At 38.1% G+C, this 72,089-nt stretch overlaps 1 pseudogene; it reads right to left on the reverse strand.

The window, feature by feature from the left end:
• Positions 1-1,545: 1,545 nt before the first annotated feature.
• On the reverse strand, positions 1,546-50,289 carry LOC113879607 (annotated as a pseudogene).
• Between the last annotated feature and the right edge of the window lie 21,800 nt (positions 50,290-72,089).

Genomic DNA, 72,089 nt, shown 5'->3' on the forward strand with positions numbered 1-72,089 from the left:
ATTTCTTTTTCTTGGGGATGATCTTGATTCCTGCCTCCTGTACAATGTCACAAACCTCCATCCATATTTCTTCAGGCACTCTGTCTATCTGATCTAATCCCTTGAATCTATTTCTCCCTTCCACTGTATAATCGTTAAGGGATTTGATTTAGGTCATACCTGAATGGTCTAGTGGTTTTTCTTACCTTCTTCAATATAAGCCTGAATATTGCAATAAAGAGGTCATGATCTGAGCCACAGTCAGCTCCTGGTTTTGTTTTTGCTGTATAGTTTCTCCATCTTTAGCTGCAAAGAATAATCAATCTGATTTTGGTATTGACCATCTAGTGATGTTACATTTTTTTATAAGAATGAAGGTTTGTTGCAACCCTTCATTCTCAGATGATGGTTAGCATTTTTAGCAATAAAGTATGTTTTAATTAAGGTATATACATTATTTTTTACGCATAATGCTATTGCATACTTAATAGACTCTTCTAAGTATAGTATAAACATAACTTTTATATGCTCTGGGAAACCAAAAAATTTGTGTGACACAATACTGTCAGTTAAGTTGCTCAGTCATGTCCGACTCTTTGCGACCCCATGGATTGTAGCATGCCAGGCTTCCCTGTCCATCACCAGCTCCCAGAGCTTGTTCAAACTCATGTCCATCCAGTCATCCATTGAGTTGGTGATTCCATTAAATCACCTCATCCTCTGTCGTCCCCTTCTCGTCCTGCCTTCAGTCTTTCCCAGCATCAAGGTCTTTTCCAAGGAGTCAGTTGTTCACATCACTATATGGTAATGTTCACTTTGTTGTTGTGGTCTGGAACTCAGCTGACAAAAACTCCAAGATATGCCTGTATTGTATACTTGAAAATTACTAACAGAGTACAAGTTCTCAACACAAGAAAAAAAAAAAATTAACTGTATATGGTGAGGGATGTCTACTAGATTTATTGTGGTAAATGTTTTACAATATATACACATATCAAATTGCTATGTTGTACACCTTGAAACTAATGTTTAATGTCAATTATATCTCAATTTTAAAAATCTAATTGATAATAGCCAAATGATAAAATACTTAGGAAAAAGTGATAAAGGTTCAAAACCTATCTGAAGTCAGGGATTGCTGTTTAGTCATCATAGTGACCTCTGGAGATGTTTTTATACATATATATATATATATCTTTATATACAAATATCTCACTTACATGTGAAATTAAAATAAATTCATATAAACAGAGTCAGACTTGTGGTTGCTGGGGGGAGGGTAATTGAGTAAAGATAGTTAATTGGTACAAACCTCCAGTTATAAGATAAATAACATATATTTATTTTCTAACATGTTGTCTAATCTACAACATGATGACTTAATATTGTATTGTGTATTTGAAAGCTGTAAGAGAGGAAATCTTAAAAGTTCTTATCACAAGGGAAAAAAGTGTAACTATGTGAGGTGATAAATGTTTGCTCAGCTTATTGTGGTAATCATTTTGTAGCATATGCATTTTTCAAAACTTCATGTTGTACACCTTAACATAGAGTGTAATACGTCAATTATATTTCAATAAAGCTGTAGGGAAAAATAGCTCTCTTTTCAAGAGAGCAGGCTTTCTCCAGGAAGTTCAGAATTGCACAATAGAACACAGAGAATTTACAGCCCAGACCCAATACAATAGGATGTTTTTGGTTGCATTTTCTTTTTCTGACTTGAAAAGCTTCTTTGTAGGCTTGCTGTGACTGATCCATAATCCTTTCTTGTTGTCACCAGCAGTAACCTGAACCAAGTAACAGTAGTAGTCTCCTTTCATTTTCAAGTAAATGACTTCGTCTGGGCTTGTGAAACACTAGGGATGAAGATTTTGTTGTTGTCGTTGTCATTATTCAAAAGAGACAGTAAATCACTTGCAGATATCTCAGAGCTCACTGTCGCCTTTCTCTTTGTTTTCTCAAGCCATTGGAACCTTCCCTCATTTTCTCAGCACTTGAGACAACCCTCCAAGATGATCTATGGGCTCCTGCAACATTTTCATAAGCAACTGAGAGATTAATTCAGCTTCTTGTTCAGACTTCATGAAGGCCGCCATGTCAACGTATCACTCAGCTTGCTTGCCCAGTTTGACTTTTGCACCAGTATATTTTCAACAGTGACTGGAAGTTTGAGCCAGAGGTAGGTCATAGTGGATGGAGAGGGATTCTGCTATCTCTGAGCATTGGCAGTGGCAAGGCTAAAATTGTCCCTGGATCCTGCTACTCACAGATTCTATCTTCAATTTGTAGCAAAGTAAATATGAAAGCAGTAATAATTGTATTACGTCCTCATCCTTCAGTTTGTTAGGTAGGTAGTTAGAATAGGGAAAAGGAGTCCAAAATAGTGATGGCTAAAAGACAAGAAAGAGAAAAGCCCGCAAAAATAGAACAGAGGAAGGTCAAAGGAAGGTCCAAGGACTGGAGTGAGGACTCCTGACTAAGCCCAATTTGCATAGGGCAGGTCCAGGGGGAAGGAAAAAACATATAAAAAGAGGAGCCAAAGGGCTCTCTCGCTCTCTCTCTCACTCTCACTCTCTTGCTCTCGCTCTCTCTCGCTCTCTGGCTCTCTTGCTCTCGCTCTCTCTCGCTCTCTTGCTCTCGCTCTCTCTCTCTCTCTCTCTGGCTCTCTTGCTCTCGCTCTCTCGCTCTCTCTCTCACTCTCTCTCGCTCTCTCTCTCGCTCGCTCGCTCGCTCTGGGGTGCTCTTCTCTTTGCGTCTTTGGATAGATGTGCCTTCACGCCTCGAAGACAGATTTTCCTGCTGCTGCTGCTGCTGCTGCTGCTGCTGCTGCTAAGTCGCTTCAGTCACGTCGGACTCTGTGCGACCCCATAGACGGCAGCCCACCAGGCTCCCCCGTCCCTGGGATTCTCCAGGCAAGAACACTGGAGTGGGCTGTCATTTCCTTCTCCAATGCATGAAAGTGAAAAGTGAAAGTGAAGTCGCTCAGTCTTGTCCGACTCTTAGCGACCCCATGGACTGCAGCCCACCAGGCTCCTCCGTCCATGGGATTTTCCAGGCAAGAGTACTGGAGTGAGGTGCCATTGCCTTCTTCAAATTTTCCTGCTATCTTCTAAATAAAATAGAGCTGTAACACTGAGCTGTAACACTGATTTGTCTAAGAGCTATAACACGGTGCGCTATAACACAGTCTGTCCAAGACCCGAGAGCTGTGACATGCCCAGGGGGCTTTAATGTCCATCACTCCAAATCTTTGTTGTGATGAGACAAAAACCAAGGAGCATACACTCCCCTGACAAATTCACCAGAGCAGCTTCTTTTTCCTTGTGGAAGAGAATTCCAAACTGAACCCATGAACTCTTGCAGAAATTGAACTCAGAAAATGATAAATATTTATCCCATCACCAACCTTTTCAGTAAAATTCTCTAGCCTTTTACAGAGTTTGGAAATAATTCTTAGTTATTCAGGTGACTGCCTTGGGTGTCTCTGCTTCCTTCTAAATCACTGTTACCATAAGTACAGTATTTGAATAAAAATCAGCTTTTTCTCTATCTATATTTTTCTTTTTAAAATCCTTGAAACTTCTGTAGTTACAACAGTTGCATATAATACAACAAAGGTATAATTATGTATTAGCATTGTCTCTAATTAACTACATAGCTTAATTCTTAAATTTACCTATGCCGGACAAAGAATGTTGCCTGTTACATCAATAAACAATAGATGTTACAACCATCAAGCCATTGGCCACTGCAACAGCCCCCACCATCCAAGGGGATTCAGATTGGAGAAAGGATACTAGCCCTAGATAGTTCAGGTGCAAATCAAAGGAATGATTTCAATGAGTTTAGACTCTTGCATCTCTCCTGCATCATAAACTACTAAATTCATGAACTTGAGATGCCTGGTGTTTCTTTAACAATAATCTTTCCATGTTCTGACTACCTGTTTTATTTGTTCTTTTGGCAAAACTCTTGTATATTCTGGCTCCTCCCTCACTTCTTCAGAATAGTCCCTCAGGGCTATCTGAGACGCCTTTCCTGAGCTTAAGTCCTCAGTAGCTCTGCTAAATAAAACATAATTCTTAAGTTTTAGGTTGTGCACCTTTTTTTTTTTTAGTCAACACCTAATTAATGCAAAATTTTCCAAAAAGTTGAATGTTTTTCTTAAAAGTAACTGGCACTGTGGTTTACTACCCTATGTTAGAAGAATAAGCAAAACTTAAATCTTTTCAAATATATAATTTCAACATGATAATTTAGCAAAATGTGGCATAGCAATTTGAAATTAACATGTAACTTGTAGTTTTATACATTAAAAATGCACAAAATATTTAATAACTTTTTTAACCTATTCTAGTAAAGCCAACTGTGTTAATGATTAAAGTTAGATATATTAAAAAGACCAAAAAAAGCCCATTTAGCTGTCCAGAAAAGAATCATTATCACAAAACCAAATCATCAAAAATCACAATGAGACTCAAATAGAATTTACTGTATTATGCTGCAGTATTTCTCCTTAAAACAAATAAAATTGCATGTATTTTCATATAAACAGACATCACAGACTCTTCCTGTAAGTTATTAAGTTTTTGCTTTGTATCATGATGATAAGTAAGGTAAGTGAAAGTCACTCAGTCGTGTCTGACTCTTTGTGACCCCATGAACTATACAGTCCATAGAATTCTCCAGGCAGAATACTGGAGTGGGTAGCCTTTCCCTTCTCCAGTGGATCTTCCCAACCCAGGAATCAAACCAGAGTCTCCTACATTGCAGGCAGATTCTTTACCAGCTGAGCTACTAGGGGAGCCCCCAGTTTAAGCCCTGTTTAGACTATAAACTCCTGATTTCCCTTAGAGCAAGTACTTTAGAAGGCTTTCCATCGTAAACTATTTATCTGTCCCTTTGAGATATAAATTTTCTCCTAGTCTTTTGCCCATTTTACAACTCAAGAATGTCTTTCTCAAGAACCTGGGAATCATCCCTTTGCAATTTAATCATCAAGAAGGACAGGGATCCTAACTCCCAGTCTCCGTGGGAAGATAGAAGTCTATCTTTGATAAGCACCATTAGCAAACACAGATGGCCTAACACACTGAACAACCTCCTCTGAAGTCCTCCAATACTTTTCCATCAGCTCAGCAAAGCGCTTAAAAATCCTCTGGCCTCTATTTCCCAGGTTTGGGTTAACTCTTTCTACCCTGTTGCAACAGCCTTGAATAACACCTTTCTTTCCTGTTTAACTCTGTCCAGCATAATTTTTCTTTGACATTGTCTATAGAATTTTTCACTTTATCCAAGAAATGTGTTCATTAACTGCCAACTATTTGCAAGGTCCTATCTTGGGCACTATCAAAATGAATGTTCCCCCTTAGAGGTTATATTTGAATGTAAATACAGAGGGTCTTAATCAAGACTACCATTTAGAATAAGTTTTGCTCCAGTGTTTTCAGATTCTTCTTTTTTTATTACCTTCTCTAGCTAAAATGGATGGAGGGGCCTGGTAGGCTGCAGTCCATGGGGTCGCTAGGAGTCAGATACAACTGAACGACTTCACTTTCACTTTTCACTTTCATGCATTGAAGAGGGAAATGGCAACCCACTCCAGTGTTCTTGCCTGGAGAATCCCAGGGACGGGGAGCCTGGTGGGCTGCCGTCTATAGGGCCACACAGAGTCGGATACAACTGAAGTGACTTAGCAGCAGCAGCAGCAGCTAAAATGAGTACATTTTCCCTCTTCCAGGTACTTCAGAAAAACACATGGAGTTGCAGAATGAAAAACAAAGTCCAAATCCTGTAGTATAACTGATTTGTTTTCTTAAAAGTGTTATGGTTTTAGATTTTATATTTAGGTCTATAATTCACTTTGTATTAATATTTTATATAATGCAAATTTAAGATTAGACTTGTTTTTGGCACAGAAGTATCCAATTATTCCAGGCTACTTCTTGAAAGCGATGATCCTGTCTCCAGTTCATTGCCTTTGTGTTTTTGTCATCTATCAACTTTTCATATTTATGAGACTATTTCTAGACTCCTTAAATTCCACTGATTTACTTAACTGTATGCCAATATCCCAGTCTTGATGTTGTAGCTTTACAATAAACCTTGAAATCAGGTTGTATTAGCCATTCACATCTTTTCTTTATTAACCATCTTTAAATTTGGGGGTGACATGTATTTCTTAAGGTCCCCAGAGAAAGAGGACAAAGCAAAGCTATCTAGACATGAGAAGACATTTTTGGTCTAAGCCATTTTGTGATCTAAAGGTGGTCACAACGTTTGTCCTTGAACAGGTCTCAGCAATTAATGACTCTAAGGGAACAAAAGAGTGCAGAAACATTGCCTGTTTTCAGACAAGAAAGTTGTTCTCCAGTCATTCAGCTGGGTCCCACTCTTTGCAACCCCGTGGACTACAGCGCACCGGGCTTTCCTGTCTTCACTATCTCCCCGAGTTTGCTCAAACTCATGTCCATTGACTAGGGGATACCATCCAACCAACTCATCCTCTGTTGCCCCCTTCTCCTCCTGCCCTCAATCTTTTCCAGCATCAGGGTCTTTTCCAATAGTTGACTTTTCCCATCAGGTGGCCAAAGTGTTGGAGCTTCAGTTTCAGCATCAGTCCTTCCAGTGATTATTCAGGATAGATTGCCTATAGGATTGACTGGCTTGATCTCCTTGCTCTCCCACACCACAGTTCGAAAGCATCATTTCTTTGGTACTCAGTCTTTTCTTTGGTACTCAGTCCTCTTTATCATCCAACTCTCACATCTGTATGTGACTACTGGAAAAACCATAGCTTTGACTAGATGTAACTTTGTCGGTAAAAAGTAATGTCTCTGCTTTTTAATATGCTGTCTACATGTGTCATAACTTTTCTTCAAAGGAGCAAGTGTCTTTTAATTTCATTTCTGCAGTCACCATCCGCAGTGATTTTGGAGCCCAAGAAAATAAAGTCTTCACTATTTCCATTGTTTCCCCATCTATTTGCCATGAAGTGCTGGGACTGGATGCCATGAACTTCATTGTTTTGAATGCTGAGTTTTAAGGCAGCTTTTTCACTGTCCTCTTTCATCTACATCAAGAGGCTATTGGTTCCTCTTCACTTACTGCCATTAGGATGGTATCTTCTGCATATCTGAGGTTATTGATATTTCTCCTGGCAATCTTGATTCCAGCTTGAGCTTCAGCCAGTCCAGCATTTTGCATGATGTACTCTGCATATAAGTTAAATAAGCAGGGTGATAATATATAGCCTTGGGCTTCCCTTGTGGATCAGCTGGTAAAGAATCCGCCTGCAATGTGGGATACCTGGGTTCAATCCCTGGGTTGGGAAGATCCCCTGGAGGAGGGAAATGCTACCCACTCCAGTATTCTGGCCTGTAGGATTCCATGGAATATATAGTTCATGGGGTCTCAAACAGTCAGACATGACTGAGTGACTTTCATTTTCACTTTCTTTCACTCTGCATATAAGTTAAATAAGTAGAATGATAATAATATACAGCCTTGACATACTCCTTTCCAATTTTGAACTAGTTCATTGTTCCATGTCCGGTTCTAACTGTTGCTTCTTTTCCTGCATACAGGTTTTTCAGGAGGCAGGTAAAGTGGTCTGGTATTCCCAGCTCTAAGCATTTTCCACAGTTTGTAGTGATCCACACAGTCAAAGGCTTTAGCATAGTCAATGAAGACATTTTTCTGGAGTTCCCTTGCTTTTTTCTATGATCCAACAGATGTTGGCAATTTGATCTCTGGCTCCTCTCCCTTTTCTAAATCCAGCTTGTACATCTGGAAGCTCTTTGTTCATGTACTGTTGGAGCCTGGCTAGCATGTGAAATGAGTGCAATTGTGTGATATTTTGAACATTCTTTGGCATTGCCCTTCTTTGGGGATGGAATGAAAACTGACCTTTTCTAGTCCTGTGGCCACTGCTGAGTTTTCAAATTTGCTGTCTATTGAGTGTAGCACCTTAACAGCATTATTTTTTAGGATGCAAAATAACACAGCTAGAATTCCATCACCTCCATCAGCTTTGCTCATAGTGATGCTTCCTAAAGCCCTCTTCACATCATCTTCCAGGATGTCTGGCTATAGGTGAGTGATCACACCACCATGGTTATCCTGGTCTTTAAGACCTTTTTTGTATAGTTTTTCTGTGTATTCTTGCCACCTCTTTTTAATGTCTTCTGTTTCTGATAGATACATACCATTTCTGTCTTTTTTTGTGCCCATCTTTCCATGAAATGTTCCCTTGGTATCTCCAATTTTCTTGAAGAGATCTCTAGTCATTCCCATTCTGTTGTTTTCCTCTATTTCTTTGCACTGTTCACTTAAGAAGGCTTGTCCTATCTCCCCTTGCTATTCTTTGGAACTCTGCATTCAGATGGGTATATCTTTCCTTTTTACCTTTGCCTTTCACTTCTCTTTTTTTCTCAGCTATTTGTTGAGTCCTCCTCGGACAAGCATTTTGCCTTTTTGCATTTCTTTTTCTTGGGGATGGTCTTAATCACCGCCTCCTGTACAATGTTATAAACCTCTGTCCTCAGTCTCCAGGCACTCTCTCAGATCTAATCCCTTGAATCTATTTGTTACTTCCACTGTATAATCAAAAGGAATTTGATTTAGGTCATACCAGAATGGCCTAGTGGCCTTCCCTACTGTCTTCAATTAAAGTCTGAATTTTGCAATAAAGAGTTCATGATTTGAGCCACACTCAGCTCCGTCTTGCTTTTGCTGACTGTATAGAGCTTCTCCAACTTTGGTTGCAAAGAATATAATCAATCTGATTTCAGTATTGACTGTCTGGTGATGTCCACATGTAGAGTCGTCTCTTGTGTTGTTGGAAGAGGGTGTTTGCTATGACCTATGTGTTCTCTTGGCAAAACTCTTTTAGCCTTTGCCCTGCTTCAATCTGTACTCCAAGGCCAACCTTGCCTGTTATTCCAGGTATCTCCTGCCTTCCTATTTTTGTATTCCAGTCCCCTATGATAAAAAGGACATCTTTTTTTCTTTTTTTTTTTTTGGTGTTAGTTCTAGAATGTCTTATAGGTCTTCACAGAACTGTTCAACTTCAGGTTCTTCAGCATTACTGGTTGGGGCACAGACTTGGATTACTGTGATACTGAATGGTTGGCCTTGGAAATGAACAGAGATCATTTTGTCATTTTTGAGATTGCACCCAAGTACTGCATTTCAGACTCTTGTTGACTATGAGGGCTACACCATTTCTTCTAAGGGATTCTTGTCCACAGTAATAGATATATAATGACCATCTGAATTAAATTCTCCTTTTAGTTCATTTTAGTTCACTGATTCCTAAATATCTGATTTAGGACACTGATTCCTAAAATGTCTATGTTCATTCTTGCCACTTTTTGTTTGACCACTTCCAATTTACCTTGATTCATGGACCTAACATTCTAGTTTCCTATGCAATATTGTTTTTTACAGTATTGGACTTTACTTTCACCACCAGACACACCCACAACTGGGTGTTTTTTCCACCTTATCTCAGCCTCTTCATTCCTTCCAGAGCTATTTCTCTGCTCTTCTCCAGTAGCATATTGGATACCTATCAACCTGGGGAGGGGTTGGGGTGGGGGTGGTTCATCTTTCAATTCATCTTTTTGCCTTTCGTATTGTTCATGGGGCTTTCAAGGCAAGAATGCTGAAGTGGTTTGCAATTCCCTTCTCCAGTGGACCACATTTTGTCAGAACTCAGACACAAAAATCATCATATTGAAAGTGTTACTCACTCAGTTGTGCCTCACTCTTTGTGACCCCTACAGACTATAGCCTGCCAGGCTCCTCTGATCATGGGATTCTTGAGGCAAGAATACTTGTAAGTAAGTATTAGTCAGTCAGTCGTGCCTGACTCTTTGTGACCCCATGGACTGCAGCCCACCAGGCTCCTCTGTCCATTCCAGGCAAGGATACTGGATTGAGTTACCATTTCCTTCTCCAGGGGATCTTCCCAAGCCAGGGATCAAACCTGCATTTCCTGCACTGCAGGCAGATTCTTCACCAACTGAACTACAAGGGAAGAGTGGGTTGCTATTTTGTTCTCCAAGGTATCTTCATGCCCCAGGGATCGAACCTGGATCTCCTGCATTGTAATTGGATTCTTTACCATCTGAGCCACCAGGGAAGCCCTTAATAATGGTAAAGATAATATTAATATATCAGTTGTAAAGACTCCCAGATCTGTTTCAGTGGTAAAGGTTAGCCTAAAGTGCTCGACCACCAAACAACTGAAACTGAAGGAAAGATGATGGGATCTCTTCTGACCCTTCTGAAATTTATGATTTCAATAAACTAAAGCTTAGACTCTGAATATGTTTTTCTTTTTTTTTATTTTGTAGGATAGTTTAATTTTTTTTAACTTTACAATATTGTATTGGTTTTCATGAATGTGTATGCTTGTGTGTGCTCAATCATGTCCAACTCTGTGATGCCATGGACTGTAGCCCACCAGGCTCCTCAGTCCATGGAATTTTCTAGGCAAGAATACCGAAGTGGGTTGCTGTGTCCTACTCCTGGGCATCTTCCCAACCCAGGTTTCACACCCATGTTTCCTGCATTGGCAGATGGATTCTTTACCACTGTGCTACCTGGGAAGCCAGAATGTATGTGTACTTTTAGCTTAAAACTTCACCAACTTTGTTGTTCAGGGAGACACACTTGAGAAAGATCCCTGGTGTTCTCCTTGTTTGTTGTAAATAACAATGCCTCCCTTCTCATAATCTTTCACCTGTCTCTTGACTCAATACCCATAAAGAGGCAAACCCCGTCTTGGAATAACAGTTCCTTAGCATTACAATATGAATTTTAAAATCAGATTGACAGTTTCTACCAAAACAAATCTGCTCAGATTTTAACTGTAAATTTGTTGACAATATTGATCTTTCTGGCCATGAAAATGATATCTCTTTCCATTTATTTAGGCTTTCTTTAAGTAACATTTTATTTAATTTAATTTTCTTTAATTTCTCTAAGTAACATTATATAGTTTTAATGTATATATCTTACACATTGTCAGATTTATCTCTAAGTATTGAATAACTTTGATGCTATAAGTGGCATAGTTTTTCTTATTCCAGTGTGTGAATATTTATTGCTAGGATATCAAAATATAATTATTCTTATGAATTGACCTTGTTCCTGAAAACATATTTACTAGCTTTAATATAAAGCTGGATAGAAATAGTGACAAACATCCTTGATTTCTGTCATAGGGGAAAGCATTCCATCCTAATCACTGGGGGAAAGATTTCCTTCTTTCATCAGGATGTATTATGTTAGCAGTAGGATTTTTGTAGATGTCTTTATCAAGTTGAAGTAAGTTTCCTTCAATTCCCAGTTAGCTGATAGCTTTATCAGCAGGCAATATTGGATTTTTATCAGTTGCATTAATTTGAATCCTTTCTTGATAAAGTCAGGAAATAAATTCACACCCACCCAACACACTTACACACACATAAGTGAACAAAATAAAAATAACTATTTTCACCGTGTAGTGGTCTTTTTTTTTTTTTTTCATTCCACTTAAGGCCCTAGACAGAGAAGGCAATGGCACCCCACTCCAGTACTCTTGCCTGGAAAATCCCATGGACAGAGGAGCCTGGTAGGCTGCAGTCCATGGGGTCGCTAGGAGTCCGACACGACTAAAGCGACTTAGCAGCAGCAGCAGAAGGCCCTAGTACTAACTCCTGTTCCTCCGGGGTCTCTGTATCATACTTGTCCTGTCCATTTCAATCTAATGCCACACTCTGTCACCTCACTTTTCATTTGCTCTCAGAACACGTATTAATAGGCATTCGTCACTCTGACTACTGCTGAAGCCAAGAACAAGTATCATTCCCCTTATGTCTGTCATTGCCCAGAACCACTGTTTTCTCAACCTGCCCTGTCCCTTTTGCCCCACAGCCTGACCTAAATAAGCCTAGCTAGACTGTAAAATGTTTGATAACATCAATAAAATATAATGATATTAGGAATTCTTTTACTTTTGAGAGAGAACACATAGAGTTTAGGGAAGCAGGAAGAAAGGATACTAGAAGACAACCTCAGGGGAAAAGTAATGTTTTTCAACTGAAGACAATATAATTTAGCATAACTTGTTATCTTTTGTAAGTGAAACCAAGTAGGACCCTGTGGGGCTCCTGGGCATGAAAGCCTTTCTGTGTACCCCCTTACGTCACCCCGCACCGTTCCTTGTTTGTAGGAGGCAGACTCCAGCCTCCATGACCCACCCTAAGTCCCAGTAGGTAGATGCAGACAGTTGTTAATCAGGGAAGGAAGGGCTGCAGAGACAAGGGAGGATCCCCCAAGGAAAATTAGTGCAGCCTTGGGGCGGGTCCTGGCTCCACCTCAGGGGATACATATCAAACAACATCTTTGACTTCCTTACAGAATTAAAACCCCCAACAAACGGAAGATGCTAGCATTCTTCACTTCAGACAAGACCACCTGAGGCCAGGTTAAAGGACCAGAGAAGCTCATCAAGTGACTTCCTGACACACAGTTAAAGGAGTGTAGGACCATGTTCTTGCTGTTCAGTGACCAGGCAACACTTAAGGGTGGCAAATTTTCCCATTTTGCAGAACACTTGTCTTTCTATTTCAAAATTCAAAAAACATTCAACATTCGAAAAACTAAGACTACTTTTTTTTTTAAGTAGTGATAAATAACTCTAACAATATTAGAACCTCTTTAAAGGTAAGGAACATATTTATTTTCATCTTTATCTTTAAACTCGGGAGGGTATCTGGCCTATTATTAGAGATTCAATACCTATCTTACTGAGTTCATAAATGAATTAGAGGATGAATAAACAAAATAGTAAATACATTTAATACAAATGAAGATATTCTATGGCATCACAGAAATCTAACAGTCAAATCTCTTTTATATAGGCACACTGTTTTTCACAGTTTATTTTCTGTTTAGAAATAATATAGATTATATGATATATTAATAATGAATTATCTCAGACATACTGTTAATCAGAACTCATGTCTTCCTTCCTAATTGATTTAATGACTCAATCCTAAATTATCCATGGTGAAAAGGTACTGGATCTAAGACAAAGGTGTCTGAAATTCTACAACTAAATTTTAGCTCTGAGACTATTCTTAGAAAACAGGTTGGACATAAAAAAATCAATCCATTTAACTTATCTCAATTTTCAAAATAAATAAATCTGTTTATCTTAATAGGAATGAGAAGATGCCATGAACATTTTTTAAATATATGGCTTAGTTTCCAGATGATGCTGATCCTGGTAAAGAGATGCTGTTAAAGTGCTGCACTCAATATGCCAGCAAATTTGGAAAACACAGCAGTGGCCACAGGACTGGAAAAGGTCAGTTTTCATTCCAATACCAAAGAATGTTCACACTACTGCACAATTGCACACATCTCACATGCTAGCAAAGTAATGCTAAAAATTCTCCAAGTGAGGCTTCAACAGTACATGAACCGAGAACTTCCAGAGGTTGAAGCTGGATTTAGAAAAGGCTAAGGAACCAGAGATCAAATTGCCAACATCTGCTGGATCATAGAAAAAGGAAAAGAGTTTCAGAAAAACATACACTTCTGCTTTATTGACTACACCAAAGATTTTGACTATGTGGATCACACAGAATGGAAAATTCTTAAAGAGATGGGATACCAAACCACCTTACCTGCATTCTGAGAAATTTGTATGTAGGTTAAGAAGCAACAGTTAGAACCGGACATGGAACAAATTGGGTTGGATGGCAACAAACAGTCTGGTTCCAAATTGGGAAAGGAGTATGTCAAGGCTGTATATTGTCACCCTGCTTATTTAATTATATGCAAAGTAAATCATGCAAAATGCTGGGCTGGATGAAGCACAAGCTGGAATCAAGATTGCCAGGAGAAAGATCAATAACCTCAGATATGCAGATGACACCACCCTTATGGCAGAAAGTGAAGCCTCTTGATTTAAATGAAAGAGGAGAGTGAAAAAGTTGGCTTAAAGCTCAACATTCAAAAAACTAAGACTATGGCATACAGTTCCGTCAATTCATGGCAAATAGATGGGAAAACAGTGGAAACAGTGACAGACTTTATTTTCTTGGGCTCCAAAATCACTTCAGATGGTAACTGCAGCCATAAAATTAAAAGACGCTTGCTCCTTGGAAGAAAAGCTATGACCAACCTAGACATCATATTAAAAAGTAGAGACATTACTTTGCCAACAAAAACAAGGATCCCTCTAGTCAAAGCTATGGTTTTTCCCGTATTCATGTATGGATGTGAGAGTTCGACTATAAAGAAAGCTGAGTGCCAGAGAACTGATGCTTTTGAATGCTGGTGTTGGAAAAGATTCTCGAGAGTCCCTTGGACTGCAAGGAGATCCAACCAGTCCATCCTAAAGGAAATCAGTCCTGAATATTCATTGGAAGGACTGATGCTGAAGCTGAAGCTCTTATACTTTTGCCACCTGATGCGAAGAACTGACTCATTGGAAATGACCCTGATGCTGGGAAAGATTGAAGGCAGGAGGAGAAGGGGACAACAGAGGATGAGATGGTTGGATGGCACCACCGACTGGATGGACACGAGTTTGAGCAAGCTCCGGGAGTTAATGATGGACAGGGAAGCCTGGCGTGCTGCAGTCCATGGGGTCTCAAAGAGTCGAACTTAACTGAGTGATTGAACTGAAGTTAGCTTCCAGGTAGCTTAGCAGTAAAGAACCCACCTGTCAATGAAGGAAACGTGGGTTCAATCCCAGGTCCAATCCCTGGGTCAAGAAGATGCCCTCAAGGAGAAATGGAAACCCACTCCAGTATTCTTGCCTGGAAAATTCCATGGACAGAGGAGACTCACAGGCTACAGTCCATAGGGTCACAAAGAGTCAGACATAGCGACTAAACAATTAACAACAGAGACAATGCTTATTTATTCACCCAATTATTTCATATTCTTTCAAGCACAGCTAAGCTTCACTTCCCAGCCTCCCTGAATCTAGAGATCATCATATGAACGATTCTTACCTAAAGAATGCGAGTACTTGGGGACACATTGCTTCTAGCCCGAGGACGTGAAGAACAAGTAACTAAGTTCAAGGTGGAAATGTTTGGGCCTCATAGTCCCTACCTGGAAAGGAGCTGCATGGGACAGCAACTCAAACTACAACTTGTTGCCTTAGCAGAAAGTACACCTTTGTTATTTAAAGACACTGAGGTTAAGAGTTTCTTTTTTTTTTCCTCCTCAGCATAGCTAGAGCTACCCTAATAAATTTAAAACTCTCTAAATATAAGTAGAAAGAGGCTGGAAAGCTTTTTAGAATGTAGGAAATTTTGTATAAACCACAAAAGTCAGTTTTGGTCCACGGCCCGCTCATTAGAAACCAGATGTCATTTGACTTTGTGCTTTCTTGTGCCACATTAGTGGTCTTTGGGTGACCAGGGATATACTTTCACAATTCCTTTTGATCAAATCATGTTGACAAGGTATGTCCTTTAGATACTCCTCATACCAACAAAGAGGGTCTATACTATATCTTCTTGCTATTTTGGCTCATTCATTTATTTGATATACTATACGCTGAAGCTCCTATACTTCCTATACCACCTGATGAGAAGAGATCATTCATTGGCAAAGACCCTGATGCTGGAAAAGACTGAAGGCAGGAGGAGAAGGGGATGACAGAGGATGAGATGTTTGGATAGTATCATTGACTTGATGGACATTAGTTTGAGCAAGTTTCAAGATTTGTTGATGGACAGGGAAGCCTGGCATGCTGCAGTCCATGGGGTCTCAAAGAGTCAGACATGACTGAGTGACTGAACTGAACTGAACTAAAAATTAAGTAAAATAATCCAAACTGTTGGAATAACTATGATTGCAATAAGTATAATTTGAGGAATGTGCTTACGTGCTTAGTCGTATCCAACTCTTTGCAACTCCATAGACTGTAGCCCGCCAGGCTCCTAGGCCCATGGGGATTCTCCAGGCAAGAATACTAGAATGGGTTGCTATTCCCTTCTCCAGGGGATCTTCCCAACCCAGGGATTGAATCCAGGTCTCTGGCATTGCAGACAAATTCTTTACTGACTGAGCCACAGGGAAGCTCAGTTTGAGGGATAAATCTCTTTATTTTTCAGTAACACTTGAGATTTAATAACTGACTCAATGTCATAGCTTAAAACCTCCTCAAATTATTTTAAAAAAACTATCATTATATTTCATTTCTTAACTAGAAAATAAAGGGAAAAAGCAAAATTGCAATGGAATAATAATTACTAAAATGCTTCTACAGGGAAAACATTTTCTAAGGGTGGAAAAAAAGCATCACTTTTGGTGATGCTATCCTCACCCTTCTTTCTACTGTCACCTCAGTATTATCCTAAACATTAATGACACTGAATAAGCTTCTTCCATTTTTCTATTCCTTTATGGAGGTTTGCCCTCTCCATAGTATCTGGGCATTTAATAAATGCCCAGGGAAGTACCTTGTCTAGCTGTGGTAACACCTGAACTGAGTCTCTATCTCAAGAATGTTTTCTCAATTTGCACACCAAAACAGGCTCTTATCATTTCATGTGATGAGCAGACATTCACCTACAAAATCTGGTTTTGGTAAACCTTTAGGTCAACTTTGATAAATCTCCACAGTTTAAATGTGCCATATGACACTTCAAAATATAAATTCAAAGCAAAAATCAAAAGCTAAGTAAGAAACATTAGAGTGATGCATGGTTTTACTTCTAACAGTTTTCTTACACGAATTGATCAAGTTTAACTTGATCTGCATAAAATGGCAATTATATTATCTTAATTTAAAAGTGTATTTTCTTCAGAGGAACTTAAAAGAATTTCTAGATACAATTTTATTAATGCTATAGTTAGATAACCTTGTCTTTTTATAACTGAAGGATAATTTTAACTTTCAGAAGTATATGACAAGAAATACAAACAAAGATTTCCATAGACTGAAGCTTTGAGTAACATTAATACATTTGGAGTTATATTAATATATAACCTTGCTAAAACAGGGAAATTGATTCAATGGGAAAATAAATAAGCTAGATCTATTAAAGATTCTGATCCCAAAGTAAGTTGGAAGACTCTATGAGTCTACTTGGTCAGTCTAAATGAGCATCTCTTTATAAAATGAGAAGGATAATAAATCAAGACAAACTCTCCCAGAAACAAAATCCAAATCTAGCAATAATTAAATTATTTTGTCTCTGGGTCTGAACTGGAAACAATAGAGAGGAAAACAAGACTAATCATCTCTTGTTACCTAAGGAAATCTGGAAACTATAAGCAATGGTAGCGATAATAATATTAACAATAAAAATACACACACACACACACACACCTGCACACACCAGACTTCACCATGCCTTCTCAATGCCTTGCAGGTGTCAAAATTCACTTCTGAAACTCCTCTATTTTTTATTTGTTTGAAATTTTACGTCTTTTTAAAATTAATTTATATACAATAAATTTGCTGTTTTTGGTATAGAAGTCTATGAGTTTTGATGAATGGATAAAATCTTAGATCACCACGATTAAAATATAGAACAACTCTATTAGTCAAAGAAAATTTTTCTACCTTGCCCCCTTGTGGTCAACACCTCACACACTCACAAGCCCTAGAACCTTCTGATTTCTGTGCTTTTAGCTTTACCTTTTCCAGAATGTTTATATTTTTGATGAAAAATTAATTAATAGTCAATCTAAGAAATAAACAGAGAATTTTATTTGAGCCAATCTGAGGGTTATAACCCAGCAGATAGTCTTTCAGAAAGCTCTGAGGACTGTTCCGCTGGATATAAGTCAAAGCACAGCTGTACATGTTTTTGAAACAAAGGGTCATACATCAAAGTAGCAGACTGACAGTTTACATGGTCCAGATCTGCTCATACAAGGCAAGTAGTGGGTCATCATGACTCCTGACAGGATTTAGAAAGGAATCTTGTCTCTTAAGGAGTTACCTTGCTGGCACCAGAAGAAAATTGCTCTTTTTGGTTGAGGAGGTATTCTTGCATCTTCTAAGGAGGTCTAGTCGATGTATAATAGAGATGCACACCGCACACTAAAAAGAGTTAGTGGCCCAAATGGGCAGAGAGAATTCTATATGCAAAATTCTCTTATCTAGCCTTAAAACTAACTTTATCTCACATCTATACAGGGGGAGAGAGACAAGAAAATAAATCATACAATAGTCTTTTGTGACTGACTTCTTTCCCTTAGCATAATTCATTTGAGATTTATCCATATTATTGGTTTGTATCAATAGTTTGTTTCATTTTATTGATGAGCATTACTTTATTGTATGAATATATCATAGTTGGTTTATCCATTCCCACGGTGAAGGATATTATCTCTGTATTGGGAAATTATAAATAATGTTGCTATCAACATTCACTCTTAGGTTTTGATGTACATACAAACTATGTGTCTCTTGTGAAAATAGTACTGCAATCACTACTCACTACTACTGGCACAGATACATTTAGCTATATAGTAAACTGTCCAACTGTTTTCCAAAGTAGTTGCACCATTTTGCATCAGCAATTAAGAAGCATTCCAGTCGTCTCACATCCTCATCAGTTCAGTTCAGTTGCTCAGTTGTGTCCGACTCTTTGTGATCCCATGAACTGCAGCACGGCAGGCCTCCTTGTCCTTCACCAACTCTCAGAATTCACTCAAACTCATGTCCACTGAGTCGGTAATGCCATTCAACCATCTCATCCGCTGTCATCCCCTTCTCTCACCTTCAATCTTGCCCAGCATCAGGGTCTTTTCCAATGAGTCAGTTCTTCACATTAGGTGGCCAAAATATTGGAGTTTCAGCTTCAGCATCAGTCCTTCCAATGAATATTTAGGACTGATTTCGTTTTGGATGGACTGATTGGATATCCTTGTTGTCCAAGGGACTCTCAAGAGGCTTCTCCAACACCACAGTTCAAAAGCATCAATTCTTTGGGATTCAGCTTTCCTTATGGCCCAACTCTCACATCCATACATGACTACTGGAAAAACAATGGCTTTGACTAGATGGACCTTTTTGGTAAAGTAATGTCTCTGTTTTTCAATATGCTGTCTAGGTTGGTCATAGCTTTGCTTCCAAGGAGCAAGTGTCTTTTAATTCCATGACTGCAGTTACCATCTGCAGTGATTTTGGAGCCCAAAAAAATAAAGTCTGCCACTGTTTCCACTGTTTCCCCATCTACTTGCCATGAAGTGATGGGACCAGATTCCATGATCTTGGTTTTCAGAATGTTGAGTTTTAAGGCAACATTTTCACTTTCCGTTTTGACTTTCATCAAGAGACTCGTTAGTTCTTCACTTTATGCCATAAGGATGGTGCCATCTGCATATCTGACGTTATTGATATTTCTCCTGGCAATCTTGATTCCAGCTTTTGTTTCATCCAGCCCAGCGTTTCTCATGATGTACTCTGCATATAAGTTAAATAAGCAGGGTGACGATATACAGCCTTGACGTACTCCTTTCCCAATTTGGAACCAGTGTTGTTCCATGTCCAGTTCTAACTGTTGCTTCCTGACCTGCATACAGATTTCTTAAGAGGCAGGTCAGGTGGTCTGGTATTCCCATCTCTTTTCCACAGTTTGCTGTGATCCACATAGTCAAATGCTTTAGTGTAGTCAATAAAGCGGAAGTAGATGTTTTCCTGGAACTCTCTTGCTTTTTTGATGATCCAGCAAAGGTTGGCAATTTGATCTCTGGTTCCTCTGCCTTTTCTAAATCCAGCTTGAACATCAGGAAGTTCACAGTTCACGTACTGTTGAAGCCTGGCTTGGAGAATTTTGAGCATTACTTTGCTAGCATGTGAGATGAGTGCAATTGTGCGGTAGTTTGAGCATTCTTTGGCATTGCCTTTCTTTGGGATTGGAATGAAAACTGACCTTTTCCAGTGCTGTGGCCACTGCTGAGTTTTCCAAATTTGCTGGCATATTGAGTGCAGCACTTTCACAGCATCATCTTTTAGGATTTGGAATAGCTCAACTGGAATTCCATCACCTCCACTAGCTTTGTTCATAGTGATCTTCCTAAGGCCCACTTGACTTCACATTCCAGGATGTCTGCCTCTAGGTGAGTGATCATACCATCGTGATTATCTGGGTCATGAAGATCTTTTTTGTATAGTTCTTCTGTATATTCTTGCCATCTCTTCTTAATATCTTCTGCTTCTGTTAGGTCCATACAATTTCTGTCCTTTATTTTGCTGATCTTTGCATGAAATGTTCCCTTGGTATCTCTGATTTTCTTGAAGAGATCTCTAGTCTTTCCCATTCTATTGTTTTCCTCTATTTCTTTGTATTGATCGCTGATGAAGGTTTTCTTATCTCTCCTTGCTATTCTTTGGAACTCTGCATTCAGATGGGTTTATCTTTTGTTTTGTCCTTTGACGTTTGCTTCTCTTCTTTTCACAGCTACTTGTAAGGCCTCCTCAGACAACCATTTTGCCTTTTTGCATTTCTTTTTCTTGGGGATGGTCTGGATCCCTGCCTCCTGTACAAGATCATGAACCTGGGTGCATAGTTCTTCCGGCACTCTATCAGACCGAATTCCTTGAATCTTCATCAGGAATTGCTAATGTCAGCTTTTTTTTTTTTAATTGTTTTAACTATTTTCACTGTGATTTTAATTTTTGTTTTCCTAGTGACAAATTGGAGAAGGTAATTGTAACCCACTCCAGTACTCTTGCCTGGAAAATCCCATGGATGGAGGAGTCTGATAGGCTGCAGTTCGTGGGGTAGCTAGGAGTCGGACACGACTGAGCGACTTCACTTTCACTTTTCACTTTCGTGCATTGGAGAAGGAAATGGCAACCCATTCCACTGTTCTTGCCTGGAGAATCCCAGGGACGAGGGAGCCTGGTGGGCTGCCGTCTATGGGTTTGCACAGAGTCTGACAGGACTGAAGTGACATAATAGCAGTGACAAATTACATTGAGCATGTTTTCGTATGCTTATTTGTTATCTTTATGTCTTTTTTACTAAAATCTCTGTTCAGATATTTTTTCTACTTTGAAATGAATGGTTTGTTTTCTTATTTTTGAATTTTGAGTGTTTTTTATACATCTGGTGCCTCCTTCTGAATTGTAATTACAACAGGCAATGAAATCTCCATCCAAGATCTTATCAAGAAACTCTTATACATAGTTTAGGTGACTTGCTCAGAATTTTGTAGTAATCTGTTGTAGCAGTAAATCAAATCCATGTTTTATCCAATCATGCTTTTATTCTACCTCTACTTCTTTGATGAGAATGTAACGCGGTGTACCTTTTTGGAATTTTATCAATGTCTACCTCAACCTGAAAATGTACAAACCCTTTGACCTAGTAATGCCATTTCTCAAATAATTAATCAGTTACTTAATGTATCAAAAGTGAACTTTTTGACTTAGGATAATGTTACTAATTGGTGTTCTGAAACTGTTATTGGATAATACATTTTAGCAAAATTTATGCATACTTTGATCCATTTTTTAAATAAAAATTATATGCAAATCTACTCAGTCAGTAAATATTCTCTAAATGTCTTCTGTTTGCCAGAACTAACTGTGCTGTATACAAGGAATACAGAAATAAGCAATCATGCTCTCAGAAGAAAAAAAAAATCACATAAAAATGCATTAGACCTTATGGATAGAAAATAAAATAACAGTTTGGGGGACAGAAAAAAGAAAATCATGATCATGTGAAATATATCTCTGAAACATCCCAAATAAATCAGTTTGCACTATTCCTCATGAGCATCTGATAGCAAGGTAAACAATGAACAAATTATACTATAGTGACTAACGTGTGGAGGCAGAAGCAGCTGGTTCTAGAAGACAAAAGTTCAAATCTTAGTTATGTCAGTTTCTACCTGGTTTAGACCTCATCTATGAAATGTGGATTCTACAATTATTGTGTGAATGAGTGAAATATTCCAAGGCAGCATAATGCCTGTCACAGAGGAAGCATAAAATAAATGTCAGCTACCACTATTGTTACCATTATTATTACTGTAACTGAGCAGGACCCTACTGGGACCTTCCGGTGACAGACCCCACCCCATGTTTGCTGCCTGCCTCTTGATTGTAGAAAAAACTTTAGTCTCCCAGGCCTCACCTGAGTCTCACAAACTGGCTCAAGAATTAATGACAAAAGAAATGTGAAATTTAGTAACAAAAAATATCAACTGGGCCAAGAGAACTGGTAACAATTTAAACAATAGAAGAGCCATATAGCAAAGTCATAGAATCTTTGGTCTTTCTACAGGACATAGATAACAGTGTCTGATGCCCATTCCTGAGTTGTTTTGCAGATACTGAATATCCCACGAAATGGTAGAAATAAACTGCATGACAACTGTGAACACACAGCCCCCAGATGGTCTGGAGCCTGACAATTGATGTTAATTAACCCTTGTGACAACACCTTGTTACCTCACCATCCATCAACCAGGGCATTGTGCACCAGCTGATCACACACCCTGTGACTCCCTCTTCCACCTTGCCTTTAAAACCCTTTTGTGTATTATAAACAGTGCTGCATGAACAATGGGGTACACGTGTCTCTTTCAATTCTGGTTTCCTCAGTGTGTATGCCCAGCAGTGGGATTGCTGGGTCATAAGGCAGTTCTATAGATGTCCATCAGCAGATAAATGGATAAGAAAGCTGTGGTACATATACACAATGGAGTATTACTCAGCCATTAAAAAGAATACATTTGAATCAGTTCTAATGAGGTGGATGAAATTGGAGCCTATTATACAGAGTCAAGTAAGCCAGAAAGAAAAACACCAATACAGTATACTAACGCATATATATGGAATTTAGAAAGATGGTTACAATAACCCTGTATACGAGACAGCAAAAGAGACACTGATGTATAGAACAGTCTTTTGGACTCTGTGGGAGAGGGAGAAGGTGGGATGATTTGAGAGAATGGCACTGAAACATGTATAATATCATATATGAAACGAGTCGCCAGTCCAGGTTCGATGCATGATACTGGATACTTGGGGCTGGTGCACTAGGACAACCCAGAGGGATGGTATGGGGAGGGAGGAAGGGGGAGGGTTCAGGATGGGGAACACGTGTATACCTGTGGCGGATTCATGTTGATATATGGCAAAACCAATACAATATTGTAAAGTGAAAAAATAAAATAAAATAAAAAATAAAAAAATTAAATTAAAAAAAAATAAAAACCCTTTTGTGAAATTTACCAGCGTGTTTGGGTCTTTTAAGAATGAGCCACCCATACGCGTCTTCCTTGGCCCTTGCAATAAACCTTTCTCTGCTCCATACCCCAACATTTTTTTGGCCTCACTATACATTGGGCACATGAATTTGAGTTCAACAACGTATCTGCTATCTGAATGAAGAAAAAATGGTAATTTTCAGTCAGGCATAGCAATGATTTTTTTTCTGTATCTAAAGCAGACTTTAATTTCTAGGCATTTAATTTTAGAAATGTATATTTCTTTACATTATTTATTATTAATTAAAGATGAATATTTTGTGAGGGTCGTGGGAGTGGGGAGATCATTTGAGATATTCCTCATTATCTTCCTTTATAAGTAGAAGGATACAAAATTTACCTATTAAAGAAATATGCTTGAACACTGAAACAGTAATATTGGTATCCCCAAAATAAAAGGCTTGGTTTGCAAATAATAGGAAGGTTGCAAAGGGCTTTGAAATTTCATGGCATCTAATAGCTATAATTAAGGGATCAGTAATGACCACAATTGCATAAGGATCATATAAAGAAATGAGTCACTCATCCTGATCCTTAATGATATTGGAAAGGAAAGGTTACATACTCCCAAATTTGTTAACATTTTCTTCACATTTCAAATCTGTTCCTGAAAGATAAGTGCAGCTGCTGCAGAGAGAATTAAAAGATAAAAGCAGTCTTGGGTTCTATAAAACTTAAAGATAAAGATGTTATCCCTGAGGTCTCCCTCAATGCCTATGCATGATGCTTCTGCAATTAGCATTGGCAGTTGATGTTATAGAAATAAACTGCTGAAAGGGCATGCTGTTGAGGAAGGAAATCCTCTAAACAGAATGAGACAGAAGTTTTCTTTCTTTTTTTATTTTTTCCATAAAGCAAGGGGGAATAATAATAGGAATTTATAAAGTATGCTTTGATTGCAAACTGGTCACCTAAGAGTGTTTTTGAACTGCTCATTATGTTGTCATGTTGCTAAACTCTCTTGACTTGGAAAAAATACATATGCACTAGACAAAGAAATTCTTCAAATATCTTCCTGAAATTATTGAATTACGTGATATAGAGAGACTATAAATCTGTTTTTATTATTTCCCCCTTTTCTACTGCTTTAGCTCTATTTTCACTTCAGAAGGAAAAGGAAAGAGGTTGTTAACGTGACATCAGAGACACAGTTTCAAAGATGTGTCCCCTGTGGTCTTCCAATCCCACTTGCTGTCTCTATAATTCAGGAAGAAACAAGATTACCTGTTTCATTCCAGCAACTTGACAGCTCTCCTAGTTGAGCTAATAGATTGTAAAGTCCCTCTTAAGTACTTTAGACAAAGAATGCAGTTGTATTCTTGCTTCTGAGATTCTTAATAATTAAACTTGAGTGTGTGCTGTCACAAAAGGCTTGTCTGCTTTTAAATCTGTTTGAGTTTATTTTCTACAAAAGCAGTTAAATTTTCAAGAATGTTTATACCCTTAATTGCAAACTCCTTAAAGACAGGGACTGTTTACTCTTTTTATATCCTCTGCACCTAATACAGTGCCACCCACAATTGTCAGTGCTCGACAAATATGTAAGGAAAGGAAGGAGAAGAGAAAGGGAAAGGAACAGGGAAATTTCCTACAGTGAAATAATAACCAGACAGCATCATTCCCTGAACTTTACCCTTGTTCTGCTCAAGAAATTTTAAATATTAAATTGAACACTTCATTTAGCCATAAATATGAATTTATTTAAAATTATTTAAAACTTATCCTACCTGAGCCGATATGTAGCATCAGAGAATATTTAGTATTATGCTGTAATCTCTTTTATGCCACTGTTCCTAAAAATATCATTTGTTAAAATCACTATCCCTCATTTAAAAAAAAAATATAAAATGTTTGGGGCTTCCCTGTGGTCTCATGTTTAAGAATCAGCCTGCCAATGCAGGGGGACATAGGTTCCATCCATGGTCCGAAAAGATTCCATGTGCCATGGGGCAACTGCACTCATGTGCCAGCAACTACTGAAGCCCACACACCCTAGAGACTGTGCTCTGCAACAACAGAAGCCACCGCAATGAGAAGCCCCATGCATTGCAACTGGAGAATAGCCCCTTTTCAAAGCAACTAGAGAAAGCCCATACACAGCAAGGAAGACCCAGTGCAGCCAAAAATACATATTAAATAAATTTTTTTTTAAGTTTGGACTGTTTTTTTAAAATACAAAAATTGTACATGCTAAACCCAGTCATCTCATCTTTGTATCCCTAGCACCAGATAGCTACATAGTTAGAGTCTGGTAAATGTTGAACTAAATCAAGTAATTTTTAACCCAGATTAAATGCACACATCTCCTCAAAACCCCCTAAGGGTACTGGGGACAAGCTTTCCTGGAGATGAACAAGTTGTACAACTTGAGGAAACCAGGGCCACCTGGGGAGTAAAACCAAGTGTTCTGAGTTTTTCCTTGTAATCCTGCTTCTGAGTCTGGTTTTGCCTTCTGAGGCCAAGGAGGCCCTGCTCTAAGGGCACCACAGACAGTCTCACTGACTCCCACCACCCAATGCCAGTACCCTGGGCATTGCAATTGGAATACTTCCCTTGATGAAGAGGAGAGGAAAGTGCCTTCTCAGAAATGCTCTTTCCAAAGTTAGCATGCTCCCATTATCCAAGAGGGCATAAACCATTGGTCCAAATGATTGCATGCCCCTTACAGTGGGCAATTTGATGCATTTCTCTTTAATAAATGAACTAGCTGAAAAAAATTATTCATGCTTAGCTTAGCACTTGGAAAATGTGTTTTTTTTAAAAAAACAAACCTATTTTAAATACATATTTTTAAAAAGTATAAAAAAGTATGGGGCTTCCCAGGTGGCTCAATGAGTAAAGAATCCGTCTGCTGTGCAGGAGACCCAAAAGATGTGGGTTCGATCCCTGGGTAGGGAAGATCCCCTAGAGTCAGACATGGCAACCCAGTCTAGTATTCTTGCCTGGAGAATCCCATGGACAGAGGAGCCTGGTGGGCTACAGTTCACGGGGGTCACAGAGTAGGACACGCCCTAGCAACTGAGCACACAGCATGTAAAAAAGTATAAGCTTACACATGAAGGTTGAGCAGAATTTGCCACCCTCACAATATACCTTTTTGGCATAAGGAATATAGTTGGTTATTTTTAAGAAACAGCAAACAAAGAGAAGCTCTGAAAATGTAATAGGAGTTACCCTTTTACAAGAGAAATTTACACTTATAAGGGAAATTGCCATTGTAACGGTATCTCCCTCTCTGTACCAGGAGGAGAATGAATAATCTCTAGAAACTCTTATCAACCGAGAAGGCACATAAATCTGCATAATAATCATACCATTTATCATTTTTGCTTTTCCTAGTAATTTCCCATGACCAGCCTCTCCCTGCCCCAACATCTTTATTTTACTTTTGCCTGAAAATAGTGTTTAAGGTGGTGACTTGGGCCACTTCAGGGAGTTACTCAGTCTTCCTGGGTATCTCCTCTATGTACAGGAGGTATGCGTGTGTGTGATAAGTGGCTCAGTCGTGCTCAACTCTTGTGATCCCATGGACTGCAGTCCACCAGGCTCTTCTGTCCATGGAATTTTCTAGGCAAAAATACTGGAGCAGATTGCCACTTCCTACTCCAGAGCATCTTCCTGACCCAGGGATCGAATCAGCATCTACTGCACTGGCAGGCAGATTCTTCACTGAATCACTTGCGAAGCCCATACAGGAAGTATAAATGTTATTAAACTTCTGTTTGTTTTTCTAATGTTAATCTGTCATTTAATTACAGGGACGCTCAGCCAAAACCATAGGATGAAGGAAAATTATTGTTCCTCATCTACATCCTGTAAACAAAAGAAAGTTGCCCACCATTTGGTTCCACAAAGATCAAGTCATTAGCCACTGCAATCACTGTACAAGTACACCCTGAAAGGAGTTCAGGATAAAGCAGGATATGTCTGCGTTGTATATATGACCCCTAGATAGAATGTATATCTAAGGAAGAATTTCATGGGGCCCAGATTCTTGCACCTTCCATATGTTGATAAGCATTAAAAATATTAACTGAGATACATGATTCTTGTGACTAGCAGTAACTTTTTACCAAGATGTGTATTTGATTTTCAGGCCAAAAAAAGGAAAAAAAAAAAAAATCATATGTATACTGACTCCTCCCCTGGGCAGGAGTTCCTCAGAAGCTATCTGAGAAGCTGTCTCCTGTCCCCAGTAAGCCCCCAAATAAAACTGAACTTCACAGCTCTCACATTCTGAGTTATTTTTTTCCCCCACTCAATAACCCATTCCCCACTTTCCAAGAATAATCACTATTTATATTTTGACATACTTTCTTCTTGAAAATTTTAATTTTCCTAGTGTTTTAATAACTGAGACTTTGTATATAATTTTATATCTTGACTTTTTGCATGGTACTATACCTAATTATCTATGACCCTCTGTAAAATATGGTAGCAATTTACATTCCCACCAGAAATAAATGAAAGAAATCTTATCACATACTGAAATTTAAAAATATACATTTTGAAAATTTCTATTTTTTTCATTTTTAAAAAAATTTTGTATCATTCTGCTTTAGCTTCAAAAGACTTAGTCGTTTTCTAAACCACTCTCTAAAGGCAAAACAACTCTCATAGATTCAAACATTTAAAAAAATTTAAGTCATCATGTTTCATTTCTTTCCAGCAGAAAGAAGATTGCTTGATTATTGATCCTGCAATACAGTAGAAAGTGGAGTGGAAACAATTCTAAGAGTCAAATTGCTAATGATCCATATGTATAGTATTTCCATTATCCCATCTCTTAGAGAAAGTTTCAGAACATTTTAGCTGAATAGGTAGGGTTACTTCTTATGGATACAAGTCTCGATACCAACTGGAATTGAATAAAAAGATGACCATAAAGAACTCAGAATTTAAGACAGGAGTGGGGGGCCACTTCCAAAAAACGGTATGAACTTTGCTTTTGACTGTATGCTGAACAAGTCGACGGTTTTTCATGTCCAAGAACAGTTACTTAACTTGGACAAGTTTATTTACGGGATCTGGTAGTATCTCATGTCTTCTTGGTAATTTTGAGAGTTGTCTTAGAGGCCAATAATTAAATTAAAGGAAAGAAATCTACTACTTTAATTCAAAATTTCTTTCTTCTAGTTCCCAATCACATGTTACAAAAAAATATGTATATAAATTTTGCTATTTGGTAAGAGGAATAGATTCATCAAAACTGAAAAGTACTGATTCTGTATTTCTCATAAGATCTAAGCAACCGCAAAAAGAAGGCACAAAACAGCATGAAAGACTCACTTGGAAATTTCTATTCAGCAAGATGAATAGGTTGAGTCACATGAATTGCCACAATTCAGCTATTTTTAACCTATAGAAACAACAATTTCACATTATTCAACCTAATATGCTAGTAAATGTTACTTTTAAAGAGAGAATTCTTGATTGCTGATACCAACTAAAGGGGCAGAAAACCATTCATTATATAATAGCAAGAGTATATGTTGCAACATTGTCATTAGCAATTATTAATAATTACTGTAATTAAGAACTTAAGAACCCTGTTCTTAGCCCACACACCCTACTTATGCTCTGACAGGTGCTATAATTTCTTGTGTATATGACTATTAACTGCACTTATCACATTGCTTCACAAATGCACATATAACTGTAAGCTCTCTGAGGTCAAGTCCCAGGTCGTCATATCTAGCACTTTCTCAAGCAGAAAGAGGCACTCAATTATATTTTGAGGGTTGATAAACTAACATAAACTGGAAAAATAATTCTGCTGTCCTAGATTATTTTTATTTTATTATTATGGAGAGAATTCATTCAGCTCAGGATAATACAGATTTAAGTTGAGAGAATGCAACCTGGGTTTCAGCTAACACCATTAAACTGTAATGTGCATCATTGTAACATCTTAGATTCAATGAAATATGGTAAATTAAAGGGGAAAATCTTAAATATGGTAAAATGAAACTCCCCACACCTTTCATTGTCAATGAGTCACAAACTCTGTTGATGTCATTTCGGAACATTTCTTACCTCTCTGTGAGCAGTGACTCAGGCTCTGGCATAGCTCATGAGCTAAAGTGATAATGCTTTAGTCCCGCCAGATTGTGGAGAACTCATATATTACAAAGAATAAAGCCAATTATCTTTTTACTGTCTGGTTTCTATAGAATATTCTTGTATTGTCAGGCCATAACATCAGCATTGTCACATCTATTAAATATCTTAAACCATCTGGTAATAAAAGTGAGCAAAAGAATTCAAACGGCAATTTCCTTCAAGATTGCTAACGCCCTTATGTGCCTTCCAGTGTACACAAATGGTCTGGATTGCTTTTCCTTTACTTAAGAGTTTGACAGAGTGCCGTCTTTCTCCAAATATAAAAAGGACTATCTAAATGAAAAATCCAAAAGAGCAAACCATTTCCTCCAAAAATACCATTACGGTAATATCATTTTTAGTTTTTGTTGGGTTCATGAAGAGTCCTGCTGTGTTTTGTACAGAGAGCCATCAATCCACTGTTGTCCTCAGCAGAACGAGGATATTGGATCATATATTCTTGAAATTGTTAGTTCAAAATTTTCTTGATTCTGAGTTTTTACATCTACCATGTGGTGAATATCAGAGAGTCAAAAATGTCTGCATTCTTAACTGAACGTTTTCATTTTTGAATGTTTGCTACCACGGAATTAGCTCAAATATATGATACAATAAAAATAACATGAAAGCTGGAGTCAACAGCCTTTGAATAGGTAAGATAAAGTCATGTCTTAGGACAACTAACCTTTTACTAAAGAGAAAGTGCGATCATTTCAGATTCAGCAGTCCTAAATTAGAGTCCCAGCTCTCATACTCATTAGCTGTGTAAACTCAAAACAAGTGAGAATGATTACTAAAGCCTGTTTTACAGTTGGAAAAACTGAGACTCACTGAGATTAAGAACTTAAGCACTTTCCTAATGCACAAATTAAAACAACTGTTACCTATAATTAGTTATCAGTAATATAAATATTATTTTTATTCCTACTTGTTAGTTACATTGTTAATGTAGATAATATTGTTACCTGCAAATGTTAGTCTAAATCTAAAGTATTATCATCATTTAGTTATTGCCTCTGCTAGGCTAAGATCAGAGCAACTGATCTTTGATTGGAGAATCAAATATAAGCAATATTCTTATTTTTGACTTTTAATAAATATTTTTATCGTTATTACATTATTGGAACTTTGTGCCCATATGTAGTGATGCACCCAAGACAACACACAAGGCACCAGGAGATGGTACTGAGAAGATCCTTGATCCCATCTTATCAAATAAGAATCATAAAATAATTAAAATTCAGTTCAGTTCATTTCACTCAGTCCTGTCTGACTCTTTGCAACCCCATGGACTACAGCACGCCAGGCTTCCATGTCCATCACCAACACCAGAGCTTACACAAACTCATGTTCATCGAGTCAGTGATGCAATTCAACCATCTCATCCTCTGTCCTCTCCTTCTCCTTGCCCCTTCAATCTGTCCCAGCACCAGACTCTTTTCAGATGAGTCAGTTCTTCGTATCAGGTGGCCAAAGTATTCGAGTTTCAGCTTCAACATCAGTCCCTCCAATGAATATTCAGGGCTGACTTCCTTTAGGATGGACTGATTGGATCTCCTTGCAGTCCAAGGGACTCTCAAGAGTCTTCTCCAACACCACAGTTTAAAAGCATCAATTCTTTGGTGCTCAGCTTTCTTTATAGTCCAACTCTCACATCCATATATGACTACTGGAAAAACCACAGCTTTGACTAGACAAACCTTTGTTGGCAAAGTAATGTCTCTGCTTTTTAATATGCTGTCTAGGTTGGTCATAGCTTTTCTTCTAAGGAGCAAGTGTCTTTTAATTTCATGGCTGCAGTCACCATCATCTGCAGTGATTTTGGAGCCCAAAAAAATAAAGTCTGTTGATGTTTCCACAGTTTCCCCATCTATTTGCCATGAAGTGAGAGGACCAGATGCCATGATCTTAGTTTTCTGAATGTTGAGTTTTAAAACTTTTTCACTCTCCTCTTTCATTTTCAACAAGAGGCTTTTTAGTTCTTCTTCGCTTTCTACCATAAGGGTGGTGTCATCTGCATATCTGAGGTTATTGATATTTCTCCCGGCAATCTTAATTCTAGCTTGTGCTTCATCCAGCCCAGCGTTTCTCATGACATACTCTGCATATAAGTTAAATAAGCAGGGTGACAATATACAGCCTTGACGTACTCTTTTTCCTATTTGGAACCAGTCTATTGTTCCATGTCCAGTTCTATCTGTTGCTTCCTGACCTGAATATAGGTTTCTCAAGAGGCAGGTCAGGTTTTCTGGTATTCCCATCTCTTGAAGCATTTTCCACCGTTTGCTGTGATCCACAGAGTCAAAGGCTTTAGCATAGTCAATAAAGCAAAAATAGATGTTTTTCTGGACCTCTCTTGCTTTTTTGATGATCCAATAGATGTTGGCAGTTTCATCTCTGGTTCCTCTGCCTTTTCTAAATCCATGTTGAACATCTCATACTGTTGAAGCCTGGCTTGGAGAATTTTGAGCATTACTTTACTAGCGTGTGAGATGAGTGCAATTGTGTGGTAGTTTCAGCATTCTTTGGCATTGCCTTTCTTTGGGATTGGAGTGAAAACTGACCTTTTCCAGTCCTGTGGCCACTGCTGAGTTTTCCAAATTTGCTGGCATATTGAGTGCAGCACTTTCACAGCATCATCTTTCAGGATTTGAAATAGCTCAACTGGAATTCCATCACCTCCACTAGTTTTGCTCGTAGTGGTGCTTCCTAAGGCCCACTCGACTTCGCATTCCAGGATGTCTGGATCTAGGTGAGGGATCAAACCATTGTGATTATCTGGGTCATGAAGATTTTTTTTGTATAGTTCTTCTGTGTATTTTTGGCCACCTCTTCTTAATATCTTCTGCTTTTGTTTGGTTCATACCCTTTCTGTCCTTTATTGTGCCCATCTTTCCATGAAAGATTTCCTTGGTATCTCTAATTTTTTTTTAAGAGATCTCTAGTCTTTCCCATTCTATTTTTTTCCTCTATTTTTTTCATTGATCACTGAGGAAGGCTTTCTTATCTGCCCTTGCTATTCTTTGGAACACTGCATTCAACTGGGTATATCTTTCCTTTTCTCCTTTGCCTTTTGCTTCTCTTCTCTTCACAGCTGTTTGTAAGGCCTCCTCAGACAACCATTTTGCCTTTTTGCACTTCTTTTTCATGGGGATGGTCTTGATCTCTGCCTCCTGTACAATGTCATGAACCTCTGTCCATAGTTCTTCAGGCACTGTATCTATCAGATCTAATCCCTTGAATCTAATTCTCACTTCCACTGTAAAATCATAAGGGATTTGATTAGGTCATACCTGAATGGTCTAGTGCTTTTCCCTAGTTTCTTCAATTCAAGTCTGAATTTGGCTATAAGGAGTTCATGATCTTAGCCACAGTCAGCTCCTGGTCTTGTTTTTGTTGACTCTATAGAGCTTCTCCATTTTTAGCTGCAAAGAATATAATCATTCTGATTTTGGTATTAACCAACTGGTGATGTCCATGTATAGAGTCTTCTCTTGTGTTGTTGGAAGAAGGTGTTTGCTATGACCAGTGTGTTCTTTTGGCAAAACTCCATTTGCCTTTGCCCTGCTTCATTCCGTACTCCAATGCCAAATTTGCCTGTTACTCCAGGTGTTTCTTAACTTCCTACTTTTGCATTCCAGTCCCCTATAATGAAAAGGACATCTTTTTTGTGTGCTAGTTCTAGAAGGTCTTGTTGGTCTTCATAAAACCATTCAACTTCAGCTTCTTCAGCATTACTGATTGGGACATAGATTTGGATTACTGTGATACTGAATGGTTTGCCTTGGAAACAAACTGAGATTATTCTGTTGTTTTTGAGATTGCATCCAAGTACTGCATTTCAGAGTCAAAACTGACTCCAAATAAATGCTCTATGTGTACTAAAAAACTATTCCTATTTCAGTGAGTTTTGAGAAAAACGTCTCAATAAAGTAATATTACATCAAAATATCTCAATAAAATTCACTAAGATGTGAAGACAATATTTCACTAGAAATAATTTTAAACATATTTTTTAGACACAAATATTTTCTTCTCCCTAGATTCCTGCACCTTTCTATATTCCCTAGTATATGAGCCACCCAAAAACCATCTCAGGAAAATCTAGTTTAAAAGTTTCACCTTCTAGAAATAAAAAGAAGAAATAAGCAGTTGTTCAAATCTCTGAAGTTAATTTCCAAAAACTCTTCTTTGGTATGACACTTAAATTTTATTATGATATTCCCTCTAACATTTTATTTCCTGCAGTGAATAATATACATAAGAAATTCCGAGAAAGGAGAAATGAAAAATATCTTTTTGAGATGGAAGATGTATATTTTGGTAGTAGCATCACATAGGATTTCTCCTCAGCAATGAACATCTGCTTCCTTTCGTTATGATTGTTGTTACAATTTCAAACGGCCATATGACAGCATTGCCATATACTGGAAATGCAAATGTTCAAGAAATATTCTCAAATGCTCCCTATGAAAGTATAATCAAGAAATAATTTTTAATGATATATGAAAAGCAAAGAATAAACAAATATAAGGAATCAAGATTTAAATGTATATTTTGTGTGGTGCTTAGTCACTCAGTCGTGTCTGACTCTGTGACCTCATGGACTGTAGCCTACCAGCTTCCTCTTCTAGCCTAGAATTTTCAGGCTAGATTGCCATTTCCTACTCCAGGGGATCTTCTTGACTGAGGAACCAGACCATGACTATTGTCTCTTACACCTCCTGCATTGGCAGACAGATTCTTTACCATGTATACTAAATGCAAGATGTCTTATAACCAAATTTATTGCCCAGTATTTTGATGCTCTAATAAGCAAGCAAAGAAGTAGTAAGATAATTTTACCTTTAAGAGGATGTAAAAATATCTCATTCCATTCACTAAAGGTAAAACTAATACAAAAGAGAATTTTAGAATGTATTTGCTAAAAGGATGATCAAAGTTACGTCTTCTACTTCTGAAGCAAATTTGGGCTTAACTTAAGGTGCTTACTTGATAACTCTGCCTTTTAAAAACTCAAACAATTTACCTAAAGCTGATGTATAATTTTTGCTGTCAACTTGAGGAGATTTGTTTAAATACTTTATTGTAAAGCATTTTGACAATCCTACAGATTAGATGATATAAATTACTCTTTTTTCTCCAGTTCTAGCAGAGCATGTTAAATCCCAATCTTCCCATGTCCTCCCCATCTGTACCTCACAGTAGAGCCCATCCAAAGGAGTCAGCAATCCCTTAACACCTGCCATGTGTTCCCATCTCTGGGCCTTTCTCATGTGAGTTCTCTCTGGCTGGATTGCCCCTTAACCGTTTCTCACCATTCTGCCCTCCCGTGGCATCTGAAGAATTCCTTTGACATTCATTCTTCCTACATTTCTTCTCCTGTCTGTTTGTATGTAACCTGATGTAATTACTGTCTTCCTGAAACTCTCACATCACTTTGAACCTTTCCTAAGGTACTTATATTCTCATGCTTCTATTATCTTACGATTAATTCTGCATTTTTCTTAGATCCACTTCCTGTTACATTCATTACAAATTCACTTGTATTCAACATGTACATCGAATGAGTATTCTCTGTGTACAGACTATGTACCATGATCTGACTCAATAAATATGAATATGATATTACCCTGGCCTCATAAAATTTACTTTGAAAGCATGACCCACTCATTTTTTCCTACCATTCATGCTTTGAATGCTATTGTGCAAATATTAGTCATAAATCAGGTATTTGTATAATTTAAGTCATTACAACTCGAGTGTTGATAATAAACAAAAAATAAGAGAGGTAGCTGACAGTTTTGTATGTTATGTAAAAACCGTTAATACCTGATGTGAAGTCAATGCTCCTCTCTAAAACTGATACAGTAAAAGTAATGACTAACCTTAACTTTGGGGATGCTATGTAATATGGAGAAAATTAGCCTGGAATGTTACACAAACTAATTTTTTTTTTAATTTTTTCAAGATTGTTCTACCCTACAGGCAAGATCAAACTTAATTAACATCATTAATGATTCCTTAAACATATTAAGTTTTATAAAGCACCCTCTGGGTCACATCATATGTTGTATAAAACAGAAGGGGGATAAGTTCTATTCAAGTCTAATCATAGAAACCCTAACAATTAAAACTATTTTCAAATAATTTCACAGACACATGTACTTTGTAAAGTTATTTTTCCAAGCATAAGCACTCAGCATTCAAGTGGAAATAAAGACAAAATATCTGGAAATCTAAGTTAGGGGATAATTTCCACTGTCATGAGTATTTCCTCCCTCCATAACTTGCATATGAGTGAGTGAAAGTCACTCAGTCGTGTCTGACTCTGTGACATCATGGACTATACAAGTCCATGAAATTCTCTAGGCCAGAATACTGGAGTGGGTAGCCTTTCCTTTTCCCTTCTCCAGGGAATCTTCCCAACCCAGGGGTTGAACCCAGGTCTCCTGCATTGCAGGCAAAGTCTTTTCCAGCTGAGCCACAAGGGAAGCTCAAGAATACTGGAGTGGGTAGCCTATCCCTTCTCCAGCATGTCCTGACACAGGAATCGAACCAGGGTCTCCTGCATTGCAGGCAGATTCTTTACCAACTGAGCTATCAGGGAAACCCAGGGAAACTTGCATATGATCATACACAAAAGCTTCCTAAAAATCACTTTCACTTAATTTTGGATTATCTAGCTTGGGCAGGCCTAAGAAATTATGAATACCAATAGGTGCTTCCAAAATATCACTTCACAAATGTGATAAGAGATAATTTTACATTTTACATGTATTAGATTAGATCAGATCAGATCAGTCGCTTAGTCGTGTCCGACTCTTTGCGACCCCATGAATCGCAGCACGCCAGGCCTCCCTGTCCATCACCAACTCCTGGAGTTCACTCAGACTCACGTCCATCGAGTCAGTGATGCCATCCAGCCATCTCATCCTCTGTCGTCCCCTTTTCCTCCTGCCCCCAATCCCTCCCAGCATCAGAGTCTTTTCCAATGAGTCAACTCTTTGCATGAGGTGGCCAAAGTACTGGAATTTCAGCTTTAGCATCATTCCTTCCAAAGAAATCCCAGGGCTGATCTCCTTCAGAATGGACTGGTTGGATCTCCTTGCAGTCCAAGGGACTCTCAAGAGTCCTCTCCAACACTACAGTTCAAAAGCATCAATTCTTCGGCGCTCAGCCTTCTTCACAGTCCAACTCTCACATCCATACATGACCACAGGAAAAACCATAGCCTTGACTAGATGGACCTTTGTTGGCAAAGTAATGTCTCTGCTTTTGAACATGCTATCTAGGTTGGTCATAACCTTTCTTCTAAGGAGTAAGCGTCTTTTAATTTCATGGCTGCAGTACAAGGTCATAATTCCCAGACTAAACAGAAAAAAAAAAATAGTATAAAATCACTTTACCTTTTGAGAAAGTATTTTTTACTTCATTAATCAAAAATAGGCAATGTGTCAAAAATTACACTCATATACGCACATATCCCATGATCAAACTATTGAGAAATTTTAAAACAAATTTCTTTACATACTCTGAACAGGGATAGAGAGACGTTTCCACCCAGTCAAATCTTGGAATCTTTTGCACAAACTGCCGTCTTTACATCAAATCATAATGAGAATCCACTTTCTCAGCAGGAATAAAGTATTTTCCTAAGCACCGCTACCACTGTGTGCATAGGTGAAGCCAGAGGCTGTTGTAAACTAACATACCCAAACTGACACACAAGTGCAAGACTCTGAAATGGCTGCACCTACTTATTGAAAAGTTAATTTTTGCTGGCAGAGTAATGATTTCTTTCTAAAATTTAAGTGAAAACGGAAGAGTATTTTTCAAACAAAATAAATTTTGTTAAATACTACCCCTTAAGAAGAAGCAAGAAATTGTTAAGAAGAGCTCTATTCTCCTTATTTTCTGTGATAATGATTGTGCCAAAAAATAAACAATAATTATCCAGGAGTTTCTGGTTGATATTAGAGAAAGAGAAAGAGGTGGGGTGGGCGGTGTGTGTACATTCACACCAGAGCTATGGCAGATGGTGACTTAAAGATCTTTTCTTGTTACTGAATATTTCCCTTGTGTGATTGTGCCCTAAAATGGTTCTGATAGTGTTATGGATCTTGGTGTTAATTTTTGAGTTAGGACTATCATACATTTTCTGTAAAGACACAGACAGTAAGCATTTTAGGATTGGAGGGCTACTTAGGTCTGTCATATTTTATTCTTTGTTTTCTTAAAAACCCTTTAAAGAAGTGAAAACCATTCTTAGTTTTTTGGCTATTCAGTAACAGGCTAAGGCTGAACTTGGGCCGTGGGGCCTAGTTTGCTGACCCTCCTTTGAATTCTCATTAGATGGCAAAGCATGTTGCAAGTTATGTAAGTTGTGTAGCAGTAAATATTAGCCAAATGCAGAACCTGTTCTGATAATTTTTTAAATGGAATAAAATCAACAGACCTGGTGTTGCCTTAGGAGGAGCTTCTGAATTCAGCATCTTCTAGCAGTTTCCATTGAGACAGTGACTCCATGGGGCTCTGCAGTCAGAGGAAATTTAACCAGTGAAGATTTCCAAAGCTCACTAGCTAAACTACATTTATTTTCCGTCTTCTTTCTGTTTCTTTCTTTCTCTTTCCCTCTCTCTATTACACGTGCACTCACTCACTCACACCCCCTCGTCTTTGCATTAAGTAGATGCAGAGCAGCTGTGTGCAATTGTCTTCTGAACCTGAGCAAAAGAGCCTTTTCAATTCAGCGGTATTTTTAAGTTGTGTCTTTCTAAATACATGCTGCTGCTGCTGCCGCCAAGTCACTTTAGTCGTGTCCAACCCTGTGCGACCCCATAGACGGCAGCCCACCAGGCTCCCCCATCCCTGGGATTCTCCAAGCAAGAACACTGGAGTGGGTTGCCATTTTCTTCTCCATCTAAATATATCACTTTAACCTTAAGACAATCCATCCCATTTGCTTTATTCTGTCCAGATTTTTTGGGTACATAAGGATTTTTCTATTTCACTGAACAAATCTTTATCAAATGCCTACTATGACCATACCAAGATTCCCAATTTTAATGTGGATATGAATCCCCTGGGATGTTGTTTAAAGGCAGGTTCTGATTTAGTAGGTCTGAGGTGGTGCCCACAATTCTGCATTTCTAAGGAGTTCTCAGGCAAAGCTGATGCTGAGCATTTCTGAGCCATAATTTGAGCAGCAATAACATGAGGAAAACAGGTGTGTATACAGGCGATTACAATACCACATGGTGAGCGCTATTTGAGAAAATGTGCTATGAAAGCATACAAACTTGAACAGAACACACATTTCAAAATTCAGGAAAAACTTCTTGGAGTGTGTAAGAACAAAACTGATTTTAGGAAGAGTAGGGGTGATGTGGATAAGGCAAGAGTACAAGTAAGAAGGCAGGGAAAGAGGTGGAGCTGAAATTCCTGGTAGAAGAAGCAGAAGACCATGCAAAGCAGATGTATAGTGGCTATCAGAAAAATACGAAAAAAAAAAAAAAAAGCAGTGGGTAACTTAGAAGATAAAGCAAGGAGTATTTAAAGGAGAGAGAGAGTGACAGTGGTTCCATTTAGAAAAAGTTGAAAAGTATCTATTAGATTTAATAATGACATTTGGTGATCTTGGTGAAAATAATTTCAGTAACTGAGTGGACACAGAAGCCAGATTACAGCAAGTTACAGAGTACTGGGCGGGTAAAGAAAGCAGATGTTTTGTGTTTGTTTTGTGATAGAAGAGACTTGAGTTTTTCAATTCTTCTGGGAAGAAGAAAGTAGGGAGAAATTGAAGACACAATAAAGAGGAAATGATCAGTACATTAAGATCCCTGAGGAGGGAGGAGATGAGCTCAAAAGCAAAACTTGGAAGAATATTAGGAGATTCCTAGGTATATTTCACTGTAACAGAAAGAAAGAAATTTTTTAAAGTCAGTGTAGACTGAGCCAAATCTGTGTTTGTTGGTTGAAAGTTGAAGGAGATCCCCTCTGTAACTTTTATGTTCATTAAAAATTAGGAATTATATTTTTATTCTGAAGGGAAAGGCAATAAGAGCAGGAGTTTCAAAAGCATGGAAAAGAAATTTATGGGAAATGGAAGAGATATTTAGTTAAAAAAAGGCTAAAAATGTCCACATGTATTTGATCTCCCAACTGTTTTGTGTTTTTATGCTGGAAGACACAATGGATGTGACAGCGGTCTGAGTCCTGGCCCACTTCCACACTAGCAGGAATCCTGTTTTCCTTTTGCCAAGGTGGAACTCCACCAGGTCCTGGTTTTCTGGCTGGATTTTCCTCTACCTTCCCTGTTCTGAATACAGGTCCCTTCATCCACATCCTATTCTTTGGGCCTGGACTCCTAGGTTACTAACACAAACCACAAGTTACTCAGAGTTTATTATACTACATGGAACTTGCTTCTCAAGTCCTCTCATTTCATGCTTACTCACTTGTGTATCCCTATGCATATGTGTGTACACATGTGCACACACACACACACAAACACATACTCATGTGTCCTCAAAACTCTCCACTTAGATCTCCTAGATATCTACCACTATTGCAGACATCCTGGAATGTGAAGTCAAGTGGGCCTTTGGAAGCATCAATACAAACAAAGCTAGTGGAGGTGATGGAATTTCAGTTGAGCTCTTTCAAATCCTAAAAGATGATGCTGTGAAAATAATGCACTCAATATGCCAACAAATTTGGAAAACTCAGCAGTGGCCACAGGACTGGAAAAGGTCAGATTTTATTCCAATCCCAAAGAAAGGCAATGCCAAAGAATGTTCAAACTACTGCACAATTGCACTCATCTCACACGCTAGCAAAGTAATGCTCAAAATTCTCCAAGCCAGGCTTCAACAGGACATGAACCATGAACAGATGTTTAAGCTGGATTTAGAAAAGGCAGAGGAACCAGAGATCAAATTGTCAACATCCACTGGATCATAGAAAAAGCAAGAGAGTTCCAGAAAAGCATCTACTTCTGCTCTATTGACTACGCCAAAGCCTTTGACTCTGTGGATCACAACTGTGGGAAATTCTTCAAGAGATGGAAATACCAGACCACCTGACCTACCTCTTGAGAAATCTGTATGCAGGTCAGGAAGCAACAGTTAGAACTGGACATGGAACAACAGATTGGTTCCAAATCGGGAAAGGAGTATGTCAAGGCTGTATATTGTCACCCTGCTTATTTAACTTATATGCAGAGTACATCATAAGCAAAGCTGGTATGGATGAATCACAAGCTGGAATCAAGATTGCTAGAAGAAATATCAATAACCTCAGATATGCAGATGACACCACCCTTAGGGCAGAAAGTGAAGAAGACTAAGGAGCCTCTTGTTCAAAGTGAAAGAGGAGAATGAAAAAGTTGGCTTAAAACTCAACATTCAGAAAACTAAGATCACAGCATCTGGTCCCATCACTTCATGGCAAATAGATGGGGAAGCAATGGAAACAGTGACAGACCTTATTTTGGGGGGCTTCAAAATCACTGCAGATGGTGACTGCAGCCATGAAATTAAAGAACACTTGCTCCTTGGAAGAAAAGTTATGACCAACCTAGACAGCATATTAAAAAGCAGAGACATTACTTTGCCAACAAAGGTCCATCTAGTCAAGGCTATGGTTTTTCCAGGAGTCATGTATGGATGTGAGTTGGACTATAAAGATGCTGAGCACTTGATGCTTTGAACAGTGGTGTTGGAGAAGACTCTTGAGAGTCCCTTGGACAGCAAGGAGATCCAACCAGTCCATTCTGAAGGAAATCAATCCTGAATATTCATTGGAAGGACTAATGTTAAAGCTGAAACTCCAATACTTTGACCACCTCATGAGAAGAACTGACTCATTTGAAAAGACCCTGATGCTGGGAAAGATTGAAGGCAGGAGGAGAAGGGGATGATAGAGGATGAGATAATTGGATAGCATCACTGACTTGATGGACATGAGTTTGAGTAAACTCTGGGAGTTGGTGATGGACAGGGAGGCCTGGCATGCTGCAGTTCGTGGGGCCGCAGAGTCAGACACAACTGAGTGACTGAACTGAACTATCCTTATGTGTAAAATCCACAAAGCTCCTTTTCTTATCGGTGATTGACCAGTGCAATCTCTAACCACCCAATTTAACTCCGGAGAAGAATTGCAGACTACTGCATTTTCTCTATAATGCCTGCTTTTGATTCAAGACCACATCTGACAAGGATCTAATAAAATCAGTATAAGATGTATGAGTCATTTTTCCTTCTGAGAGTAAAAATCTGAAGCTTGATTCCTGTTCACAAGTGCTGCTACAAGGCTTTACAGAGGATGGAAAAATTTCTAGTCCAGAGTTATCTGAAAGAAATTAATCTATGAACTCATCAGATTTCCTTTACCTGACTTAGTAGGAAAAAAAGTATGGTGGGGCCAAGGGGAAGTTGATGCAGTTTAATATCCAAACTGTTTTAGGAAAGCCTTCAGGCATATTGATTATGAGTGTAATCCTCACACACCACCTGATTGATTCTACTATTTAGGAAAATTAACGTCTTAAATGAATTGAAATTTAGAATTGTCCGAGTGTTTTATGATAATAAATAAGAGACTTTCACCTAATTTCATAATTGTTTTTAAAACCCTCTACAGACAAGACATGTCGCTCGTTCTTTGTCCCCTAGAGCAGACCACATCCACAGCGTGTGTTTAGAGGCCTTTGTCTACAAGGGCAATTGTTACTAATTTTGTTAATGACCTCCTCTCCCTTACTCCACTAAAGGTTAAATTTACCAGAACCATTAGCTAGATACAACGGTTGCTGCTGTTAATGAAATGTGTATCAAGTCCTCAAGTTATACCATAGAAGAGTTAAAAGAATAATGTCAATGATGTCACATTTTAAAATATAAATTTCTGAAAAATAACTATTTTACACTGTTAATTTGCTTTACTCAACATTGAGTTAACTTCGGCCAGAAAAATATGCAACCTTGAAATAGAATCGAGTGTGTTTATACTGTCAGTTACAAATACAGTCTAGCTCCTTGAAGATTCAGCTAACTCATTGATACAGATCAAGTTTACGGTTATCTGGAGACAGAAAGCCCCTCATAATTTACAAATGTTCTGCAAAATTCTGGACATCTCTTTCATCTCCACATATATTAATATTTTGCATCCAGGCATTTCCCAAGTTCTAGGGCACACAGATATTCAAAGCAAACAGGTATCTGAAGCAAACAGTTGAACCCACGCATAAATTTCCCACTTCTACTCTTTCAACAAAGAAAATTGGAGCATCCCCTTCTTACTGAAATTGTTACTCAAGATCTATGGGTCCCAAACCTTTGCTCCCCGGCTACGTGGGCCTCTGCTTTCAGGAAAACAAGTGTAATCAACATCTCCTGCAAGGAAATCCATCAGTCTCTCTCCCCTTCTCCTCTCTCGGCCTCTTGGCCTGCCTCCTGTTCCCTCTCTTCTGCTCTTTACCTCTCACCTCACTCATACACATGGGCACACACACAGAGACTGTTTGTGGACGCAGTTTTCTTTCCTTCTGCTAAAAATGACTTTTTTAGCAAGCATTCAAGTTTAACACCTAACGCGAGAATGTTCCTCTGAAGAAACTTGTGGATAGTTATGCTTTGCTTTTCATTTTTTCAACATGTGTTTTCCTGACATAGCTATTGTTTTAGAAGTCTATAATTAGTAAAGCACACAGCCACTATTTTTATTTTCCATCTGCCAGGTACTAAGTTGTCTCTGGAGTCTCCCAAAGAACAGAAGCCAACATGGCTCTTTTCATGGGCATTCTTGTTTACCAGAGTGGGTGTCAGTGACAGCTGAAATGAATAGCCACAGCTTAGGGAAATGGTTATGTTTCTTAATTGTTACTGGGCTGTGAACAGGAAAAGCCCAGGGATAAACATAAAACAGTTTTAAAAATGTTGGCTCGCTGTTCATTTAATTTTTTCAGAATCTACCATGGTGAATTGTGTTAAACACTGTTAACAGAATTAGCTTTAGTTACTGAAGCAACTTCACAACAACCTAAGTGAGTCTCAGGCTACAAATATGACTGAAGTTAACTGCATCCTTTCAATAATTAGCATTCTCTTCAGTAAAAGAAAATATTTGAAATCATAACTTTAAAAAAAAAAAGTATTCCTGTGTTACTGATGGGACAGGAGTGTAATTTAGAGGTATCCACCTGCCAATGCAGGAGACTCAGGAGACAGGGGTTCAATCCTTGGGTCAGGAGGAACATCCCCTGGAGGAGGAAATGGAAACCCTCTCCAGTATTCTTGCCTGGAAAATTCCATTGACAGAGGAGCCTGGCGGGCTACAGTCCATGGAGTCACAGGGTTGGACACAACAGAGCACACACACGATACTATAGAACTGTGTTTAACTATTTAATTTATCCACCTTTCTCAGCATTCTGTAACATTCTTACATTTACCACCTAGGACAAAAATATTGTGAAGAAAATTATTTTAAAAAGTATTTTCCATCAGTTAAAGATTGTAATAATAGAATCTTAATCCAATATACTCTGTGCTTATCTTCACCTTCTAAGCACCCTAATCCCTTCAGGTGAGCTGCTGGGTGCAGCAAGGAGTAAGAAAAACAGTCAAGACAGGTCAAAATAACAATCATTCACGAAAGCCACTACCTTCCAGTCTTGATTCCTTAGTGAGCCTCCAGATATGCATGACCCCCCAAACTCATGAATTTACAATCCAATACAATCTCTTTTATTTATAAGACAGTCTTTTTTATGTATACACCTATTATTTTCATTAAAAGTCCTTGGGACCTCTTTGTCCACAATAAAAGATCCTCCCAAACTTCCCGCTTTAACCCTCCTCTAGTGTACAAGCGTGCTGGCACACTTTCTACTCCATTCCTAATTAAGATTCACATTATTTGCCTGTGACATGGTTCATTGTAACATCATTAGTGCAATAAGGAAACCCCATAACTTGGACTAATAGCATAGTGCTTCCCCACATCAACCTCAGGTGAATTATCTCCTTCACTTGCTTATATTCCCACAACTCTTCACTCTTACAGTGGCAGGAATATAAACACTACATATTCTAGTCATGTACAAATATTTATTGAGTACTTACTCTCCCTGGCGGGGTTGCAAAGAGGCAGACACGACTTAGTGACTAAACAACAGCGACTATGTGTCAGGCGCTGTTTTATTTATCTTTCTCTCATTATCACTGATATCAAGAGAGTGAAAAATATACCATCCCTTGAGAAGTTTGCATTCTTCAGTTGCGGCGGGGAGACAATAAACACCAACAATAATAAATGAGAAAATTAGAATAGAATAGAAGTAACAAGTGGAAGAGAAAAAAAGCAGAGATGATTAGGGGGAGAAGGCATAGCCAGAACAGGGTTGAAAGCATTTGCTATTTCACCTATGGTGGTCAGATTGAGAACGTGACTGACACTGGCATAAAAAACATCTCTTATGTTTACCCTTAATCTCCACTGATATATCATACCCCAGTTCACCATGTATATTCTCTATTAATAAAATGACTATGTTTCCCCCTTCAATACACAAGATTTGACTCTAATCTACCCTTCCACAAAAGCAGACTCTCTTAGCACTTAAGGTCTAAGCAGGAATTAATTAGATACAGCATTATCTATCAAACTGATCTTGGAAATATACATCTCATTAGCATGTCATGTGTGAAATGGAACGATAGCACCTTCTTCCAGGCTCCTAGCAATAAATGATCTGCAAGGGCATTAAGAAAGACCTGTGTTCTACACCAGTGATTCCCTTTATCCTACATCATAATCATTCAGAGGACTTATTAAAATACAGATGGCTGGGCATCTACCCCAGGGCTTCTGATTGAGTAGATCTGGGATGAAGTCTAAGAATTTGCATTTCTAACTATTTCCCAAATGATGCTGATCAGAACATTGAGAAACACTGTTTTGCACCAATCTTAGTAAAGTTACAATGATTTTCCAACTCAGTTGTCAAATGCCACATGAAGTTCACATTCTCAATTCCAATTCTATATAATTAAAGGAAAGAGTATTATTTTAAAGTATTTAAAATTATTTTTTTTATCTTAATCTTTTCTTTATGCAAGGCAAGGGAAAGGAGAATAAACTGTATTTTTTCCAACTCTACTATCTGTCAGATATATAATACTATCTACCAAATCAAATGAAACAAATCCCTTCTTTCTAGAACCCAAACAATATTCCCCCAAAGATTACATCACATTCTTAAACTTGACAGTGTGTATTTCTAAGATGCTCCTAGTAACTCAAGCAGGTTAGCTCTAAGCTCAGCAAAAATTCACACTCCTCTTCACTTTTCTCATCAACTGTGGAAAATCCATTCTTTGTGTATAAGAAACTAAAACACTGTAAATGAATACAAATTAAGAGTTTACAGGTAGGAAAAGCACAAAGAACTCCTTCCCAAGCACCAAAGACCTGGATTTCAAATATTTCTATCTTGGTTCCTAAGCAATCCGATCTCCATCAAAAAAAAGAAAAAAATGGTACGCCAAACTGATGGATGAATTAAAGAGATAACTCGGCGCAACAATGGTTCAGGACTGCTTTCAGAAACCCAGTGAAATGAAGCAAGGCTAGCGAGCTACGTTTTGCAAGCTGTAAGATTGTCTCAGCTCATTTTCGTGGAACTGAATGAAGCCTTGCCTATAAAGGTTTCTTAGGCAGGAGGGGAGTACTACTCCTTTCACTACAGAAATGAGCTTTATGTGCTGTACTTGTCAAGGTCTGCTGAATGTGTCAGGAAGACAGCAAAAATAACAGAGGAAAAGGTTTTGCCTCCTTATAAATGAACACTGGCAGCTGTTGACCATCTAAAGATTCCTTTCCCTTGATCAAGCGATCCTGCATACTTTATAAAGTCATATTCCCCAAGTAAATAATGAGATGTTTATTAAAACATGTTAATTAATTTTCCTCTTTAAATCACACAAAGAAAAGATACTGAAGACCAAAGAACATGGGTTAAAAGATAAAGTAGATCTACTTGCTTGTTAAATATAATTGTTAAGAAAGTTATTCTTCACATTCTAATACTGGGTAACCTGAGTAACCTAAGCCACACTTGGGTGTTCATTAATAAAGGGTATCATATTATGAGTCGTGATTGAATTTTGCTAGTTTTGCTACTAAATTCCCATCCCCATAAGATCTCCAGTTTTGTGTAAAATACTGTGAACTCTTTTTGGAGATATTGAGAGTGGTCTCACTTGTATTCCTGAACTGGTCCTGCCTATTACCACTTGACTCTGTCATTTCCTCCTCTTCTACTTGTCCACTTCAACGACAGCTCACTTCCAGCCACTTCTGCCAAGGCCCCTGTTCCTGATTAAGCTGCATGAAGTCATTTTACTTCTGTCTGTACTGTCTGTATCGGTAAAGTTCAGGCTTAAATTGAATCCCATGCTATATGTAACATACTTTTTCTAAGTTTAAAGTTTATGTATGCTGCTGCTAAGTCGCTTCAGTCGTGTTCGACTCTGTGCGACCCCATAGATAGCAGCCCACCAGGCTCCTCTGTCCATGGGATTCTCCAGGCAAGAACACTGGAGTGGGTTGCCATTTCCTACTCCAATGCATGAAAGTGAAAAGTCAAAGTGAAGTCGCTCAGTCATGTCCAACTTCTAGCGACCCCATGGACTGCAGCCCACCAGGCTCCTCCGTCCATGGGATTTTCCAGGCAAGAGTACTGGAGTGGGGTGCCATTGCCTTCTCCAACTAATTCACAAGTTTATTATGCAATAAAATAACAGAGGCTTTGAATAAGTTAAACTGGTTAGTAACAACTAATCAGTTTTCTTCAGTGATCACTGTTCTTCTACATAGGCAGGATAATTAATCCACGGATGGTCTTTCTGGTCTATCTTCAACTATTCTTACACTACATAGTCAATTAGGGACATTGTTTTACAGATATATGAAGAGAATACAGGTAGCTTTATGTAAGTTGAGTTTGTTAAATCCATTTGTCATGACAGGATTTCTGACACAAAAATTGCTCACTGCACACTGAACCCCAGAGAAGTGATGAAACAAGACAGCTGATGTTAGGAGGTATATGGGAGTGGGGTAGGGTGAGAAGTTTATGTATAGCCGACACCAAAAATGGTGGCTTGTCTGATGCAATGTACTATTTCATTTAAAAGGTATTAAATGAAATTTATTATATGCTGGGAAGCAGAGAAAGAGAAGCTAAATAGATTACAATGTGGATGTGGCAGGGATTATGGGAAGTTATTGCGCTAACTATAAGTCTTTGTTCTCTTCCTCTTTCATTGGACGCTAATTGCCAATTAATTTTCCTTAGTTTTGTGTTTTGCAGTGATGAGATTTAGCAGGCAGAGAGACTGGAGAGTATGAATAAGGATTCAGGCTTTAGGCTCTCCTGAGAAAGAAAATGAGAGAGTGAGAGAGAAAGAGAGAGAGAGAGAAGCCCTTAGCAACCCTCTTGTGCATTATTCTTGACAACAGTCTGAGGACCAATGATGCAGGCTCTCAGGGGAAATACCAAAGCTCTGCACTAATGGAGAAAGCTTGGCTGGGGAAACTTACCCCTGAAAAGATGGATTGGTTCTTTCTTATACTTCCTACTTCAAAGTTTAGAAGAACTCTAGACTTTGCAGCTAAGGAGAACTGGAAACTGAGTGGTTTCAAAGGAGCCTGACAACCTGCCATCTCTCGCCTTTATTCTCCAAAGAGGCAAAGACTATACCACCCCAAAATCAAATATTCAGCCAAGATATCATTCACATAGGAAAGGGAATCAAAGATATTTGCCTATTGGCAAAATTCCTCAACAAAATATTAATAAACTGAGTCCAAAAATGTATAAAAAGAACTATGCACCATGACCAAAAAAGGATTTATTACAGGTATGCAAAGCTTGTTCAACATTTGAAAATGAGCTAATGTAATCTATCACATTAACTGGCTGAAAAAGAAAAAGCATTTGATAAAACCCAATACCTATTCATGATAAAAATTCTCAGCAATCAGGAATAGAGGGGACCTTCCTCAACTTAAGAACATTCACAAAAATCCACAGCCAACATTGTTCTTAATGGAGAGAAACTGAATGCTTTCCCCTAAAATAGGAAACAAGAGACATTAACTGAAAGTCTTATCTAGTATAATAAGAAAGGATATACAGATTGAAAAGGAAGAAATAAAATGGCTTTAGCTCACAGTTGATATGAGTGTCTACACCAAATCCCAAATAACAGACCAAGAAACTCCTGAAACATATAAGTGATAATATCAAGGTTTCAGGATACATAGTTTAAAACAGAAGTTAGTTGATTCCTATACAGCAGCAATAAACAATTGAATTTTTCAGTTAAAAATATAATTCCATTTGCAGGAAAATCATGTAAAAATCTAACAAAATATTATAAGCTCTACAGGAGAAAAACTACAAAACTCTGATAAAAGAAATCAAAGAAGATCTAAATAAATGAAAAGATATTTGATATTCATGTGTAGGAAGACAATATTGCTCAGATGTAATTTATTCCCAATTTGGTCTATAGATTCAACACAGTCTTCTCCAAAAATTCTAACAAGTTATTTTGTAAAATCTAATTTTAAGGGTTTTATATGGAAACATGAAGTAGTCAGCACAATACTAAAGAACAAAACTGGAAGACATATACTATTAAAGCTAACTTCAAGACTCAATATAACAAGACAGTGTGGTGTTGGTAAAAGAAAACAAATAGTTCAGTGGGATAAAACAGAAAGCCAGAAACAGACCCATGCAAATAAAGGCAACTTCTTTAACAAAGAACCAAAGGCAATACAATGTAGAAAGGATGGACCTCTCAGTAAATGGTGCTGCAACAATTAGATGCCCATATACAATAAATGTATAAACCCCTTCATATACCTCATACCTTTCACAAAAATTACCTTCAAATGAGCCATAGATTTAATATAAAATTCAATACTACAAAATATCTAGAAGGAAACAGAACAAAATCTAGACAAGATTGAGTTTAGTGATGAGATTATACATACAACTTCAAAAGCATCACCCATGAATTTTAAAGAAAATTTGATGTTAGACTCTATTAAAATTAGAAACCTCTGCTCTCCAAAATACATTGTTAAAAGTAGTTAAGTCCCCTACATGTGAATGAGTTTCATTTCAAGAGCCCATTTGTAAGCCCAGTTGACTCATAAGTCCAACCAAGTTAGCCTAGGTACCCAGCTAACACCATCAGATATATAGTACTGTACTGTAATAGATTTATACTTTTCACACAAATAATACATAAAAAGAAGTAAACATAAAAAATAAACAGAACATTTTTAATTTTACAGTATAGTACCTTGAGAAGTACAGTACAATGGCTGGCATAAAAGGGGCTGCCATCGAGTGAACAGGCAAGAAGAGTTACTGACTGGAGGAAGGAGAGGAGGTGGGACATGGTAGAGCTGAAGGATCTTCAGCAATAGGAGAATGAGAGCAGGCTGCAGTTTCACTCACGCCTGACACTGATGGCACATGTTCTGGTTCCTTGCTGGATTCAATTCATTCTACCCTCTTGAAAAAATAACCCAGTGATATCTGGGTAGTAGCTCTTCTTTTCTGCTCATCACGGTCGCACTGGATTGCATTCTGAACGGCTGCTGAAACCTCCATGTACCATTCTACATTTGGGTCCAGGGCCTCAAAAGCTAACTGTGCCTCTTCAAATCAAGAAAGCCCCCTCACCATGTTGTGTTGAGACTCTCTTTGGTTCTTTTTTCTTCCTCTTGTCTCTCTTCGCCCGTTCTCTGGGCCTCCAGTTCCATCAGGTCTTCATTAGCAAGCACCTCGTGTTGCACAACAGTGCTGTACAGTAAAGTGCAGAAAATCACAACCTCCTGTAGAGGAGGCATACGTGTTACAACGTACGCCAGACACACGAACTTACATGACTGGACATGGGAACGTATTTCGCCTCTTTGAAAGCTCACAACCTGAAAGTTCGTAGGTAGGGGGCTTGTTGTATCAAATATAAGTGATAAACTTAGGGAAAATGTTTTCAAAAGACTTCCCTGATAGAGCACTGGTATCCAAAATATTCAAAAAGCACTTAAAACTCAAGCATAAAAATAAAAACAATCCAACTTTTTTAAAGAAGCAAAAAAATCTGAATAAGTATCTCATGAAAGAAGATATACAGATGAAAAATAAACAAAGGAAAAGATGCTATCATCATTGATCATCTTTTAACTGCAAATTAAAACAATGATATACCTACAACACCGCTACACGCCCACACCTATGAGATAAATCCATGCTACTTGTCCCAGGGTAAAAGACTTTAAAGATAGAGAACAGGTTAAACGGAGTTACCCAAGGGGCATCTTGGGTACAGACATCTCCTCTGATAGCAGCAGCAAGCCTTCTGACTAGATCGTAATGGCCAAGGATACAGAAGACACAGGAGCCGTGCCACACACCAGTGGGGTCCCAGAAAATGTAAATATCTGTGAGTGGATGACTAACCATGATAACATTATTCAAATTTGAACTTCTAGTTTCTCCTTATTGGGAAGGAAGTCTTTTGAGCCCCATGGAAAAAAGAGGATGGCATGGGATGAGTGAACAGATGGTAACAGGCAGGGCTCTTCTCCAAGCGTCCAATGTACTGGTGAATTCGGATATCCTAGTGATGACACTCACAGGCCAGATCCCAAGACTTCAATTGCAGTCACTGAGACAGCTGACCACTTTTCATTTAAAACTCATTATTTGCAGAGTGCCACATGATGCTCTGAAGGACAGCAGTGCTGAAACAAAAACTAGGCTCCCTCTGAGATTGCTGTTATTAGTATCTGCAGAAGAATATTTGAGGCTTCGATTGTTTGTTGGCATGATGAAGTGGCAATGTTGGCATTGAATGAAAAAACCTGGCAAGTATTGGAGGCAATACATATGACCCAATTTAACATAATGAGTTCTATGTTGACCAATAATGCTGGGCCAGGAATTCCTCTCCCATTCTCAACCTGGAAGTTTGCTGGAATTTGACATATATTCTACCATTAGGGAGATTTCTTTAAGAACATAAATATAAAAAGGAATATCACCACTGTGACTAGTCTCTTGACACAACACACTGTGTTTACATGATTGCAAGAGAAACTTAGGTGTCAGGGAAGAAGGTCTAACTTCTAACTAATGTTTTTGTCTAGTAGACAACCAAACACATGCAGCTATCATTTCTACTATAATACACTTGATACTAAATTTGAAAACTTCACTTGTAATAGAACCATTATAAAAGACAGCCATGCCAAAACAAGAAATGTGGGGGCATGGGCAACACATAAAAAGCCAGAGACAACCCACAAACCTACTGTTCACCAATTCGCCAGTCTCTTCAACACAAAATTCTAGAGGGCTGGTTGGCCTGGTTGTCTTTGGTAATTTATTATTAGTACATGACTGTGTTTTTCTCAGCCTTGCCTAAGATCAATGAAGTAAAACATGAAAAACTCAGAAGACACGAATTCCAGGTTAGTAACAATACTCTCTTGTTTGCCAGTTTTCATTTGACTCCAGGAGATAGATAAATAGGTTAAACTGATTAGATCAAGGACACCTAGAAAGACACAAACCTGGATGCTGACTTGCCTCAGAGGGTTCTATAGTCTACCCTTCCATCTCCAGAGGTCACTATGATGAGTAAACAGCAAGCCCTGACTCCTTCCTGAAAAAGGAGGGACAGTCTGGTTCATTCCCAAGGGGAAATGGCAGACCTTGAGTGGTTGTTGGGAACCCACCCAAGTTCATAAACTGTGTTGATGTTTGAGGAGGATTTCATAACTCTCTTTCTCCTACTGTATCTCAAATATAGACAAACCACTCTAGCCTTTCTCAGACTCTCTCAAGCAGAGAGGCTTGAAGTACAACTTACTTTCATGTTCGATTTCTCATTCATAACCCCTCCCAGATTTTCCACAACAATATCACCACTCTGCCAAAAGAAAAATGCAAATTTTGTTGCTGTTGTTGTTGCTGGTTTGTTCATATCCCTGGATTGTTAACCCCATCCAAACTTTATATTAATTTTTATCTGCATATAGTTGCTTTACATACTGTGTTAGCTTCTGCTGTATAGCAAAATGAATCAGTTATATGTGTATCTCTTCTTTTTTAGATTTACTTCCCATTTAGGTCATCATAAAACACTGAGTAGAGTTCTCTGTGCTATATAGTAGATTCTCATTAGCTACTTATTTTATGCATGGAAAGAGAAAAAGAAATACTGTATATTAACACTTACATGTGGAATCTAGAAAAAAAAAATGGTACAGATCAACTTATTTGAAATAGAGACACAGATGTAGAGAACAAATTTTCAGATACCAAGGAGGAAGGGGAGGTAATGGGATGAAATGGGAGATTGGGATTGACATATATCCAGTGTACATTAATGGTTTTCAATTTTTTAAAAAATATATTCATGCCTGTTTTAGGAAATGCTTTCACTGTATTAAATAGTATTTAGATAAGGAAAATAGCCCTGCTGGCACAAATTCTGGCATTGCATGACAAGTTTTAGTCAATGATTTTGAGAAGTACTTTAGTACAGCATAGCTCCCATATTAGAGACATGTTTCTCCCCAATATACATTTAAAATATTAAATATACTAGCACTGGTACAAATAGTTTTATTCATTCTTTCCATTTATTCAATAAGCATTTGTTTAGGCTTCCCTGGTGGTTCAGACAGTAAAGAATCCACCTGCAGTGCAGGAGACCCAGGTTCAAGCCCTGGTCAGGAAGATCCCCTGGAGAATGGAATGGCTACCCACTGCAATATTCTTGCCTGGAGAATCCCATGAACAGAGGAGCCTGATGGGCTATAGTCCATGGGGTCACAAAGAGTCGGACACAACTGAGGGACTAAGCATATACATACGTATATTAGTTTAGAGTCTACTACATGCCAATGCTCTTGGTATTATACCAAGAACAGTTAACCAGGCTGAATGAGTCACAAGCTAGAATCAAGACTGCCAGGAGAAATATCAACAACCTCAGATATGCAGATGATACCACCCTAATGTCAGAAAGTAAAGAATTAAAAAGCCTTTTGATAACGGTGAAAGAGGAGAGTAAAAAAGCTGGCTTAAGACTCAACATTCAAAAAACTAAGATCATGATATTTGGTCCCATCACTTCATGGCAAGTAAAAGGGGAAGAAAAGGAAATAGTGACAGGTTTTTACCTTCTCGGGCTCCAAAATCACTGTGGATGGTGACTGTAGCCATGAAATTAAAAGACATTTGCTCCTTATAAGAAAAGCTATAACAAACTTAGACAGCATATTAAAAAGCAAATACATCACATTGCTGACAAATGTCTGTATAGTCAAAGCTATGGATTTTTCAGTAGTCATGTATGGATATAACAGTTGAACCATAAAGAAGGCTGTGATGATGGGTGGTTTAGTCGCTAAGTCCTGTCCTATTGTGACCCCATGGACTGTAGGATTTTCCTGGCAAGGATACTGGAGTCAGTTGCCATTTCCTTCTCCAGGGGATCTTTCTGACCCAGGGATTGAACCCAGGTCTCCTGCATTGCAGGCAGATTCTTTATTGACTGAGCTAAAGAAGGCTAAGTGCCTAAGAATTGGTGCTTTCAAATTGTGGTGCTGGAGAAGACTCTTGAGAGTCCCCTTGACAGCAAGGAGATCAAACCAGTCAGTCCTAAAGGAAATAAACCCTGAATATTCATTGGAAGGACTGATGCTGAATCTGAAGCTCCAATACTTTGGCTACCTGATGCAAAGAGCCTACTCATTGGAAAAGACCCTGAAGCTAGGAAAGATTGAGGACAGGAGGAGAAGAGGGCACAGAGGATGAGATGGTTGGATGGCATTGCTGACTCAATGGACATGAGTTTGAGCAAACTTAGGAGATAGTGAAGGACAGGGAACCCTGATATGCTGCCATCCATGGGATTGAAAAGAGATGGATACAACTTAGTGACTGAACAAAAAAATGTCATTGTTCTTTATAGTATACCAAGAACTGTAAACCAAACAAAGTTCCCATTTTCATGGGGCTTATCTCAAATGAAAAGAGAAAGGCAATAAACAAATTAATATATAATACTTTGGGTGGTAATGAGCATTATTAACAAAGTCAAAGTAAAGAAGAATAGAAGTTGCCAGGATAGATGTGAGGAGAGGTGAAAAGAACTGGATTATTTTAGAGAAAGTAGTCAGGAAAGACCCCAATGATTAGATGGCATGTGATCAGAAAGCTGAAGGAAATGATGAACCAGGCAATGTGGATAGAGAGAGAAACAGCAGCAGCAATGTCAGAGAGGTTGCTAGCCTGAGACAAGGTCTATAGGGTTGTATAGGCAAGAGTAAGAACACTTAATTTCATTTTGAGAAAATAGAAAAGTCATTGGAAATGTTGAGCAGTCCACACGTGACTGGACTTACATTTTCCAAGGATCACCATGGCTGTGGGAAGAGCCTTTACTGTAGAGGGGTCAAAATGGAAATGAAGAAGCCAGTTAGGAAATCCTAGAAACAAAAGCCATTCAGATGGAATATACCTAGTATTTAAGAGGCAATCCATAAGAAAAGTAGTAATGTACAAATTTTGCTGTACACAAGTATCGTGTTCAGTGTTAGTGATTCACAGGGAAAGAAAGGCCATGTAACTGGGTAGGCCCACTGGACTGATCTAAATTGAAAGGAGAAGAAATTATTATTTACAATTTTTCTTACAATGCAATAATATCAAAAGGACAGGCAAGTAAAACAAAGCTCACAAATCACATAATTTTTAGGACAGTCATATAGTTACTTGCCCTCTCATCTCATAATGCATGGAGGTCAACTCCAGTAGAATTACCTCCCTATCATTTTCCAGACCTTAAAAAAGAAAGTAATTCCCATGGCCGTTGCTTGATTTACATTATTTCCTCTTTCTGGAATGTCTTTCTAAATTTGTTTCTCTAATTAAAACACACAAATCCCTCCATAAGACTCATTTTCATCACATTTTTTGTGATTAGTGTCACCACATGCTGAGCATACCTCCTACATTGCAAGCAAAAGTTCTAAAAACAATACAACTTGTGCAACTTTATACATGAACTGAGTGACAACAGAGTCCATGGAAATAAATGCAGGCACAATCAGAAATCAGAATCTTAATCTACCTCAATCGTGATCTTGGGCAAGATTCTCCGACCCCTCTAGCTTCACTTTTCTTGTTTATACAATGGGAATAATAATGTCTATTCCCTGTATTTATTGTGAAATCAATCAGATGATAATAATCGCCATCATGTATTAGGCACTTAGAATCTGGTTCCAGAGGCCACACTCTGAATCATTACCTGATATTGCCTCTGTAAAACAATGTCTGATACGTAGTAAGCCTTAACACAAATAACAGTTGTCTTTTCATTTTTGCTTATCTTCCCTGATTGTTGCACTATTTATCATTTCCTTCCAAATAAACAGATAATTTATAGCAAGCAGGAAATGCAACTTTTCTAAGCTTCCCTGCTGGGACAGATCAAGTACTGTACACACCATAGTCAATGGATTAGTGCCTACAGAACAATAAATAAAAGAAAAACATGTTTTTAATCAACTAATTAGAGATACATTTAGTAAACTGACAAGGTTTGCCAGGAAGTAAACACTGACAGTAACAATGCTACAAAATACTCCACTTTGTTTCTGAAAACTTTGGTTAGGTGCCAACACTTCCTTAAACTCCCATTCCAAAATTGATTAGCTGACATTCTCAATCAAAACTACCTGCTGAAGAAATATTCAAAACAATTCATCACATGCATGCCTCTAACCTCAACTAGTAAGTCAGTGAGTCCCAGAAAATGTCTCATTTCCTTTTCCTTATTCTTCTTAGGATTTCCAATATTTTTTCCAAACTTTCACCAGCCATGACTTCTCCTTTTATTTTTAGCAGGACACAATGTTTCCACCTGACAAGGAGCTTCAAGTGGTTCAAGTAATAACACTTCAATCCCTGTCCCCTTTATGAATAACCCTTCCCTCATTGGAAAAGGAATCTCTCCCTCCCCGTCCCATGAAGGATAATGTCCCTTCCTCTGCTCCATCATCCCAGCTCTCACGGCCACTTAAGGCCATTGGCTCATCTGTCACTTCCTTTCTTACTGCGGTCCCAACCTCTTCCTTCTGATTCGCCTTCTCTACCCAGCCTGGAAACATTCCAGTTGCTGCTCTCATAGCAAAATCAAAAACAAAATCTTTAACTTGACCCTCTCCCTTTTTCTTTTTCTCTCTATGCCAAATTCCCAGAAACAGAGTCTACATGTCCTGTTCCCATTTTTTCCATTTAAAAATTATTTAAACTGCTCCTGCCAAGGGCACTGAGTGTTCTCATTGCAAACTGCTTTTGTCCTTCTACCTCCTTGACATTTATGCAGCATTTAACATTAACCTTTCCTTCATTCTTTAACATTATCTGGCTGCTATTTCCTCTCTCTGTTTTCTCTGTATTCATCTTCTTTGCAGGCTCTCTTCTCCAAATTCCTACATTTATGTCCTAGACCATTTTCTCATACTCTCTTCCTGTGACCTCATTTCTTCCTTGCATTAACTTCCATCTATGCTGCTGCTAAGTCGCTTCAGTAGTGTCCGACTCTGTGCGACCCCACAGACGGCAGCCCAACAGACTCCTGTCCCTGGGATTCTCCAGGCAAGAACACTGGAGTGGGTTGCCATTTCCTTCTCCAAAGCATGAAAGTGAAAAGTGAAAGTGAAGTCGTTCAGTCATGCCCAACTCGTAGTGACCCCATGGACTGCAGCCTACCAGGCTCCTCTGTCCATGAGATTTTCCAGGCAAGAGTACTGGAGTGGTGTGCCATCGCCTTCTCCTCCATCTATGCTAAAGACTGGTAAATCCATATCACTAACTTCAATCTCTGCCAAGCTCCAAACCACAAATCTGCCAGAGGGTGTAACAGATAACTGGGCATCTCCATCTCAGTGCATGCAAAAGTGACCTCATTTCTGTTTCTACTTCTTCTGCAACCAGTCTTAATAATGTTGCCATATTCACCCCATCATCCATACCAGAAACCTACAAGTCACCCATAACTCATCCCCTCATCACAATCCTAAGGTTAAGAGGAAGCATAAGGATTTCAGATAGTCTCTGCCTTAACAAGAGAACTGGCAACAGATGCCTGAGGCAATCGTGAGTTGGTCAAGGCAGGAGGAACTCGGCAGGAAACTCACTGAACTCCCTTCAAAGAGAAAACTCTCTCCTTAAGAATCATCTACTGTTCGTCTCATCTTCTCTTCAAATCCCACACCCTTGAGAATGATTGTGTGTACTTCTTATTTGTAGCATTTCCTCCATAGCACTTGTCACAATTGTAATTATTGCTGCAATGATTTATTTAATACCCATCTCCTCTATTTCACTGAAGGTCTTTACAGGTAATAGATCTGACTGTTTCACACTTTGTAAATTCTCAGTGACTATTTTAAAAATGAATGTATAATCCTCTATCAATTATCTATGCTTAATTAAGTATTGAGTTCATCCAGTGAGTTTTTATCATTTCAATTATTGTGTCATTCAGTTCTATAATTTCCATTTTGTTCTCTTTTATAAGTTTACATCTTGGCTGTGATTTTCTACATTTTTAATTTGTCTCAAGAGAATTTTTAGTTGATTGTCAACACATTTTCTTAATAGCTGCTTTAAAATCATTGTCAGATATTTCCGATAACTGATTCATCTTGGTGCTGACATTAGTGGATTGACTGTCTTTTCTCATTCGAGTTATGATTTGATACTTATCTTGGACATATTCTCTGCTTTGTTAGGAGACTCTGAGTCCTATTTAAATCTTTTATTTAACAAGCAGTCACCCTGTCTAGATGTAGCCTGTGGGTCTTGGCTTATATCCATGGGCTGTGCTTCCAATGGCAGTCTAACTTTTAGAGGTTTAGACTGTTACTTTTGTTAATTTGGTCCATCTAGTGCCGCTGGGGCTTCCACTGATCCCAGCTGGTGCTATCTGAGGAAACTGAGCAAGATTCTTCAGGAAGCCCACAGGTGTCTCTCAGTGGGAGAAGGCTGTGGGAGAATCCCTCAGTGGCTCCTGGCTGTCCTGAGTCTTTGAGTGGGGAAGAAGAGTCTCCCTGGGAGACAAAGGGTCTTTCCTGAGCAGGCTGCCTGCTATAGCTGAATTCCCCTGCCTAGTCTCCCTGCCCCTTTCAGTAACTCTCTGCAAAAAGAAGAGTCTCGGGGCCACAGGAAGAAATATCTCCCCTGGGTGCTTGTTTCTAGTGAGGCTCACAGCTGATCCTCTTGTGGGTGGTGTCCTGCTCCCCTGATGCTGGCAAAGCTACTCCCATTCCACCAGGGGTTGGGGGAGGAGCAGCATACCTAGGCTGCCTTCTGTTGCCATTTCCATCTGAAAATTCTGGAGCTGAATGTCATTCTCTGTTGGGTAGAAAGACTCAAGACACCCTGCTGCTATGCTCTGCTTCACATCCTGGTGTTATAAACCAGCTCAACTCTTCTTAACACATTTCAGAGTTTTCCTTGCACTGTCTCTTGAACCATTTCCAGGTTTATAGATATGCTTAGCAGGGCAGAGCAGGGGAAAATGAATCTATGCCATCTTGTCTGTTGGAAGTCACACCATTGCTTTAGTTAACTATTTACTACTTCAAGTGTGTGTGTCTGTGTTAGCCGCCCAGTCATGTCCAACTCTGTGATCTCATGGGCTGCAGCCCACCAGGCTCCTCCGTCCATGGAATTCTCCAGACAAGATTACTGGAGTGGGTTGCCATTTCCCACTCCAGTACTCTTGCCTGGAAAACTCCATGGACGGAGGAGCCTGGTAGGCTACAGTCCATGGGATTGCAAAGAGTCAGACACGACTGAGTGACTTCACTTTCTTTCTTTCTATAGGTCCCTTTGGAGAATAAAATGGCAACCCACTCCAGTGTTCTTGCCTGAAGAATCCCATGAACAGAGGGGCCTGGTGGGCTACAGTCTATGGGGTTGCAGAGTCGGACATGACTAAGCAACTAACACACACACACACATACATATATATCTTTTATATAATTTACTGAGTGCCAAGTACTTTCCTTTTATATAATTTACTGAGTGACAAGTACACCGTTATGGCAGAAAGTGAAGAGGAACTAAAGAGCCTCTTGATAAATGTGAAATAGGAGAGTGAAAAAGTTGGCTTAAAACTCAACATTCAGAAAACTAAGATCATGGCATCCACTCCCATCACTTCATGGCAGTAAGATGGGGAAACAAAGGAAACAGTGGCAAATTTTATTTTCTTGGGCTCCAAAATCACTGCAGATGGTAACTGCAGCCATGAAATTAAAAGACGCTTACTCCTTGGAAGAAAAGCTATGACAAACCTAGACAGCATATTAAAAAGCAGAGACTTTACTTTGATGACAAACATCCATCTAGTCAAAGCTATGGTTTTTCCAGTAGTCATGTATGGATGTGAGAGTTGGACTATAAAGAAAGCTGAGCGCCAAAAAATTGATGCTTTTGAACTATGGTGTTGGAGAAGACTCTTGAGAGTCCCCTGGACTGCAAGAAGATCAAACCAGTCAATCCTAAAGGAAAGCAGTCCTGAATACTCATTGGAAGGACTGATGCTGAAGCTGAAACTCCAATACTGGCCACTTGATGCAGAGAACTGACTCATTTGAAAAGACTCTAATGCTGGGAAAGATTGAAGGCAGAAGAAGAAGCGGATGACAGAGGATGAGATGGTTTGATGGCATCACCAACTATAAGGACATGAGTTTGAGCAAACTCTGGAAGTTGGTGATGGACAGGGAAGCCTGGCATGCTGCAGTCCCATGGGGTTGCAAAGAATCAGACATGACCAAGAGACTGAACTGAAGTATTTTCCTCCCTAATGGTGATAAAGCAGTAAACAAAACAAAGACCCATCTCCCACTAGACTTACATTCTAGTAAGAGGGAGATAACCAATAAATGTATAAACATATGAAATGTCTATTATTGCAACTGACAAATAAAAAAGAGGAGACAGAGTATGATGGAAAAGATGTTAATTTCATGTTTCACCTGCTCAGGAAATGTTTCTTTGAGAATATATCTGTGTGTGCCAAGCTTTTTGCGGAAGAGAAGATAATTCCAGAGGAAGTGAATTCATAGTCACAAGAGGAAAAGATACAAAGAGGTCAGTGTGGCTGGAACAGAGAACTTTAGGAAGAGACTGGTAGGAAGGAAGGTTGGAGATTAAGGGGCACCTAATTAGAAAATAATTTATAGACTTCTTTCTAATAAAAAAACCTCTGTTTCTAGACACATGATGTTTGGTGTTTTCAGTGACACTCAAACTATTCTGTTGATCATGTAATGTCCTGTAGATTCTGATTCAGTAGGTTTAAGGTGAAGTCCAACAATCTGTATTTTTTACCTAATTCATGGCTGATTTGAACATATAGTTCAAATCAAACCATCAAGTATAGTTTGATAATCATTATTCTGGACCTGAACTGGTAAATTCAGTAACAATTCATCAAATGCAGCTAGTGCTGCTGAAGAACTGAATTTTAAATTTTATTTAATTTCACTTAATTTGAATGTTTAAAACGAATACTCAGAGTTCAGTTATTGGAAAACTTTCAAGTGCATTTGGAATAATTCTGGATATGCAAATATACTTGATCAACTGTAAATTCCATGAAATTGAAATGCAGATAAGTATTTCAATGAAAATTCAGCATCAAAATTGAGATGTAAGTATAGAATGCATACCACATTTCAAAAATATAGCATTAAAAAGAAGGAAGAAAATCCCAAATAATTTTATATTGGTTATGCTAAAACTATATTTTGGATATATGGAATTAAATAAAATATATTATTTTAATTATATACTAAATATATATATAAATAATATATTAAAATTAATTTTACCTATCTCTCTTTATCTTTATACCCTACACCCCAGAGCCCACAGAAATTAATCTAACTAGCAAATCCTAAACTTTTTTTAACCTGCCTCTCCCATTCCTTCTCTGCTGCTGCTAAGTCACTTCAGTAGTGTCCAACTCTGTGTGACCCCATAGACGGCAGCCCACCAGGCTCCCTTGTCCCTGGGATTCTCCAGGCAAAAACACTGGAGTGGGTTGCCATTTCCTTCTCCAATGCATGCAAGTGAAAAGTGAAAGTGAAGTCGCTCAGTCGTGTCCGACTCTTAGAGACCCCATGGACTGCAGCCTGCCAGGCTCCTCCATCCATGGAATTTTCCAGGCAAGAGTACTGGAGTGGGGTGCCATTGTCTTCTCCATGACCAAACCTAGTGCTTCCCAATGGGACCCCAAGTGAGGTGGTGTACTCCCTCCTCTTGCGAACTGCAACAAACTATCCTTTCAATTGCAGTCATTTTCTGATCTGCTAACTTCACCATACATGAATAATAATAAAACCTACATTTTAAAACATAGCCCCATGTAAAATTTCTGTTGTAAGTAGAAACTGTTCCTGGTTATGACAGTGTGGATAGAAAACAGGGTGTAGTCTTGCTTTTGTTAGTTTCCCAGAAGGTACAATGCTCAGGTGTGGTTGGCCTTATAAACTTAATGTTCATTCTAGATGGTGAGGTTTGGAAATTTTCAGCCATCTTTTACATGTCTCCATAGACCCCCAAGTCCTCAGTATAAAAAGTACCCTGCTTACTACAGGTTCAAATATATAAGGTTAATTATAAGCTAGTTAGCCAAACAAATTATACAGCTACCAATTTCTTTGACATGTTTAAATTTCTTTTCATCTGGCTCCCTTATTCACTGAAATAAAAATAGGTAAATAAATAAATAACTAATTAAACTTAAGGTTAGACTATAGGCAATTATCCAAATTAACCTAGACCTGAACAACAAAGGGCTTCCCTGGTGGCTCAGCTGGTAAAAAATCCATCTGCAATTTGGAAGACCTGGGTTTGATCCCTGAGTTGGGAAGATCCCCTGGAGAAGGGAACAGCTACCCACTCCAGTATTCCAGCCTGGGTTGCAAAGAGTCAGACACAACAGAGCAACTTTCACTTTCACTATGAACAACAAAACAGTTGCTATGATTAAGTTATTCTTCTACATCTTAATCTATAATTTAAAAAAAAGGAATATACTAGCCTGTTTCAACTTCTCAATTTGTGCAACACAATAAAAATAAAAATTGAACTGTGCTCTGACAGGTCAAACCATATATGAAAACATAGTACCATGTTACTGACTATCCTAAAATCCTTGGATTCCCAATTTAAACACACTCTATTTAATTATGTTTTCTGGTACATAATTAATATGTCTCATAACTATGATTCTTAACCATTTTAAGTGTCACAGAGCCTTTGGAGACTGGAATTTTAAATGATAGGATTTTCACAATAGGGGAAAATGCATGAACGCACGTGAATTTAGTGTTGGGATTATAGAATTTTGGTGGGCTCAGGCGCATTGTGAAGCCCACTCATGCACTCCTAGGAGTTAGTTCTCCCAGGTTAAAAGCCTTTGTTTCAAAGGTAAGGCAAGTTATCTATATGTCCAACAATTATTGTGAGAAACAGCATTTTCTGTTTATAACTTAGTTTCTAAGGTAATGGACTGAACCCCTATTAAAGCATCTAAAAACAATAAACCTCTAAATTTTTGTTCTGCCAAGTTTTCCCTTGTAAAGAGGAGAGATAGACCCAACTCCTTACATAAGAATATATTCCAACTCTAAGATAATAGCTATAAAACTTTTAAAATACACAAAAATATGGTGTTTCCATGGTATACAAAGGCACACACACATCTATTTTCATAATAGAAATAGGTGCACTCACACACACAGATACCTTGATCCAGAACCACATATATTTTTCAATGGAATCTTCTACCATGGGTAGCCTTCAAAAAGTTTTAAATCACAAACAACTAAAATGATGAAGTGGAAATAAAAGAATTTTTAGCACAGGTTATTTCCAACATATCAAATGTTTTTGGTCAAAAAACTAGTGCTGTAGTCCCAAAGCAGAACTTAATATAAACCATATCACTTATTTCAAATACAATTCCTTAATTCCGACTTAGAAAGCTTAAATTTGAACTGCGAGAGAAGCTAATGAAACAGATATCTAAGAGGAGCTAATGAAACAAATTTTAAGCTCAAAGGAAGTAAAGTATATACAATATATGCTCTATAATATATATTTATATACACTTTCTTTGTCATGTATGTTATATTTAACATACACACTCACATATACACATACACACGGTAATATATACACAAGTATTTGTGGGCTTCAAATTCACAAACACGACTAGATTATCAGATTCTGTGACCCTACAGATTTGAGACAAAATATCAGTATAAAATGGATCAGACTGGTCCTATGAAAGAGTGATATCTTCACTTGGCAATGTATGAGGCAAACTCTTTGAGATATGGTTGCTAAGGAAAGAATGAAAGATGTAAATAATAGATAGTTAAACAGAGGCCTTCATTAAAGTATCATCTATACTATTGAAATTTGGGGAAGAGTCTAAATGTCCACTAATAGAACGTAGTAAATTATGATATCTCCATAGAATAATACTAATCGATTAAAATACAAATATAGAAGAATATTACCATAGGAAAACATACTATTCATAAAATAATTTAAAAATCCAGTGCATAAAATGTTATTCAACATAGTACCATTTTTGTAAGGAAAACAATATATTAAAAACATGTCAACTGTTATTTATAATGTTTCAGATTTCTTTTTAAATTTAGTTTATTGTGTTCCTGTGTTCCTGCATCAAACTTAGGTTTTCATATTAATGGAAACTCCCCGATATATATATATTTTAAAGGTAATTGCATACTAAGAAATCATTTTTTTCTAATAAGAATAAGGCACATTTCTTAAATAAGTTTGTCTCTTAAATGGCATCAAAATATCTAAAATTAAACTATTGTTAAAGTAACCTATGATACAATAATACTCAGTTTGTCTGGAAAATGTTTTCATGATAGAAATATGGTAGTTTGTGTAAAGCTGGAGAGCCAGAGATGAACATTTTATGAGTGATTCTCCAGAGCTGTGAAAAAGACAGTCTAAGAGGTCTGTGTGATTCAGGCAATAGGAAAGTGCACAGTGCTGGAGGAAGGTCATCAGCCTCTACATCAGCCCATCCAGATTAAACATCCTGCAAAATGACACTAGTCTCTTTGCTCACCAAGCGCACTTCTGATTCATCATTTGATTGCCTTAGTATCTTGATGAAAGAGAGCATGGGCCCAGCAGATAAGAGGTTATGCTGGTTCCTGGGATAGCACTGCCCTCCCATAGCACCTCTATGCACCCCACTTATAAATTAAAAGCTGGCATGTATTTATAAATCATTTTCTTGCAAATTTCTTGGTTTTTGTTTTGCTTTGGTTTTGGTACTGTATAACCATTCTGTGCATTCTCTGTACTCTGATTTTCCCTAAGTAAACAGGAAAAAAAAAAAAAAGAGTTTCTAAACACAGAAATTAACCACCTGGGTTCTCATTACCAAGCTATTACATATGCCACTAATTTTAACCTGGAAAGCTAGCCTCCTGGCCTCTTTACCGATACCCCTAAACATGTCAACTGAAACAAAGGAGGCAGCTCAATTTATAAATCCCTAATGTCTTAGCATTTTTTTCCAAAGCCTAAATTATCCTGCTGCCTCTTGGTTTGACTGTTGCAAGGACTGTAAATATAAATATTATGTAAGTCCAGCTAAAACAAAATTTTATAAATTTGTGGTTAGATAAAAGTATAGAGAGGTTATTTCTTATGGCTTCATGAATGTCTCTTGGGGTGATGTTGTGTGGGAGAGCAGGTGTCAACCTGTGACAGATGACTTTCCCTGTGACGTGTCCTTATAGACTTTATCCTTGTTGAAGAGACAACCAAGACTGTATTAACGCTTCAGTTGAGATAACTTCCCTGGTAGCTCAGGGGCTTCTGTGGTGACTCAGGCAGTAAAGAATCCGCCTGCAATGTGTGAGAGCAGGGTTCAGTCCCTGGATTGGGAAGATCCCCTGGAGAAGGGAACAGTTACCCACTCCAGTATTATTGCCTGAGAAATCCCATGGACAGAGGAGCCTGGTGGGCTACAGTCCATGGGGTCACAAAGAGTAGGACGTGACTGAGAGACTCAGCATAGCATAAATGAAATTGGTTTATATTTTTTGGCTTCCCTGGTGGCTCAGCTGGTAAAGAATCTACTTGCAATGCAGGAGACCTGGGTTCGATCCCTGGGTTGGGAAGATACCCTGGAGAAGGGAATGGCAACTCTCTTCAGTATTCTTGCCTGAAGAATCCCTTGGAGTGTATAATACATGGCGTCACAAAGAGTCGGACGTGACTGAGTGACTTTCACTCACTCACTCATGAAATAGTATGTATGTTTTGGCTTAAATTTACAATAGATTAAAAAGATCCTAGAGAACTGTTCTGAATTCCAGGATTTCCACATCTGTTGATAATTAAGAAGCTTCACCCCCCACCCACGCTTTCAAAGTTGGAGAAGGAAAGCTCTTAGGAAGCCAGCCCTGCTCTGATGGACAGCACCCGGAGGGAGGGAGGGGTAGTACTTTATTAAATGCTGTGATGCAGCTAAGAGTAAGATTTTCAAAAATTCCATCTTGATTGGTGATACTCTTACTCAGATTCATGTCTACTCACTAAAACCAAATCAAACCATTCAACTGAAAATCAGCACAACCTGAACAATTGCACTGACCCTTTACTAATCTTCTGCTTCTATGCTTCTATTCCTCCAGCCTACCATCCACACTGCCAACAGCATCTTTTCTGTCATGTACATGAAACATGTCCCTACACTTAGAATTTTTAATGGTTTTCCCACTGACTATGGAATACAAACTAAATTCCTTACCATGGTGTATAAAACTTGCATAATCTTGCCCCTGCTATACACACACACAATCCTCCTAATCACATGGGTACGTGTGTCTCTAGCTTATAGATCAACATCTACATAGTTCCCAGAACCAGAGTGTTTTCCCCTGTTTCCACATCATCTCCAGCGGTTTCCTCTCCATCTCGTCCCATGTATTTGCCTAGCATGGTCATTCTTCAACTCAAACTCTCTCTCCACTCACTCCTCTAACTTTGGGGAGATTTAGATGCAATTTTTCTTATTCGTCTCTTAACTTGATACCCAATCAATGAAATTAGCTTCTATAGTATCTTACAGCTGTTTTCGTGTCTTTTAACCTGCTAAATCCCTCTCTAAGTGTGGTTCAGGGACCAGCAGTATCAGCATCACCTAGAAACTTGTTAGAACAGGATCCACCTCCTGATCCACTGAATCACAGCTCTGTGAATAGGTGCAACAATCTGTTTCAACAAGACCTCCAGGGAGTCACTAAAGTTGAAGAAGCCCTGCTTCTGGTAGTACATTAAGAAGTGAAGTTAAGAAACACATAATAAAAATTCAACTAATAATGGTTTAACCCAGTGGGGATTTATTTTTGTCACAAAAGATCAAGTATGGAGACAGGCAGTCAGATGTAGCTCAAGGAAATTACTAAGAACCTAAGTTCTATGTAGCTTCCAAACATATTCTTAACACGGAGTATTCATCTTCAGACTTACAAAATGACTACTTGCCAAGTGAGTCTTCCTTTTATCAATGAAACTATAATTTTTCCAAGAAGCCAACTTATTAGGTTCCACACACATCACAGAAGTACACCACAAAGCTATAATCAACTGCAAAGATGGTTGGAAAACCACATTTTCCTGTGGTTTTTCCTAAGCTGGACCCTTTGTCAACTTTTGCAAAAATGGTTTTGATATTAAGAAAGTTCAGGTAGGCGACTAATATGTTTTTCTCAATCTGGAATAAATTCTTTCTACAATATGACAACAAGAAAATAAAGAGACAGCTTGTTTAAGAATGTGCTCCTAATTTTTCCTATCCTTCAGCTCAATTCAGTTCAGTTGCTCAGTTGTGTCTGACTCTTTGTGACCCCATGGACTGCAGCACACCAGGCTTCCCTGTCCATCACCAACTCCTAGAACTTGTTTAACCTCATGTCCATTCAGTTGGTGATGCCATCCAACCATCTCATCCTCTGTCGTCCCCTTCTCCTCCCGCCTTCAATCTTCCCCAGCATCAGGGTCTTTTCCAATGAGTCTGTTCTTCGCATTAGGTGGCCAAAGAAGTGAAGTTTCAGCATCAGTCCTTCCAATGAGTATTTAGAACTGATTTGCATTAGGATTGACTGGTTTGATCTCCTTGTAGTCCAAGGGACTCTAAAGAGTCTTCTCCAACACCACAGTTCAAAAGCATCAATTTTTTGACTTTCCTTAGGAGAACTTTAATCACTATTTAGTCATTAAACTTACTACTTAGGTTAAACTCAGTGATGTTACTGATGTTTGAACTTTTTAGTTTACAAAAATGACCATTTGTATAAGCTAAATATAAAAACTTCAATTTAGAGATGTAATTGTTTTATTAGAGTATTTATACACTACAAAAGTCAAAGACATTTTAAAATTGTTTAATCAAGGGAGAGAAAATGAATCCTCAACTACACACAAAAGGTCTATGATTTGAATTCTGTGGGCAATAAAAGTGGCAATATGCAATGACATGTTGTATCCTTCTAGGGAAATAGGCTAGAAAAGGTGATGAATCTATGCAAACTATACTGCCCAGATGACAACTCAATGTGCATGCTGACTTTTGATCAGTCAGGAGTACATTTATCTTTAAACACAAAACTTTATTCTTAATAGTTGAAGCACAAAAATTTGGTTGTACCTATGAGCATAATTTTGAAGAAATATATTTCCTGAAGTGTTCTTTGTTGTCATCAGAGTGCCATGTAGAGTGGCAATTTCTATCTGTTTGAAAGTTATACAAGAGTGATTCATGGAACTATTCTGGCACCAGATCTGTATATGCAGCCTGTTTTATAAAATAACACCTTTTCAGCAAAGTCAGGTTTTTGCTATGCATTATGCAGTGATAATTGATAGTTGATTGTTATCTCTTCATTATCCTTGATTCTGTATGTGGTCTTTAGTATTAATTATGTGTAAAATGTATTCCTTTATAGCTCCCCACAAAGGGATGGAGGAAGTAACACTTTTGAAGAAGCACTGATTGAGGGGTTTTTTGTTCTTTTTTAAGTGAGGAGAAAATAATCACACATCTAAGTGAAATGATTACTAACATTTATTTTAAGAACGGTGTACTTTCTTTCCTGTACATCTGTGCTCAACATTTGGAGTAAGAATACTTACAGGGTTAGAATTTGGATCAACTCAGGAAATCACTAGTTGAGTAAATGGGCCACTGTAATGAAATCACTTGGAAAACGCCTTAGATTTCAGGGATCTCTGAGTAACTTTTAGAAGATTTTCTCAGTAGTGGATCATTGTGGTTCCTGAATGTAAGAAATGTAACTTTGAAAAGGAGGATGCTAAAATAAATTCTGAATGGATCAAACATAAAAATAAAAATATAAAAAAACTCAAGAAAATGTGAGTGAACATTTATCTCAAGGTGAGTGATGACTTTCTAAATATGAAAGAGTCCACTGTATGAGTTAAATAATGGAATTAATTAATATGAAATGCAATTCCTCCCTGGCTGTTAGCCATGGGCCTCCCTCAGTTTCCTGTCACATGGCATACACGTGAGAAAGCAAGAAGCATGAGCAAGATAGTCTTTGCAATATCTAAGTCACAGTCCTCCGTATTCTTCTAATTTCAGAAATGGCATTCCACCATTTTTTATGGATTATATTGATTAGAAGTAAGTCAGTAGGTCCAGAATATTCAAAGAAAGACTATTTCACAAGAACTTGACTCCCAAACAGTAGATATCATTGGGGGCCATCTTGGAGACTTCCTACCCCAGACCCCAAATTGGTATCTGTTTGTTAATACTTAAAATTATTCCTTTAATGATCTGCTCAAAAAATTTACTTGTAAACTCCATATTCTTCCCCACTATAAAAATCATAACTATAATTGTCCATCTCCAACCATTAATCTAATGAACAATCCCAGCTGCATAATATTCTATTGAATGGGGATCATTAAAATATTCATGTCATATTAACTTTCAATTTTGCAATGTATTATGTTAAATTGCATTCATCATATTTAACATGATATTCAGTTTATTTGCATTTTCCAGTCCCTAAATTCCATAAAATATTTGGATATTTTCTCATACAACTTCTGCTATAGTGTCTCTTTCTTTCTTTCATCCTGTGATCGATCATACAACTGAATCCTGTGATTCAGTATTTGGTCAAACTTTCTACATACTGTGAAGCTTTTCTGAATATGTATTTTAAAATGTAGGTTATGTTACAGGAGTTTCAGAATGGCTTCCAGGTAAGCATTTAAAAGTCAGCCATTGAGTGCTTCAGGCTAAATTTTAACAGTTTGTCTCCTTGACCTTCAAAAGGCAGCTCCCCTATCTTTCAGCCTCAGCTTTCCTAATATCCACTCCCCAATCACTTCCAAAAGTCTTATAATCCATAACCTCAAACCAGAATATATAAAGTGGTTTCTATGCTCTTAACTGAACTCTCACTGAAGCAACATGTGCTATACCTCTCTCTGCAATCCCAGAGAACTGACTGGAAGCAAACTGTAGCATGACACCTTCATCAATGCATTAAATCTTTTCTTTGCCCCAAAAGTTTTCTGCCCCTGAAATAATCAAAATAACAATGCTCTTTCACTATGTATGCTTTTGAATTTTTCATTTCTATCCTATTTGATCTCTTGTGAATGATCATTTCTATTGTACAAATAGAATTGAGGCCCCAAGAGATTACATGAATGATCAAAATTTCATCATTAATAAGTAAAAGGATAAGAATTTGAACTCATGCTAAATCCAGGATTCTTCCTTCCATACCACAGCAAATACTATAGAGACATACATATATAAGGTATCCTCAATAAGGCTTTCAAGTGATGATAATTATGGGTCCACACAGAAAGAATGAAGAACAAATTCCTTACTATGGACATACGAATCCTCTCCAAAATTTGGCTCCTCCCTATTTCTCCAGCCTTTTACCATTCTCGCCTCCCACCCCATCTTCTTAAATTCCAACCTCACAGAACTGGTTTTAACTCACACCTCCATGGCTTTGCTTCCTCTCCTCTCTCTGCCTCTAATCCCTTACCCCTTACTTCCTACCTCTACCCTCCCACCATCATTATCCCCTCAAGAACATCTATTTATTGTTTACAACTCAATGTACAGGTTACTATCACCATGGAGACCTTTTGTCTTCCTCTTTCCCACTTCTACTCCCTTTATATTAGTATAATATCATATTTATAGCATCTACAATGTTTAAATTGCATTTAACTGATGATTTTGACTGTTTATTTACTATAATTTACAATTAAGAGAACACTTTCAGATCTTATTACAATTAATTTTCAATGGATGCTAACACCACCTTAATAAGCAAAGACTGGGTTAAAATTAATCTCTCCACTCTCAGTTTCCAGTATTAAGACTGGAATAAAGTACATGTTTAATGAATATTTGTTGACTGAATAAGAGATAAAGCTTAGGTAGATATAGAACCAACTATCTGGTTCATTTGGGGAACAAAAAATATCATATAAAAAGCAACATAATCATCACCATTAATAACCTAGAAACTTTACTCACCATGCTGAGTAAAGCAACTGCTCCACTTTCTTCACCTGCAAAGTACCTCAGATGTCTAAAATGAAAGAAATAAATAGATTCAGATATAAGGAGTGAAGGCTATTTAATTAAGAGAATGATGTTAAAACAAGCCTAATTTTTACTGTCAGAATTGACAACTTTGGCTATTTATGAGCACTGTTTTATAATGTAAAGCACATTAAACCTTGAGCCTTGAAACTTGATTTCTCCCCGCTTTGCCACTACTAATTAACTAAGTGAAATTGAAGAACTCACTTAACCCCTCTGGCTTCAATTTTCTCTCATACAAAATGAAGAGGTAAGAGCAGATTATTTCTAAAATTATTTGCGGTGCTCAACGACCTCATACATTTTTATATCTTCATCTTTTGATTAACATGATTATGTAAAACCACTTTGCCTACCACTTAATGAGAATCCTCAGCAAGGCAGGGCATCTATAGTGGTCCTGGGGCCGAGTAGCTTATAGAATCTTATTTTTCTATTCAACTTTCCAGGAACAAGTCACATTTGAATACAAATCTATTGTGTGTAATTTAAAGCTATTCCCTTCACTTTGGTTCTCAAAAAATAATCTGGAAAAATTGCAGTTGGTACGAGTGGCATCTATTTTTTATCCTTTGTATTTTATTTTATAAGAAACTTTCTCAGGGAACACAGTCACACACTGTCATGGTGACTTTACAAGTATCATAAAGTTGCTGAGCGCCTGGGATGTATAAAACGCTAATTCTGGGACTTTCAAGGAATCAAAGGAGCATGGCAATTTCTGCTCTCACAGAACATGTCATCTCTTTTACTGTACCTTTTAATTCTGATTTGCACATTAAAATTAGCCATTCTGTAATCCATGTCAATTGTTAAGAAAATTGAAATGATTGGGGTTAGTAATATCTTGAGAGTAACACA

The sequence above is a fragment of the Bos indicus x Bos taurus genome, chromosome 21, assembly GCF_003369695.1.
Source record: "Bos indicus x Bos taurus breed Angus x Brahman F1 hybrid chromosome 21, Bos_hybrid_MaternalHap_v2.0, whole genome shotgun sequence".
NCBI classification, from domain to species: domain Eukaryota; kingdom Metazoa; phylum Chordata; class Mammalia; order Artiodactyla; family Bovidae; genus Bos; species Bos indicus x Bos taurus.